Here is a 60948-nt window from a genome sequence, read left to right on the forward strand (position 1 = left end):
GTATCTTTAAAGCCTCTTTTAATTGTCCTACATATATTTGATGTTGGCTTAATTCTTGTCCCATTTCGGACGCGTCACTTACCTTCGATTCTGACGCGGCAGGTTCCCGCGGTGATCGGAAGAGTTTGACTCCTTTTGTCTTCGTTAGCGGTCGACCGTCCTTTGGCGTCCTCTTCCTCACGGAGTCCCTCGTTTCCAGGTCCCTGTTCGGGCGCCACGTATCCCGGCCCGCGGGATAGTCAGTGTAGGCCCTGGAGGAGGGGGTGGGAATTTGGGGAACAAGAGACACGAGAAATGGAGACAAGACAGTGCTCTGATCAAGTCTCGTTTAATGGCGGTAATGCAATGCCTTATATACATTTGGAGGGGAAGGGGTTGGGCTAAGGCGGAAATGACCTCATTGCAGAAGGCGTGGCCAGATAGACGTCATGTTGCGCATGTGCTGTCAGGTAGTCTTTTCGCAGGCGTGGGAAAAATGAATGAAGAAGAAGCAGGAAGAGCGCCATCTTTTAATGGCGGTATTAACACAGAGAAGAAGGTAAATCTAGGGAGAAGGTGTGGAGTGGAAATGAATATAGCTCAGGCGTTTAATCCTTAATTATTATTCGCTATGGCCGGGGCGTGCAGCTCCGGACATCTCAGCATTCCACAAGTTACTTCCTCCTTTCTTTGTTCTCCTCTGCCTTTGCCTCTTTTAAAAAGTTCTAAGTTGCTAGCCAATTGGGACAAATACAGAATGTGAGGTCCCGTTCCAGCCAATTGAAACCGGACACAGCAGTAGGGTGGACACATCAGGTTATAAATGACCCTGTCTCCTTTGTTCGGTGTATTCACATGGCAAAACTGCTGGCGAGTGTACCCTTTCTGCGGAAAGTAAAAATGGCCTTGCTGAGGAAATTAAATGTGCTATTTCTTTATGGCACCGGAGAACAAGCATTTCTAACAGTCATTCAAGGTCCTCTTAGTTCCACCAGATGTCAAGGCAGCACTTAATATTGAGCCTTAATTTTAGGCCTTATACCAAAATTATTCCCTATTTCCTTTCCACGTTTTGTTTTTCTTTTTAGAACTTACCATCTACATTTTACTTATTCCCTTATCATCTACCTGCTCCCACTAAAAGGCCCTCAGGGAAAGAATTTCTATTTGTGTTATTTGCTGCTATATCTTTAGTGCCCAGAGCCATACCCAGCACATAGGAGACACATAATAAATATATGTTGAATTAATCAACAGTAATATTCATTTCCTACTTTGTCACTTCCTTCCAAAGAATGTAATTTTCTTTGCTTACTTTTAAGTGTCTATCCATTCTTATGAATCATCATGAATTAGATTTCAGCAACTGATAAAATATTGCTTCTACAAGTAAATTGGGTAGAATTTGTGTTTCGAACGTGTGGCTGCTGTTAAGAATGGTGGGATGGGAGAGATGAAAGAGGCCTTCAAGCCCTTGGACTCCAGCCTGCTTTAGACAAGAAACCCAAACACCAGGGGACAAGATCCTGCTGAGGTCTCACATTCAGCAGGGCTTGAAGGCCTGAGATTAGAAACCCTCAGATCTGTGACACCTGATCCAGTGTTTTTTTCCCTTTTATACGAATTAGACTCTAAGGAAATATAATAAAACAAATTTTAAACTGCTTACTAAAATTTTTGGAAGTAATTATGTCTGAAGTTAAGGTGAAAATTAAAGATGGTGGTTTAATATCGTTTTTATTCGAGGACCTTAAGTTAAAAAAAAAAAATTTCCCAAGAGACAGGTGAGATGTGCTGTTTGACATTTGTCAACAGCAAGTGTAATTATCAAGGTCAGAGTGAGTTTCGCAGTAATACAGCCCAGCGTTACCTGTCTCTGCATGTCACGTTTCTAGCCAACTGACCTCACCATCTCTCAAGCCTGCAGAACTGACAGTTTACTCCAGGAGGAAGTCTTAAAAATTTGAAGTGGAGATTGGAATTTTATTTTAAAAGCCTATTTAAAAACAAACTTTAAAACAGCAACTATCAAATATAGGAGGATGAATTACCAACTGCCCAAATGCGAATGATGATTCTGCCAATTCTCTGACTGCTCATTCTGCAGAGATGCTTGCAAGGGGCTGGCCAAGGGCTGACTCCAGAGCCTGGATTCTAGACCTTCATTTACCAGTAAGAGATTTCATGACCTGGGGCCAGCCAGGCAGCCTTTTGGTATTTCAGTTTCTTCATCCATACAATGGGGCAATCATACCTACCCTACCTGTATTTTACAAGGTGTTATTAAATATAATTGAACACTAGTATGAAGGTGCACTGGCTGTCGCGGGAGCCTAGTTGCTACCAGGTCATCATACAAGAGACCTTTTACGATCACCATTCCACACTCTTCAGAGGCCTGTTTTGCAACTTCCCCTTCCCCCTCAAAGCTCCAGCACCTTCTCCTTTCTTTACCTTGTGGCTGCCCTTGCTTCCAATTTCACTGAGACTATTGAGGCAGTCAGAAAAGAGCTTCCACAGAGGCACCCACTCCGGCCACCCCAGTATGTGAACCCACACACTCTGTTATCTGGATGCGCTTATTTAGAACAAGTTTCTAGTTTCACTGGGGGTTTTTCCCCATTGTTTTTCAATTTTCTATTTTGATTACTGCTCTAATCTGTAACTTGGATTTATTTGTTCTTCTTTGTCCAGCTTCTTAAGGTGGAAGATTAAGTAATTTTTAGATCATTCTGCTTTTCTACTTGAGCACTAAAGCAATATATGTTTCTTCTATGCATTACTTTAGCTGCTTCTTACAGATTTTAATATGTGATGCTTTTATGATCATTCAGTTCAAAGTATTTTGAAAATTTTCCTGGTGATTCCTTCTTTGGCCCTTGGGTTATTTAGGAGTGAGTTGCTTGATTTCTAAATATTGAGGGATTTCCCATATATCTCCTAATTGTTAATTTCTAATTTAAATTCAGATATTTGGTCAGAGAATATATGTTGTATAATTTTGGTTATTTTAAATTTATTGAGACTTGATTTATGACCCAATATATGCTCTACTTAGTGAATATTCAATGTACATTCAAAAAGAATATATTTTCTGCTGTTGTGAGGTGGGGCGATCTATAAATGTCAATTAAGACAAGGTGGTTGGGGCTGGGCCCAGTGGCTCACACCTGTAATCCCAGCACTTTGGGAGGCCGAGGTGGGCAGATCACGAGGTCAGGAGTTTGAGACCAGCCTAGCCAATATGGTGAAATTCCGTCTGTACTAAAAATAAAAAAAAAATTAGCTGGGCGTGGTGGCATGCACCTGTAGTCCCAGCTGCTCGAGAGGCTGAGGCAGGAGAATTGCTTCAACCTGGAAGGGAGAGACTAGAGTGAGCCTAGGTTGGGCCACTGAACTCCAGCCTGGGTGGCAGAGCGAGACTCCATCTAAAAACAAAACAAAACAAAACAAAAAAAACAAAACAAAAAACACACACACACAAGACAAGGTGGTTGGTTGATAGAGTTGTTCGAGTCTCCTATGGCCATATGATTTTCTGTCTACTTGATCTAAGGTTATCAAGAGGAGTGTTAAGTCTCTGGCTGTAATTGAGGACTTGCTTTTTCATCCTTTCAGTTCCACCCATTTTTGCCTCATCTAGTTTGAAGCTCTGCTATTACATGTCTATACAATTAGGGCTATTTATTATCTTTTTGAAGAATTGACTTGTTTATCATTGTGAGATATTTCTCTTTATCCCTGGAAACATTCCTTATCCTGAAGTCTACTTTGTATCAATTCATGTGGTCACTTCAGATTTTATATGATTAGCATTTGCTTGGTATGTCCTTTTTCATCCTTTTACTTTTAACCTCTCTATATCTTTATATGTATGAATTTATTTTTATAGTTTAATTTTTAGTTGACAAATAATAGTTGTACATATTTATGGGGTACAATGTGATATTTTGATATGTGTATACATTATGAAATGATCAGACCAGGCTAATCAGCATATCTATCACCTCAAATATCTTTATTTTTAAAGTCCATTTCTTATAAACAGCATATATCTGGATATTGCTTTTTGGTCTTTGTCATTTGACTGGGGAGAGCTAAGGCCCTTTACATCTAATGTCTTTGTCAGTATGGTTGAGTTTAGGTCTACCATCTTAATATCTCGTCTATCCATTATTTGTGTTTCTTTTTTCCTTCTTCTTAATTAACATATTTTTAATATATTATCCATTGGTTATTACTTATATCTCTTTGGGGTTTTTCAGTGGTTGTTCTAGGGTTTATCATAATATTATGTCACTTCCTGTAAAAGGTAAGAAACTTACAATAATATACTTTCATTTTCTCTTTCTTGTCCTTTGGATTATTACTGTTATGCATTTTATTTCTATATATCTTATAAAACTAACAACACATTGTTATTATTTTGTTTTAAGCAAATATATGTTAATAAAATTTTGAAAACCAGGAAAAAGTTTTTTGTGATCACCTATATGTTTACCATTTCTGGAGCTCTTTTCTCTTTTCTACGGATCCAAGTTATCATCTGGCATCATTTTTTTTTAGCCTTAAAAAGAATCTTTTAATATTTCTTGCATTACAACTCTTCTGTCAACAAATTCTCTCAGCTTTTGCATGTCTGAAAGTATTTTGCTTCCTCTTTTTATTTTTATTTTTATTTGAGACGGAGTCTCACTCTGTCGCCCAGGCTGGAGTGCAGTGGTGCGATCTTGGCTGGCTGCAAGCTCCGCCTCCCGGGTTCACGCCATTCTCCTGCCTCAGCCTCCCGAGTAGCTGGGACTACAGGTACCACCACCACGCCCAGCTAATTTTTTGTATTTTTAGTAGAGATGCAGTTTCACCGTGTTAGCCAGGACGGTCTCAATCTCCTGACCTCGTGATCCGCCCACCTGGCCTCCTAAAGTGCTGGGATTACAGGCGTGAGCCACCACGCCCAGCCTTTGCTTCCTTTTTAATGATATTTTCTTGGAATATAGAATAGAGAGGTGACAGATTTTTTTCTTTCAGCATCTTAGGGATTCCATTCCATTGTCTTCTGACTTGCATTGTTTTTGATGAGAAATCTGACATCTTTTAATTTGGCTATTTTAATACCTTTTCTCCTTATGTTTTCAACAATTGATTATGATGTGCCTTAGCCTGATTTCTAAAAATTTATCCTGCTTAGTGGAGCTCCTTAAATATGTGGGTTTAGAGTTTATATTGAATATGGAAACATTTCTGCCATGATTTCTTCAAATATTTTTTACCTCCCTTCCTCTCTGAGACTGTAATTATAAATACATTAGACTTCTTTATATTGCCATAAGGTCACCAATGCTAAGTTAGTTTTCTTCCCCAAGCATGTGTTTCTCTCTCTGTGCTCCTGTTTGTATAGTTTCTATTGCTATGTCTTCATGTTAACTGATCTGTTTTAAATACACATTTTAATCTGCTATTAAGCCCATCTGGTAAATTTTTTATTTACAATATCATATTTTTTAATTCTAGAAGTTATGTTTAGTTCTTTTTTGTATCTTCTGTCTCTCTCCTTATCATATTCATGTTTTTCTTTGATGCTTGAGCTGTTATAAGAGTTCTTTTACTGTCTTGGTTGGTAGACTCCATCACTTCTGTCATTTCTGAGTATGATTACATTGACTAATTCTTCTCCTGGTATTGGCTACGTTTTCCTGCTTCCTCACATGTCTAGTAGTTTTTGATTAAATGTTAGTTTTGTTGAAAGCCTAGATTTTGTTGTTTTTCTTTGAAGAGTGTTTATTTTGATAGGTAAAGTCGCTTTCTTGATCCTTTCGCATCATGCATTTAAGATTTGTTTGGGCAAGTCTAGAGTAGCTTTTACTTTGGTGAATAACTGAGGATTAATAGTTAACCTCTACTACTAAGGTGTGACCCTTCTGAGGTCTCTGTTAAACGCTATGAGAGTGCAAAGAAGTCTTTCCAACCTAACTGATCATAACTCAAACCTCTCCTACCCACATGTGAGTCCTGAGAATTGTTCAGATCATAGCTTGTGATAGCTCCTCGTCCAGCATTGTGGAGGCCGACTCTGGGCATCCACAATTTACTATTCAGCTAAATTCATGAGGACCCCAACCCAAGAGATTTACGAAGACTCTGTCTTCACAGTACCCCTTGCTGGCACTCCACCCTGCAAATTCCAGGTGCCTCGGCCTCTTCTAACTCTGCTCTGTCGCTACTCAGTAAGTCTGCCTTGCTCTGCCTAAGTTCTTCCTCCTTGTCTTCTGCCTCCAGGCAGAACCTCTGGATGACTGCAGGGTTCACTCATTTATTTCTCTTCTCTCAGGTATTACATTCTTTCCTAATTTTCTAATTGTTTATAGCAAGAGGGCAAGTCCAGATATGGCCCTCCTCTAAGCAACTATCTAAAGCTATCTAAAGCTAAAACCTCCTTTTGTGTGCCAAATTCTGTCTTTCTCATCTACTAAAGGACACATTTTTGACACTTCTTCCCTGACCCTCATATCCTTCCCTCTAGTCACACTGGTTTCCTTACAGTTCCTTGAACACGTCTTGCCTTGCTAAGTTCCGTGAGGCAGAGATCTTTGTATATCTTGTTCTCTGTTGTATCCCAAACTCACATAATGGAGCCTGGCATAATAGTAGACTGCTCAATAAGTACTTGTTGAATGAAAATGACCAGGCATCACCCAAAAATAGTGAAAAGGGATAAATTTTTTCATCTCTTTGACTCTGGAGCAGAGGTGAGCAAACTATACCCTGCAGGACAAAATACAGAGAGCTACCTCTTCCTCCCCCACTTTTTTTTTCTATTTTTAAATTTGAAACAGGGGTCTCACTCTATCACCCAAGCTGGAATGCAATGGTGTCATCTTGGCTCACTGCAGCCTTGACCTCCTAGGCTCAAGCAATCCTACCGCCTCAGCCTCCTGAGTAAGTAGCTGGGACATGGTGGTGTGCGCCACCATGCCCGGTTAATTTATTTTATTTCACTTTTTTTGTAGAGACAGGGTTCCACCATGTTGCCCAGGCTGGTCTCAAACTCCTGGGCTCAGGCGATCCACCTGCCGTGGCCTCCGACAGTGCTAGGATGACTGGTGTGAGCCACTGCGCTCGGCCTACTAACTGGTGCTTTACAGAATTTGTGGACTCTTGATGTAGAGGGGCATGCTGAAGAGATAATTCAGTGACCCCTTGCTGCTCACACAAAAATCCAGCCACTGAACCCAAAGACTGAAACACACCTAGATCTGGGTGGGGAAGCCAGACCCTCAGTAGCATACAAAGACACAGCAACCTCACTCTGGGGGAGAAGTTAATCTCTTGAACTCCTGTGCTCAAGCGATCCTCCTGCCTCAGCCTCCCAAAGGGCTAGGATTACAGGCATACAGCACCATGCCCGACAAAAAGCTAATCTCGAAATGCTGTGATTCCACACCTCAGTGGCACTCTGTGGAGGTGGCGAGAAGTAACCGTGTCTGCCCACACACATCACCAGTGGGCAGATGGGAGGCGTTAGTCTATTTTTTCACTTCTACATCCATTAGTCTTCCAAGAGCTGAAAATTTCTCCCTAACTGCTTATTCTTAGTGATCTTGCCACAGAAGGGTCATTTGTATCGTATTCTGTTGACAGAAAGACACATCTCAGTTCCTTAAAATAGCATCAGCTTTCATCTATCTTGAAGACTGGGCTTCTTGGAACACTGGCTTCACTTTACAGTGCATGAGCTGGGGGCTCAGCAGGCACTTTTCCAAGATGCTAGAATCTATGATTACTAGGGCAAGGGGTTGGCTGCAGGACCCTGTCCTGAATAAGCCCATAGTGGTCAAGCAGGCCCTGGTTGGAGGGCTTCCCTAGGAAGTTGGTGTGGCTCTCAGGATGACTCAGGTTGGGGATGGCCTCCCTGGGGACTCCTTGGACCTGGAAGGGCTCCATGTAAAGGAACTGCCTGTGAGCCGTGCAACATCTAGACTTATGTTGCCCAGGCTGGTCTTGAACTCCCAGGCTCAAGCAATCCTCCCACTTAGGCCTCCCAAAGTACTGGAATTACAGTGCAATTTTGTTGCGTGTATATATTGTATAGTGGTGAAGTCTTGGTTTTTAGCGTATCCATCATGGGAATAATGTACACTGCACCCATTAAGTAATTTCTCATCAAGCTCCCCCTTGTGCCCCTACCCAAGTCTTCAGTGTCTATCATTTCACACTCTCTGTCCACATGTACACATTATTTAGCTCCCACTTATAGGTGAGAATATACAGTTTTTGACTTTCTGAGTTGTTTCACTTTAGATAATGGCCTCCAGTTCCATCCATGTTGCTACAAAAGGATGGAATTTTATTTTTATTTATTTATTTATTTGAGATGGAGTCTCATTCTGTCACTCAGGGTAGAGTGCAATGGCACAATCTTGGCTCACTGCAACCTCTGCCTCCCAGGTTCAAGCTATGCTCCTGCCTCAGTCTCCCGAGTAGCTGGGATTACAGGCATGCGCCATCATGCCCGGCTGATTTTTGTGTTTTTGTAGAAACAGGGTCTCTTTGTGTTGGCCAGGACAGTCTCGAACTCCTGGCCTCAGGTGATCCACCCACCTCGGCCTCCCAAAGTGCTGGGATTACAGGAGGCGTGAGCCACCACACCTGGCCAATTTTATTCTTTTTTATGACTGAAGAGGATTCCATTGCATATATACAGACTACATTTTCTTTATCCAATCTTGCGATGATGGACACCAAGGTAGGTTCCATATCTTTGCGACTGTGAATAGCGCTGTAAATCATAAATGTACGAATGCAAGTGTCTTTTTTTACATAATAATTTATCTGTCTTTGAGTTGATACCCAGTAGTGAGATTGCAGATGGAATGGTAGATCTATTTTTAGTCCTTTGATATATCTCCGTACTGTTTTTCATAAAAGTTGCACTAATTTATATTCCCAGCAAACGTATAAGCATTCTCTTTCTCCTCATCCTCACCAACGTCTGTTATTTTTTGATTTTCTAACACCCCTTCTGACTGGTGTAAGATGGTATTTCATTATGGTTTTAATTTGCACTTCTCTGATGATTAGTGAACTTGGGCAGGTTTTCATGTGCTTGTTGGCCATTTTTGCATGTCTTCTTTTGAAAAATGTTTATTTATGCCCTTTGCTCACTTTTTAATGGGATTATTTGTTTGTGAGTTCCTTGTAAATTCCAGATAGTAGTTCTTTGTTGGATATACAGTTTGCAGGTATTTTGTCCCATTCTGCAGGCTGTCTGTTCAGCCTGTTGTTTATCATTATTATTACTATTATTTGCAGTGCAGAAGGTTTTTAGTTAAGTCCCATTTGTCTATTTTGTTGTTGTTGTTGCTGCTTGTGCTTTCGAGGTCTTAGTTATGAAATCTTTGCCTAAATCAATGTCCAAACGAGTTTTCCCTAGGTTTTCTCCTAGTATTTTAATAGTTTCAGGTCTTACATTTAAGTCTTTAATACATCTTTTTTTTTTTTTTTTTTTTTTTTAGATGGAGTCTTGCTCTGTCGCCCAGGCTGGAGTGCAGTGGCGCGATCTCGGCTCACTGCAACCTTTGCCTCCCGGGTTCAAGCAATTCTCCTGCCTCAGCCTCCCAAGTAGCTGGGACTATAGGTGCCCATCACCACGCCTGGCTACTTTTTTGTATTTTTAGTAGAGATGGGGTTTCACCATGTTGGCCAGGCTGGTCTCAAACTCCTGACCTTGTGATCTGCCTACCTCGGCCTCCCAAAGTGCTGGGATTACAGACATGAGCCACTGTGCCCGGCCTAATCCATCTTGAGTTGATTTTTGTATATGATTAGGGACAGAGGTCCAGTTTCATTCTTCTGCTTATGGCAATTCAATTTTCCCAGCACCATTGATGGAAAAGGGTATCCTTTCCTCAGTGTATGCCTTTGTTGGCTTTGTCAAAGATCAATTGGCTATAGATATGTGGCTTTACTTCTGGTTCCCTATTCTGTTCCATCCATTTATAGAACTGAGTATCTATCTATATTTAAAACAGTACCATGCTGGTTTGTTTTGTTTGAGATGGGGTCTCTCTCTGTCACCCAGGCTGGAGTGCAGTGGTGCAATTTTGGCTCACTGAAGCCTCTGCCTCCCAGGTTCAAGTGATTCTCTTGCCTCAACCACTTGAGTAGCTGGGATTACAGGCGCTTGCCACCACACCCAGCTAATTTTTGTATTTTCAGTAGAGATGGGGTTTCACCATGTTGGCCAGGCTAGTCTTGAACTCCTGACCTCAGACGATCCACCTGCCTCAGCCTCCCAAAATGCTGGGATTATAGGTGTGAGCCACTGCACCTGGCCAGTACCACGGTGTTTTGATTACTGTAGACTTTGCAGTATAATTTGAGGTCAGGTAATGTGAGGCCTCCAGCTTTGTTCTTTTTTCTTAGGATTGCTTTGGCCATTCAGGCTCTCTTTTGGTTCCATATGAATTTTAGGATTGTTTCTCCTAATTCTGTGAAAAATGACATTGGCATTTTAATGGGGATTGCATTGAAGCTGTAGACTGCTTTGGGCCGTATGGTCATTTTAACAATATTAATTCTTCTGATCCATGAGCATGGGATGGTTTTCCGTTTGTGTGTCATCTACAATGTCTTTCACCAGTGTTTTGCAGTTTTCCTTGTAGAGATCTTTTACCTCCTTTAGCAGAACATTTCAAAGGTGCCTTGGAGGAGACCTTTGCTGGGTGGAGTGTCTCTTTTTCTGAGCTTGGACAAAACAAGATAAATCGGAAGACAATTCGGAGGATGCCTGTTTCCCGAGTGCATTACCTGAAAGTTAAGGAGTACATCTGGAGGCCCCGATCCAGCTACTTTTCAGGCTCCCTCAATAAGGAATTCACAGTCACTTGCAGGAAAGTTATTTTGTTATAAGCTGGGACTTAATATGTGTTCAATAATAGAGTCAATCACCTTCACAGAGTGAGACACCAAGCACTGTGGGGCAAGAAAGTAGAAGAGACCCATGAGGGACTATTCACACAGACAACTGTGTTTAAATAAGCTGTTGAATTGCTAGTTGCTTTTTACCTTAGACAAAAATACCGATACATGAAGTCAACTAGAATTAGGGCAGGAAAACGAGGGTCCCCATGTGATCACTCCAGTGTACCCCTTCATCTTCTTTGACAAGGATGGGATGGGACTGTTGTAGCCTCTGCTGCCTTGGGAGAAGGGGTCTCCCTCCCCCTGGAAAGGCCACTGGCCCCCAGAGGAAACCACCATAGTGTTCAATATCAGCAATTATAAGAAACTCCGGCTTCACCTAAAGGAATCTCTACCCGCAGTGCCACCCTGCCCTGTGCCGCCCAGCTACAGCCCATCCAGCCCAGCCGCAGAGCCTTTCCTGGGGAAATGTAGCCCCTTGTCTAATGCCAAAGAATTCTCTAATGCCCTGTTTCTTATGCCTTCCCCTGGAGTCCGCTGACTGCAGCTGGGGCTTTCACCGCCTATTGGCTGCGCTGTGGCTGTCTGGCTTCTGCTGCCTTTGAGAAGGCTGGGAGGAGCCCAGGTTCTGTAAGAGAAGAGGGGAGAGGGCGAGCCTGTGGAGGCTTTTTCTCCACACCATCTCCCTGCTCACAACCAGCTGCTGGTAGCCTCTGGAATTTACCTAATAAACTTATCCTCACCTCATTACCACAAATACTACCTTCCAAAAACCAAATTGTTTAGTCTCCCATAAGAAAGGTGACTTTTGCCTACCCACCCATTTTAATTTCAAAAGACACTCCTCTCTGTCCAATTATGGGAGAATGCTTGTCTGAGCCATCTAGAGAGATAGCCCCCACCCTAAGTCACTTATCCGCGTGAGGAGATGAGGAGTGAGGGCAAATTGTCTCTGTTTAATCTCACCCCACAGAACTTTCTGTTTGTGTCTGGTATCCAGCGCAGACCCCAGGCCCCTTAGTTTTGACTTTTTTTTTTTTATTTATTTTTTGTGACAGAATCTGGCTCTGTCGCCCAGGCTGGAGTGCAGTGGCACCATCTTGGTTCACCGCAACCTCCGCCTCCCGGGTTCAAGTGATTCTCCTGCCTCAGCCTCCCGAGTAGCTGGGACTACCGGTGTGTGCCACTACACCTGGCTAATTTTTGTATTTTTAGTAGAGACAGCGTTTCACCATATTGGTCAGGCTGGTCTTGAACTCCTGACCTCGTGATCCACCCACTTCAGCCTCCCAAAGTGCTGGGATTACAGGTGTGAGCCAAGGCACCCGGCCATAGTTTTGAGTTCTTGATGCAGGCCCTGATCTGTCCTGCCTGCAGGATATGTGGCTGCCTGACTTCAGACTCTCTCTGGGTTCTGGTTCCTCGTAGCTCCATCCTAACTGAGGTTTCTCCTTGTGATGCTGTGAGCTCTACCAGCCTCCTCAGGGACCAGCCTGGAAGTGGTACCATGTGGAGCAGTTCTCACATGGGGATAAGGGCAGGGAAAGGCCGACAGCCCCCTGGACCCAGATTCAGAAGAACCCCTGCTGATTCTCTGTTTTGTGTTTTTTAGAGACAGGGTCTTGCTATGCTGCTCAGGCTGGAGTGCAGTGGTGAGATCACAGCTCGCTGCAGCCTGGATCTCCCAGGCTCAAGCAATCCTTCCACCTCAGCTTCCTGAGTAGCTGGGACCACAGGTGCATGCCACCACGCCTGGCAGTTTCCGTTTTTAACAGACGAATTCCTCTGCAAATTCCTCAAAACATCAAGCATTTCCAGTGCTCTTGGAATGAAATTCAAGGAATATAAATTATATTCACACAATGCTTCTAGAATACACATTTTGTGTGAAGTAAGAAGAAAAATTGCTTTTTTATTTAAAGTAAATTATAATGAACTAGATCAGCTTTTTTTTTTTTTTTTTTTCCACTCAGCCTACAAACTAGTTGGCAGCAGTGATTATTCATGGTTCAAAACAGCAGACAACTATCTTGATAACTTCCATTTTCAGGTTTCTGAGGCTGGGTTGGGGGCAAGTGGGGGGAGTGGCAACTCCTCCAAATCTTTATTAGATTCTCTGCTAAGTAATAATACAGATATGAAGAAGGGAAATTCAGGTAACATCTCTTCAAATTGAGTTTTCTTTTTTCTTATTTCAAATGTATCCTGATAAATGCAAATTAAAACAAGGAGATTCCTCTTTACACCTAGTAGAACATCTAAAAACAAAAACAAAACCCCTGACGTTACAAGTGCTGGTATAGATGGGAAGCAGCTAAGTAAAACCCTCACACATTGCTGGGGAATGCAAATAGTGCAACCAGTTTGGAAAACAGCTTAGCAGTTTCTTTTAAAGATAAACATTCACTTTTCATGTGACTCAGCCATTCCTCTCCTAGGTATTACCCAAAAGAAATGAAAATGTATGTTCCCATAAAAATCTGTATGCAAATATTTATAGCAGCTTTATTCATAATTGCCAAACATTGGAAGCAATCCAACTGTCCATTAACAGGTGAATGTGAAATCGAACTGGAAAATACATACACTGAGATACACCCAGTAATAAAGAGGGATGAACTAGGAATACATACAGCAACTTCTCAAGGGTATTACGCTAAGTGAAATCAACAAATCTCAAAGGTCGCATACTGTGGGATTCCACTTAGGTAACATTTTTGAATTGGAGAACAGATGAGTGATTCCCAGGGACTGTAAGTGGTGGGGAAGGAAGGAGTAGAGAGACTGCAGAGGTGCTGATGGGGTAGATCTTGGTGGTGGTGGAAGAGGTCCTGATACTGGTTGAGGTGGGGTTACGGGAACCCGCACATGTGATAAAATGGCAAACATGATATTGTTGGGGCTCAGAAAACGGCACCCCAAAGGGAGACCTCAGAAGCAGCTCCCTCTGACCTTCTCCTGTCTTCCTGTCTCTGGCCCCTCATTCTCCCATGAAGCTAGTCATGGAAACTAGAATCCCTCCTAGCCAAGTGGCCTTTCTGTGTAAAAACCGGACATAAGGAAATTATCAGACCCACCTTGTTTGACTTTAGGTCATGAGAAACCCATTCCAGAGAGGGCCCTGCCCCCTACCCAGAAAGAAAGAATGTTGCTCAGAGAGGCCAAGAAGAATCTGGACACACAGGCCTAGCTGGGTTTCCCCACTCAGTCTCTCAGCATTAGATCTTACCCTTTTTGTCCGATAGTATCTCTACACGGCTGCCCATACTTAGTTGAACCCAAGCATAAAAATGGACGATTTCCCCTGTATCTTTGGGCTCTTACATCACATAAAACTCGGATCAAATAAATGTGCATACCTGTTCTCCTTTTTTTTTTGAGACGAGTCCCACTCTGTTGCCCAGGCTGGAGTGCAGTGGCCCGATCTTGGCTCACTGCAACCTCCGCCTCCCGAGCTCAAGCAATTCTCCTGCCTTAGCCTCTCCAGTAGCTGGGATGACAGATACGCGCCACCTCGCCTGGCTAATTTTTGTATTTTTAGTGGAGACAGGATTACGCCATAGTTGGCCAGGCTGGTCTCAAACTCCTGGGCTCAAGCGATCCACCTGCCTCGGCTTCCCAAAGTGCTGGGATTACAGGTGCGAGCCACCATCATCCCTTTTCTGCTATTAATCTCCCTTCTGTCAGTTGATTTTCAGCAAACATTCAGAAGGCGAAGGGGCAGTTTTCCCTCTGCTTCTACAATATCAGTGTCAATGTCCTGCTCCTGATGGCGTGCTGTAATTATATAAGATTTAACCATTGGCAGAAACTGGCTGGAGGGTTCAAGAGACCACTTCCTATCTTTGCAGTTCCTCTGACTCTATAATTACTTCAAAATTAAAAGTTTATATATACGATAATAATGTTATATATAATGTATATATTACATATACATATAAGCACACACGAACCTGCATGTATATACACACATGCATGCATATACACACATGCATGCATAAACATATTGCTGTAGGAGTTATTAAGTAATTATTTTAGGCAGATAGAGAGGAGAAGGGGTCCTTGGGAAGTTTTCATTTCTTTTAAGGCAGCTCCAAAACCGTTTCCTGTCTAGTAGAAAAGCTCCAGCTCTAGCCGAGCTGGTAACCTTTATTAAGCAAATGCCAGCCATTAGAAACCCGGTCCACCGGACATGGCGATTCCCATCATCGTCTTCTTGCCCTTGCCCCACACGTTCCTGGCAACATGGCCGCCCCCACAGATCCCCACGTGTGTAGAACATCATGGGGCCCTTCATTTGCATATTAAAAGACTAGAGTGGGAGGGTCAATTTTTTCGAGGGCTACGTGAATGACATACCTGGTCAAACCAATCCCCTGAGCCCTATGCAAATCAAACACCGTCTCCTCCAGTCTCTTCATATACCTGGCTGCTATCTGTGGCACGTGGGGTCTCCTCTTTCAGCTTTGGAGCCCCCTCCATCTCTGTAGGGAGGAGCTTCTTCCTTCTGCCTTCTCCCGTCTTTCTTGCCTACTAAACTCTCCTGCTCCTTAAAATCACACCACGTGTGTTGGTGTCTTTTTTTCCAATTTGACTCCAGAGGAAGAACCTGGTATTCCTCCACTCATCAGAGATGTATCAATATGACACAATAATATGGATGAATCTCAAATATAATTATGCTAAGTGAAAGAAGCTAGGCACAAGAGGCTGCTTCCCAAATTACCTCATTTGTATGACATTCTGGAAAAGGCCAGACTAGGGACAGGGAACAGATCAGTAGTCCCCAGGGATTCCAGGTGGGGCAGCGCAAGGGAGTATAGGATGTTAGAGCTGTCCTGTATCCTCTCTGTGGTGGTAATTACTTGAATCTACGCATGTGTTAAAACTTGAGAAACTGTGCACCAAAAAGAGCGAATTTTACTATACATGCATTTAAAAGTAAACTTTAAAAAGTGGCTTGTCAGCAATGCACAGAGCAGCTCACTTCTATGGCAACAAACTATTGTGATTGCTTTTGCATGAGTCACACATTTGGTCTTCACAATTTGAACCCCAATGGTGACACTATCCAAAGGGGGAAAAAATTCCCTGAGATTGTGTGATCAGTAAAAGGTTATATTTACATTTAAATAACTTCAGTGTTTTTGACTTTAGCAAGACAAATGAGAATCTTTGATGGTGTTTGGTTTGTTGACCAGCCAGTTCAAATTACAGCTGGGCAGTTACCAAAGATGGACAGATTACAGCATGGAATTAAAGTCTGAACAGAGTATGGGAACTCTAGCTTGAAACCAAAACAGGGTTTTGGGGGAAAAGAGCTTGGGAATTAATTGCGTTCCTTGAATTCATTCCTTGAAAGTGTTTTGCACTGGCTCCCACAGTGGCTCAGGTGTACATGCTTTGTTTAGTAGTTGATTCTTTGAACCACAGGACTTTTGGAATGTAATATGTTTGTTCTCCACCCCACCCCATGCCTGTGAATCTCTTTTAGTAGGTTTATTTATTCACTCTTTAACTTCTATTGAATGCTTTTGCACCTGAGTATACCAACAGTAGGATTAGGCTAGAAAGTATGTAATCATAAGCTGAAATCAACAGGGACAAGTGACTAACAGGTGGACAGCGTTGAGCTTGCCAGGTCACCACTCTCATGGTCAATATTTTCTTTATGTTATTTTTGGCTTGGTTCCACATCAGAGAGTTTAAACTCCGAAGTTGTAAAGATACTGCTTTTAAGAAAAATCAGCTCATGTCTGGATCTCGATTAAATCGTTTATTCATCTTTTTATAGTACTCTTTCTTCTCAAGATAAGCTACTTTATAAGGCAAAATTTCCTCCTCAGCATCATTTCATATAAGCATTTAATGGTGAAATTCCAGGTTACATCTGGCATCTGATGATGAATGCAGACAGATGTTCATATCCAGCCATGCCCTCTCCCACTCCGCGGGGGTGCTGCTCTCCACTTCCTCTCTGTGTCTCTCAGCACCAGGGCGGAGTTTCTCTTCTGGGGTAGACGCTGAGCTTTCTGACTCTGAGCCCAAAGCGCTTCAAATGATGCTGATTGAAATCAGATGCTGTAAAATATTCATCACTTAGTTTCCTTTATTAGTTCAGAGAGGCATGCTATGTGAGCTTTTTGCTGTTAATTTATATTTTTACTTTAACTTTTATTAAAGTGATACAAGCATGAATTTTATAGAGCCAAACAATTGTACAATGTTCATTAATACAAATAGTAGTTGCCCCCTGCCTCTTCTCCAGAAACGCCACTTTCAATGATCTTAGCTAATGCTATTGGCATTAACCTCTACATCTCTAAATAAAATGCTTATATTGCTTTCCTTGATTTTTCATCTTTAGGCATTTATCTATTGACTTACCCCTTTACAAATGAAGAATTTGGCTGTCCTTCCTTCCCTTATTCTCAGGAAAAACACATATACCCTTCTCATCTGCTTATCTTTCTAATCTGGTTATATCATAATTTTTGTTAGCTCTTTGTTGAGCATTTATGTTATTACAACCATGAAAATACTACTCTAAACTAAGCCATGCATCAAACTATAATGACTTTTCCTATCCTAGCCACTCTTTGCTTCTCTGGATTAAAATTTTATTATTACTATTATTGATTCTTATCACTAATTCAAACACAAACTCACTTAATTATACAAGCATCCTCTTAAGACAGTCAGAGCATCACATATCTTATCAATCCAATCTTCACAAAATCTCTCCCAGATTCTCCAACATACTTCAGTCTAGACCAGTGGTCCCCAACCTTTTTGGCACCAGGGACCAGTTTCATGGAAGACAATTTTTCCACAGACAATGGGGGATGGTTTTGGAATGAAACCATTCCACCCCAGATCATCAGGCATTAGATTCTCATAGGAGCATGAATGCAACCTAGATCCCTCACGTGTGCAGTTCACAATAGGGTTCATGCCCCGTGAGAATCTAACGCCACCCCTGATCCGACAGGAGGCTGAGCTCAGGCGGTAATGCTCACTCACTTGCTGTCTACCTCCTGCTGTGTGGCCCGGTTCCTAACAGGCCACAGACCACTACAAGTCCATGGCCCCGGGGGTTGGGGACTGCTGGTCTAGACTGTTCTCAACAACTGGGGCAGAACTGATATCCTGGGACTTCTCCATCTTCCTGGGATCCCTTCACTTCTCTCGTGTTGGATCTCCTGTTTCCTGTACGTCTTCTTTCCTGATTTACTCCTTTGTCTTGGTGAGGCATATCTTTTAGCAGCTTCCTACTATAAAGGAATAAAGGTGCATGGGAAATACAATATCTGGAACATTGCCTTTCTAAGATGTCTTTATTCAATCCTCATACTCAATTGACTTTTTTTTTTCTTTTGAGATGGAGTCTCACTCTGTCACCCAGGCAGGAATACAGTCTCTCTCTGCTCACTACAACCTCTGCCCCCCAGGTTCAAGTGATTCTTGTGCCTCAGGCTCCCAAGTAGCTGGGACTACAGGTGCCCGCCACCACGCCTGGCTAATTTTTTTGTATTTTTAGTAGAGACGGGGTTTCACCATGTTGGTCAGGCTGGTCTCGAACTCCTGATCTCAGGTGATCCGCCCACCTCGGCCCCCCAAAGTGCTAGGATTACAGGTGTGAGCTACCGCACCCAGCCCTCAATTGCTATTTTGACTACGTACAGAATTCTAAGATAGTAGTTATCTTTCTTCAAATGTTTGAAGACCTTGCTGTAGTGTTTCCTAGCCTCTGCCATTACTGTTGAGAAGCCTGATGACATTCTGATTTGATCCTTTGTATCCTTTAATCTTCTCAGATCTTTTCTTTATCCCAGCAGTTCTAAAGTTTCACAGTGACATGCCTTGATTTGTGTCTGTTTTTATCTACCATGCGTCAGTCTGAAAGCTTCCATCATTCTTGTCTGGGAAATTGCTCAAATTACTTACCAAAATATTAAAAATGATTTCTTCCTTTCCATTTCTTTTCTGTTGTCTTTTTCTGAATCTCCTGTTATTTAGATATTGGACCTCCTGGACTAGTCTTCTAATTTTTAAATTTGTTCTTTTTTGGTTTTTTGCTCTGCTTTTTGGTAGAGTTCTTCAATTTTATCTTTCAATTTGTTAAGCTTCAAACATTTTCTAGAATGGTTCTAAATGTTTAAAGCTCCTCTTTCTTCAAAAGTTCCATTTTTATGTCATTCTATTGCTGTTCCAAGGGTGAAATATCTCTTCGTATGTCTCTTAGGCTAGTACTGGTAGGTTTTTAACAGAGCTGCTCTGTTTTGTCCACATTGTTTTTTACATTGGTTTGTCTTGGTCTGGATCTTTCACTTAGAATTTTCCTCACGTGGCTCAAATCCATAATCATGTGCTCCTAAGAGCATGAGGAAGCTGAATATGTGAACTTCACCCTGGGGAGAGCTGGCCAAATTGTTTCACTGGGAAACTCATAACCAGTATCTTTAAGATCTTCTTGGGCTGGTCAGATCCCCACAGGACTTTTTTCAGTCTTCTGCCTGGAGGATAATTGCCTGGCAGGGTTGACAGCATTCTGAGAGCTAAGGAAGATGGAGAGGACTGCAGGTCTCAGAATCCAATGAGAATCTACTTACCTAGTCTCCCTATTTCTGGGATAGCAGCCACCTCCACCTATGCCTACTGTCCCCTACTCAGAAGACCCGTTTTTCTCTACAGAGAATAAATGTCTAATAGTCTGTGAGTTGGGGGAGGGGCAACTGTCTGACTGCACAAATTGGATGAGGTGATGTGGAGGTGAAACTGCTTCTTGTTTTTGAGACAGGTCTCTCTCTGTCTCCCAGGCTGGAGTAGGGGCTCAATCACAGCTCACTGCAGCCACGACCTCCAGGGCTCAAGCCATCCTCCTGCTTCAGCTTCCCGAGGCGCTATGACTATAGGCATGTGCCCCTGTGGCCAGCTAATTTAAAAACAAATGTTTTTGTAGAGATGGTGGTCTTGCTATGTTGCCCAGGCTGGTCTCAAACTCCTGACCTCAAGTGATCCTCCTGCCTCAGCCTCCCAAAGCATTGGGATTACAGACATGAGCCATGGTGCCTGGTCCAAATTGCTTCCTAAAAACATTCAACAATTCATTTAGGTCTGGACCCTCAGTGCTACCGATTCACAGCTGTTTAGAGACTCTGGTACAAATTAGCTTTCTTCACTGCTGATTTCAGATTCAGCTTCTTTGTGTCTGCTAAGTCAGTTAGCAGTCACGTATATGCTTTCTGGATTCCAAAATTTATTGTCGTTTTCTCCTCTCCCATTCCCCCATGCCATTAGAAATCTCCTTTACCGTAGTTCCCTGAGATATCAGGAGAGAGGTATGTTCAACCTGGTATCCTTATCTGGAAGATACCATGTACTTTTGATAATGCATGTGACCTGGCATCTATATGAAGCCCTCCTGGCCTTCACAGAAGGTGCTACCAGTCGAGGTCAGAGCTGTTTCTCGAATGCACCTAAGACTATCAGGATACCAGCAGGTAGGGTCTGAGAGCTTGCCATGTGGGACATGGGACCCTGCTTCTCTAAGTACCTGCTTGCCTTCCCTTGCTTGGGGGGCAGTGAGGGTGTGGACGTGTCTCTGTGTGCTTGCCTGTGCATGTGTGTTTACGTAAGCAATGCTTGCTTAAAGGAAGTAAGAGAAAGTTGTGCATGAGGTGATGAAACAGCTGAGAAAACCTTCAACACTATTTGTGACCCCTGATATTACAAAGAAGAAATGAAGACCGGAGCAGGGTCATGACGTGCTGGAGGCATATTCCCAGGAGGGACCCAAAGACAATTTATTTTGCTCTAAAAGTATCCATAACCCAAAACCACACAGCAAAATTAATGACAGAATTGGATGAGAGCCTCACGTCTGTGTCCTTCCCATCACACCTGCTCCCACTGCCTCCACTGTACAGAGAAGACAACCGAGATGCAGAGAGGTTGCAGGCTTTGCCTACAGCTGTGCAACTAATGTGAGCTGCTTAAGAAAAAACACTCACACAGAAATAACAAAATAATACAGAATCCTGATGTAGGAAAGAAATGTGTTTACTTTGGAATGTAAGCTGAATTCTATTAAAAACTTAAAAAAAACTTTCTGACCTTGAACCAGTGAAACTTTTTTTGCACCTGAGGAGCAAATCCAAGATAGTAATAAAAATAAAGCATGAAGCGTCTTGGTATATAGTTTATGACTCTTATCATATGTGCTACAGAGTTCCCAGATGGGGAGGTTCTTCCTTATAATCCTCCCCAATGGTAAGTCATCCATCTCCTGCACTCACTGGTGGCTCCTTCTAAACACATCTGCTTCTCCAGATATGGGCTGGGCACACAGTGCAAAGCACTGAAGATATCTCCTCTTAAACTTAGACCAGAGCCCTTACCTGGCACCTTCTTAGTTCCCTTTGCTCTGGGGCCTGTTACATTCAGCAGCCAAGGATTTCTCAGACATAAAGAGCATCAGGTCTTACAGGATAGCTGGAATGAGCTGTGGCCTCCTCCAGCACCCACCCAAACTGGACAGCTCAGCAGAGAGTGTTAGTCCATTTGCATTGCTATAAAGGAGAACCAAGGTTAAGAGGTTTATTTGGCTTACGGTTCTGCAGGCTGTACAAGAAGCAGGCCCCAGCGTCTGCTTCTGGTGAGGGCCTCAGGAAGCTTCCAAACATGACGGAAGGAGCAGGGGAGCTGACATGTCATAGGGCAAGAGAGGGAGCAAGGGTGGGGAAGGGATGCCATACTCTTTTGAACAACCAGATCTTGCCTGAATTAAGAAGAGCGAGAACTCATTAACATGGAGAGGGCACCTGGCCATTCATGAGGGATCCGCCCCCATCACCCAACACCTCCCACTAGGCCCTACCTTCAACATTGGGGGGCCACATTTCAACATGAGATTTTGGGGGACAAATATCCAAACCACATCATGGAGGCATTCTTACCCATGCAGGAACCGTTTGCAGTGAAACAGCCCAGGAAGGAGGCGACTGCCCATCAGCACCATGATGCCAGGAGTTTTATTTTGCAAGAAGCAGAGTCAAAGTTATAACAGAAAGAACATGAATTCTTTGCCTAAGACTAGAATGTTGATATTTGGAAGAAAGTTCTTGCATCTGTGGATAAAACGTGCTTTCCCTTAGATGGATTCAGAAGGAAACCAGACTCAGCCACTGCTGGCAGGGGGAAGATAAACTGTAGTTCGAATTACTGCTGCTTCCCCCATGTACGGCACCAGGGCACCTATATGCTTTCAAGGCCAGCAGAGGCCTGTACAGAGGGAAATTCTCATTAACATCTGGCTGAAGCAGGAGGTGGCAGAATTCACAAGAGCAAGAGAGCGAAGCCTTTTGTATGGGCCTCTCTGTGGGGTCAGCCCTGTTAGTTGGCAGAAAATGACTCAGGAACACAGCCTGCCCCCAGTAGCTGCGGTCCAGGAGATGCTCGAAGGGCACACACAGGAAGGTTCCAGAAGCTCTTGCTCTTCCAGGGAAAAGGAATGTGAATGAACACTCTTTCTAGAGCAGCCCAGCACAGAGAAAAGAACACAAGCACTGGAGAGAGCTTTCACGTTAGAACACGAGGCCAGGCTGGACATGTTGCATACATATTGAAAGGGGGGAGCCTCCCACAGAAGTGATGCACACAGTAGGAGTCAAGTTTCCTTGACACAGAGCCCGAGAACTTTCAGTATTCCCCAGGTTGCAAACACCGACATGAACACGGTTTTCCCTGTGAAACGTAAAGGAGGAGTCCAGACCGACCATGTTGAGATGTGGGAGCCGGGCGGCGGTTTAACCTGGCTGGGATGACGGGACTCACTCCCCTACATTGATCCCATAATGCCCCCAATTCAAGTTTGTCAGCTGAGTCACTGCATTCATAAAATGAATGTTGTTCTTTAGCATTGAGAACCACAAACCTGAAATATTCAACTGTCAGGAGTCTGCTATAACAAAGATTTGTACTTACAACAATAACCAACCTCCCCCTTAACCAAAGATGGGGGTGACCTGCCAGCACTCTGCGTGCCAGCCGACACGATGCCCAGCACAGAATGGCACCGACAGACAGCGCCATGCAGAGCCAAGACAAGTGCCGGGGCAAACCTGAGACAGCTTATCTTTTCATTCTCCTAACGGAGCAGACATTTTTAATTTTGATGAAGTCCAATTTATCAACTTGTCTTTTATGGATTGTATTTTTGGTATAAAATCTAGGAAACCTTACTTAAACCAAGCTCACAAAAGTTGTATCCTATATTTTCATCTAGAAGGTTTTTTTTGTTGTTTTGTTGTGTTTTTAACAGAATCTCGTTCTGTCGCCCAGGCTGGAGTGCAGTGGTGTGATTTTGGCTCATTGCAACCTCTGCTTCCCAGGTTCAAGTGATTCTCCTGCCTCAGCCTCCTGAGTAGCTGGGATTACAGGTGCCTGCCACCACGCCCAGCTAATTTTTGTATTTTTAGTAGAGTGAGAGGAAACTGAATATGTGGGTTGTTAACAGTGAACTTCACGCTGGGGAGAGCTGGCCAAACTGTTTCACCGGGAAACTCATAACCAGTATCTTTAAGATCTTCTTGGGCTGGTCAGATCCCCACAGACTTTTTTAGCCTCCTGCCTGGAGGATAATTGCCTGGCGGGGTTGACAGCATTCTGAGAGCTAAGGAAGATGGAGAGGACTGCAGGTCTCAGAATCCAATGAGAATCTACTTACCTAGTCTCCCTATTTCTGGGATAGCAGCCACCTCTACCTATGCCTACTGTCCCCTAGTCAGGAGACCTGTTTTTCTCTACAGAGAATAAATGTCTAATAGTCTGTGAGTTGGAGTAGGGGCAACTCTAATTTCTCTCAGCAATGATTCTTAGTTTTCAGCGTACAGGTCTTTCACAACTTTTGTCAGATTTATTCCTAAATATTTCATATTTTAATGCTATTGCAAATGGTACTTTTATTTAAATTTCCAATTGTTTAATGCTAATATATAGAAATACAACTAATTTTGGTATATTGGTCATATGTTCCGCAAAACTCATTTGTTAGTTCTACTAGCTTCTGTGTAGATTCCATCAGATTTTCTACATGGATGATCATGTCTGTGAATAAAGACACCTTTCCTTTTCGATCTGGACGCCTTTGGTTTTATTTTTTCTTGCCTATTGAACTAAAAACCTGTAGTACAATGATGAGTAGAAGTGGTAAGAGCAGATATACTTGACTTGTTCATGAGGTTAGAAGAAAAGCATTCAGTCTTTTATGATTATTAAGTAGGACATTAGCTATAGGATTTTCATAGATGTCCTTTATCAGGTTGAGAAAGTTTCCACCTACTTTTAGTGTGCTGAGAGTTTTTATCAGGAAAGGATGATGGATTTTTGTCAAATCCTTTCCTCACATCTATTGAGATGATCATATGGTTTTTCTTTTTCTACTAACTTAATGAATGATATTCATTATTTTTCAAACATTAAACTAAATTTGAACTCCTAGAATAAACCCTACTTGGTCATAATATATTATCTTATATGTACACACATATGCATACATAATGTATTATCATATACACACCCACATCTGTAGTTGAATTTGACTGATCTGTAGTTTTCTTTATAAATATTGGGCTATCCATTTCTTTTTGTATGAGATTAATAATTTGTGTCTTTCAAGGAATTTGTCCATTTCAACTAAGTTGTTGAATTTAGTAGCATAAAGTTATATATAATATTGTCTCTTAAATCTTTTTGTTGTTTGCTTGTTTGTTGTTGTTGTCGTTGTTGTTTTTTAATGGGGTTTCATCACGTTGGCCAGGCTGGTCTCTAACTCCTGACCTCAAGTGATCTGCCTGCCTCAGCCTCTTAAAGTGCTGGGATTATAGGCGTGAGCCACCATGCCTGGCTTCTCTTAAATCCTTTTAAAGCAGGATTTCTCAACAGGGAATGACTAACATTTTGGACTGGATAATTCTTTACCGAGGCAGCATGTCCTACACATTGTAAGGTGTTTAATGACATTTCTGATCTCCACCCACTGGATGGATGTCATAGTGATGGCCTCTCCTCAGCTTCCCAGTTTCCAGACATTGCCAAATACCCTTTGTGGGGGGAATAGCCCCCAGTTGAGAGCCATTGTTTTAATCTCTGCAGAATCCATAGTGATGGCATATCTCTCAATCCTGATATTGGTCATTTGTATCTTCTCTCTTTTTCTTCTTGATCAATCTGTCTAGAGATTTATAAGTTGTATTGATCTCAAAGAACCAATTTTGGTTTCATTGATTTTTCTCTTTTTTTACTTCATTGATTTCTGCTCTGATCTTTAATGGTACTAGCTTTAATGGACTTTCTTCCACTTATGTGGAGTTCAATTTGCTCTCCTTTTTCTAATTTCCTAATTAGAGCTGAGGTCATTCATTGAAAACAGTTCTTCCTTACTAATATGAGTGTTTATTGCTCTAAGTTTCCCTCCAGGTACTACTTTAATGGCACATTCCACAAATTTTGATATGTTATGTTTTCATTTTCTTTCATTTCAAACTACTTTCTGATTTATCTTTTGATTTCTTCTTTGATCCAAGAGTTATTTAGTTGTGTACTATTTAGCTTCCAAATATTTGAGGATTTTTAAAGAGATTTTTTTGGTAATTGATTTATTATTTAATACTATGTGACCAGAGAACATACTTTGTCTGATTTTAATCCTTTTAAGTTTATTGAGGTGTGAACTATGTTTTATAGCCCAGAATATGGTTTGTTTTGGTAAATATTCCGTGTGCTCTCAAGAAAGTATATTCTGCTATTGTTGGGTGGAAGGTTTTATAAATGTCACTTAAGTCAAGTTGATTGATAACTGATATGGTTTGGCTCTGTGTCCCCACCCAAATCTCATCTCAAATTGTTACCCCACATGTCAAGGGAGAGACCTGGTGGGAGGTGACTGGATCATGGGAGCGGTTTCCCTCTTACTGTTCCTCTCTCTCTCTCTCTCCTGTTGCCTTGTGAAGATGTGCCTTGACTCCCCTTTGCCTTTTGTTATGATTGTAAGTTTTCTGAGGCCTCCCCAGCCATGTGGAACTGTGAGTCAATTAAACATCTTTTGTTTGTAAATTACCTAGTATCAGGTAGTATCTTTATAGCAGTGTGAAAACGGACTAATACAACAGTGTTGCCCAAATTTTGTGTAGCTTTACCAATTGTCTCCTTGTCTCCTTACTCCTATCAATTGAAGTAAGAAGGATATTGAAAACTCCATCTATAATTATAAATTTTAGTAGAGATAAGTCATTTTTTTCCGAGATAATAGACAATCAAATATTCTCCTATGGATACAGAATACAGAAGGAAGAGATTATTTTGATAAAGAAAAGTAACATTTTTGAAATGGAAAGAAGCTTTTAATTTTCTTCTATTACACACATACAGGTATTCCAAAACAGTTAATTTAAGGATAAAAGAAAGGGAGACATAACAGTAGTGAGAAACAAATGGACATAATGAGCGTCTGGATGTGATGCTCTGTAGTATTTAAGTCAAAATGAAAAATCCAAATGTAGTCATAATGAAACTCAGACAAACTTAAATTGAAGACCATTCTATGAAATAACTATCCTGTATCCTTCAGTTATGCTAATGTCATGTACCTTATATTTTCAGGATATATTTAGATCAAGGAATTGTTTCAAATTAAAGGAAACTATAAAGAGAAAACAGCTGAATGTAATATGACCCTGCATTGGATCTTGTTCCAGAAGAAAAAAATCATAAGAAATTACACTATTTGGATAGTTGATGAAGGAGACAATGGGCTCTAGATTAGATAAATGTATTGTGTCAATGTCAATGTTAAATGTCCTGAATGTGATAATGGTACTGTGGTTACATTTGGAAATGTCCTTTTTCCTTAGAAAATACACAGAATAATTAAGGGATGACGTATGTAGTGCCTACTACTCTCATATGGCTCAGAAAAAAATAGCTGTAAAGAGAGAGAAAATGGTAAGACAGATGTAGCACAATGTTAAATGTAGTGAATAAAGGGCATACAGGAGTTTTTTGTGCAACTTTTTGACGAGTTTAAAGTTATTTCAAAATGAAAAGTAAAAAAGAGAGAAAGTAAGAAAAGAAGGAAAAGGAAGGGGGAAGGAAGGAAGGGAGAAAGGAAAGGAAGCAAACAGCAGGCTGTTTGAGTCGCTGCTTGAGCGAAGCCCTTGCTTCTGTTCAATGCCATTCCATTGGCATCAATTTTTAACTTCAGGCACAGGCTGCACTAGGATTTCCCCAAATACTGCTCAGAGCGTACACAGCAGAGAGATGTGCCCCAGATGTATTTGAACATGGTTGGCTGTCAACAGCTCTGCAATGAATGGCATCTGCCTGGAAACACCCCTCAGGCCACGTGTAGGTAATTTGTTAAGTTAAAGCTTGTTTTGCTCCTGCGAGTGTTGCTGGCCTTGAGGATTTCCTTCCTCTCCTCCTACCCATCTATTCTTGCTCTAGCAGAAATGATGATGGGATGATGGGTAGAAAGAGGAGAGCAGATTCTGGTGGCACTCTGTAGAGTGTCCCGCCTTGCACCTGGCCACGGTTTTGGCACTGAGTAGGTGGACTCCATCTCCACATCGTCCCTATCCTTCCAACTGCCCCATCCCACCCTCTGCCAAGCTTCTGTTCTTCCTCCGTGGCTTTCCACAGTCCCCACAGGGTCAGACTCAGAGTTACTTACTCTGTCAAATGATGCAGAATTGTGCATAAATTTAGGCTTTCCCCAAACATTAGCTTTCCCACTGTGTCTCTTATCCCTAACTCATTCTGAACCCATGCTCTTGGCTAAAGGTCTTCTGAAAAGGGCTCCACGCACATGTTTATATTCGAATGACAGCATTTTAATGTGTTACCCTCCCAGGGTTATTTGTGGTTAATAGAAAGCACTAAATGGGTGCCCTTTCCATCTTCTGTGATGTAAGAGCAGACGCAGAAGGATCGTTCCTATTTTCTGGAGGCAGTTTTCACATATTTGGTGAGATTTTGGATTAGATCATGATTCCCAAATAATATTATGCTACATAGCAGCAACTGTCTGTTTTCTCTATTCAAAGTCCAGGAGTGAGGAAATGCATCATAGAATGAAGAAGAAAGAGAATTGAGGGGAAATCTCTCCACGGAGGCAAAGGAAGACACGAGAGGAGTGTGAGGCTGTAGAGCAGATTAAGACCACCTCAAGGTGCTGTGACTCTTGCTCCTTCATCCTTGACTCAAGGAAGCAAAATCCTGCTGGCAAAGCAGGCATTCCTGGCAGGCTTGTGGGGTGGGGGGTTGTTTTGCCTGAGGACCCTTCCAGGGGCCCCCAGAGAAGACCAGATGGGCAGCCGCCTGGTCCACCCATGGGCAAGGCTGTTCCTGGGAAGAGCGTTGGATTGGGCAGGTTATAGGTCCTGGGTGGCACAATGGTCGGGACCTTGTCCCTATGCTGAGGTAGGGGGGCAGATTGTTAACCTCTCTGAACATTAGCTCTGTCACTGTTGAGAGTATGAGACTCTATCATCACCACTGTAAAGTGCTTAGTAAAAGCAGCACAGAGTAAGTGCACAGAAGATATTGGCTACTAATATATTTTATAAGTTCGGTATCTCTTGGAACCAAAATTTCAGCTCAAGTGGTTTGCTTGATCTTTGTTCACCTGTCATTTGTGTAGCTCAAAAGTGAACATGTCATTGGGTTCATGTACCACCTTTCCACGTGAAATATGGAACAGCTCAAGTTTTCTGGAGGCAGCCAGGCTCTCTGGGTCCACCTCATCACATGGGTGCCTTTGGCTCAGTCACCAACCCCTGGTCCAAGCAGCTATGGTTGGAGGGGCAGCTTTGTCTCCTGCCACACATGTGACATTGGCCATGACAGCTTATGGAGCAGATCTGGACCCCTTCCCTCGGAAACTTGGTGGAGGAAGAAGCTACGGATATGGTAGCATCACAAGACGGTTGGGGGAACTGAAAATATTCACAAGGTTAAAAGACACTATCCTTGTCCATGAGAGGCTTACAGACTAGCTGGGAAAACACAATGAACAAACCACTCAGAAAATACTTTTCCTTCTGTCCTTCCTTCAAAAAACATTTATTCAGTGCCTGCCGAGTGCCAATTTCTGTCCTGTATTCTAGGATACAAATAAAATCAAGACATTAACCCTCCCCTTGAAGAACTTACATTCTTGCAGAGGAGACAGACTAGAAAGCAAAACAATGGCAGTATAAAATGCTAGTTGCAGGCCGGGCGCAGTGGCTCATGCCTGTAATCCCAGCACTTTGGGAAGCCAAGATGAGTGAATTGCTTGAACCCAGGAGTTTGAGACCAGACTGGACAACTTGGCAAAATGCCGTCTCTAGAAAAAATACAACAATTAGCCAGGCATGGTGGCACGTGACTGTAGTCCCAGCTACTCAGGAGGCTGAGTGGGAGGACTGCTTGAACCTGGAAGGTCAAGGCTACAGTGAGCCATGATTGCACCACTGTGCTCCAGCCTGGGTGACAGAGTGAGATCCTGTCTCAGAAAATAAACAAATAAAATGCTGGTTACCATTGTGGAGCAGGCTCACAGGACAGAGTAAGCACCCAGCCTGGGGCGAAGATTCCAGGCTCTGAGGCAGAGGAGAAGCTAGATCTCAAAGGAGAAGGAATATTTGGTCAGAAAAGTGACAGAGCAGGAGGAGAGATTCTTCCAAAAAGCCAGAACAGGAACTGCAGGCAGAATAAAATCAAAGCCTCAACACAGACAGGTGGTGTGCCCTTTCAAGCCCTTTTGGAAAAAGTCACGAACAAGATGCAGAGGGCCGGAGTGGCGACGGAGAGCCTCCCGGAGGAGACGAAGCTGAAGCCAGCCTGAACTGCTGGGGAGGGGCGGGACTGGCACGGTGCACGAGGAGCTGTTCACCACTGTGTGAGGAAGCCAGAGCTGTGGGCGCACCTGCTAGGATGGCTACCACCAAACGTGTACGCTAACAACTGTTGGTGGGGATGTGGGAAAATGGGAGTCTCAGGCGTTGTTGGTAGGAATGTGAAATGTGCTTCCTCCAGGAGTCAAACATCGAGTCGCCATATGGCCCAGCCACTCCCCTCCGAGACATACACTCAAGGAAACTCAGAGCACATGTCCACAAAAGAACCTGTACCCAAATGTTGGCAGCAGCATTATTCACAAGAGCCAAAACGTAGACGCAGCCCAAATGTCCATGGTGAGGCAAGATGTGGTCTATCCAGACAGTGAATTCTATTCTATTCTATTTCTATTTCATGTCTATTCGGACATGAAAACGCATGAGGTACTGACTCACATGGAACACGGATGGGCCTTGAAACACGATGCCGAGTGAAAAAGCCCGTCACTAATGCCATGTGTTGAACGAACCATTCCCTTTGTGTGAAATGTCCAGAAGGGGCAAATGCATAGAAACAGAAAGCAGATTAGTGAAGGGGATGGGGAGGAGAGGGAATGGAGGGTGGCTGTCTCAGTGGATATTGGTTTCCTTTTAGGATGGAGAGAATGTGCTGGAATTGGGTCCTGTGATGGTTGTGCAATGTTGTGAGGATTAAAAACCACTGAACTGTATCTTTCATTGGCCCATGTTATGGCATGTGAATTATATCTAAAAAATAAACAGCCACCAAAGGGCCTTGAATGACACCACTGAACGGGGTGCAGTGTGACCGTGCGAGTTGACGCCTGGTGTGTATGGGGTGGGGAACACATACCCATGCGTGTTGGCGCCTGGTGCGTATGGGGTGGGGGGACATGTGCCCACGCGTGTTGGCACCTGGTGTGTATGGGTTAGGGGGATGCGTGGCCATGCATGTTGGCGCCTGGTGCGTATGGGGTGGGGGACGTGCGGCCATGTGTGTTGGCGCCTGGTGCGTATGGGGTGGGGGGACATGTGCCCATGCGTGTTGGCACCTGGTGCGTATGGGGTAGGGGACATGTGACCATGCGTGTTGGCGCCTGGTGCGTATGGGGTGGGGGGACGCGTGGCCATGCATATTGGCGTCTGGTGCGTATGGGGTGGGGGATGCATGCAGTAGACCCTGGGAGAGGATTGTTGTGCAGATGCAGGTTCTGGGGACACGTTGACCCACAGGGACCTCTGCACTGAGACACTCTGATGTTCTGTAAAGCGGATGAAGCAAAATCAAAGAAAAGCATATTGATACAAAACAGCTTCATGTTTCTGCACTTGAACAGTGATACAACCGGAATCTTCTGTGCCAGTTTCGAGGCAAAAAAAGCCCAGTGCCCCTCTCCATCCTTTCATCAGTGCGTCTAGTAAGCACAGCCCTTATCTGAGACTGCTTAGGGATGCACAGCACAAGTTCTGCTGTGTGCGCTGAGACACACACACACCTGTCCTGTGTCACCAGGGAGGAGGGGAGGAGTGACGTGGGCACCGCATCATAAACCACAGGCCCAGGGTTGGAGGTGTTTCCTGGTGTTGGCAGGAGAAGTCTGAGCCCACCCCTGTTCAATGTGTGGCACGTCCCCTGGAGAAGCTACCAGATGTGGTGCCTTCACAGAGTTCCCTCCATGTGGGCTCCATACAGGTTCCCCACACCCACACAGGGCAGGCACTCCAAAACTATTGAATTGAATAAATTTACCAAGTTAGCAAACACTTGTTAGTTTTGAGCTGCCCCAGAATCTTTCCCTTTGGGGAACTGCCCAGTGGAGCCTCTAAACATGGCTCACTTCCCGCAGGCAGGGCTGGCCCCTTGACCTGGGTTGTCTGGGCGCTGGGGGAGAGAGCATCCTGCCTTCTGAGATCACAGGCATCAGGGAGCATGTGAGGCTGGATTTCTGCATCCTAAGCACGTCCATCTGTGGGAGGCTGGATCAGGCGAGGGCAGAGCTGGAGCGGACCGAGGACGTCCCTTGGCCCTGGAAGGGGCGCCTCCTTTGTTTTACTTAAGCTCCTTAGAGTTGGTTTCTGTTGCTTGCAACTGGGTAAGGTCTTGACTAACATGGGGAGAAATAATGATTATCTTCATTTTACAGATGCAAAAACTGAAGATTCAAGCCTTGGGCAAGTCACCTAAATGACTTCTACATAGAAGGGAGACAATAGTAAGACCTAGGGCTCCCTACAGAATCAGGCTGGCAGGAGAATTCAGTAAAATAATCCTTGAGAGCCTCGTCATGGGGCCTGATACAAGCTAAGTGCTGAGTGAGAGTTACCTATTGATATTAACACCCAGCACCTAAGAAACCCTCACCAGGTCACACAGCAAGTAAGTGGCGAAGCCAGGATTTGAACCCAGGCTGTCCGGCTTCAAGCCTGGCTGCTTCTGTTGAGTGAGAGGATACAGTGTGAGAAGAGGAAGAATGGAAAACAACCTTGGGAGGGCCGGTTAGGATCAGAGCTGGAGGGCTTTGAATGCCATCGAAAGAGATTTAGATTTTATCCTGCGTATAATCAAAAGCCTTCAAAGTAAATTCAGAAGATTATTCTGGCAGGGGCGTGAATATCTAGAGTTGAAACCAGGGACACCCAGCCTCTTAGAAAGCCTTTCAACAGTCTGGTGACATGGAGATGAAGAACTGAAACAAGGAAGGGGTACCAGAAATCAAGACAGGGACTGTGATTCCAGACAAGTTGCCCCTGAGGTGGGAGGGCTTGATGATCATGTTTTGGATGTAATCCCCTAAACTGGAGACAATGACTCAACTTCAGTATCACACAGTAGAAATCGCTGTGCTACAAACAGATCTTCAATGCACAGTTTGAAAATAGTTCAGTAACTTCCAGAAAGACAGTGGCTCCGGGCACCACCCTCAAGGCACCCCACGATACTTGCCTTTTCAAACCTGCAGGGCAGAATGCTGATGCCATTCACTGGAAGGAGGAGCGGGTTTGGGGGTTCGGATAATAAATTCCCGTTGGGACTCGTGCGTGACAATGGGAGGAGGAAGCTGAAATACAGGCTGGAGAAGTCAGAGTTGGGCAGTTGGGCGTTGTCAGCATGGAGGGATGGTTGAGGTTGGGACTCGAGAGAGAAGGCCCAGGAAAGCTCCCGGGAGGAATGCCTGCAGCGTGAACCCACCCACCAGCAGACCTCACCCAGGGAAGACCTAAGACATCCCACACGTGTGAAAAGACAGAACAGACTCACAGCCATCAGGACTTCTTGGTCCGGTATTTGTATTCATTCGCTAGAGCGGCCTTAGCAAGAAAACACAGGCGGGGTGGCTCACACGACAGAAAGTGACTTCTCAGAGTCCTGGAGGCTCCAAGGCTCAGGCCAGGGTGTCAGTGGGGCTGGCTTCCCCGGAGGTCCCTCCTTGGCTTGCCGGGAATCGCCATCTCCCCTGTGTCCTCACAGGGCCTTTCCTCTGTGTGCGCACATTCTGGTGTCTCTGTGCGTCTATGTTTCCTCTTAGAAGAACACCAGTCACACTGGATTAGGGCCCGCCCTGATGACCTCATCTTTACCATCACCTCTTAAAAGGCCTGTCTCCAAATGCAATCCCAATCTGGGGTATTGGGGTTTAGAGCTTCAACACAGGAATTTCAGGGGACACGATTCGGCCCTTAACAATATCCAAGGTTGATGAGCTCCTCCTCCTCTACCGCAGGAGTGGCTACATCCTGGGAGTGCAGGCAGGCGCTTAGGGACACCGTCGCACCTCTCAAAGCCGGGACTGGTCCCCAGGGTGCTCTGCATCCTGCCCGGGAAGCCAGGAAGACACCTGTGTGCCCAGAAATAGTGCCACCCTCACCCATGGGTTCCTTTCTCCCAGCTCTTGTTGCCAGATACACAGAGGCGGTTTGTGTCAGCAGACCGGTGAGCACATGGAAGAGTCCTTCTTCGTGTGACCCTCCGACCAGCAGGCGAGGAAGAATTCCTGCCTGGGAAAGGGCCTTGAGTGGGAAAGGCCAACCCCGGGCATGGATTTGGAACATGCCCTCTGACTTCCTCTTTGAATGTACTCAGAAGTCTTCCCGCAGATGCTGAAATGCACAGGTGGGCAGGGCACATGTGAGTGTGGAGGGAGGAGGGCACGGAGAAGGGCAGTCGGGCAGGTTCACCGGTCCCAGACCTCTGAGTGTGGAGGGAGGAGGGCACGGAGAAGGGCAAGTTCACTGGTCCCAGACCCCCTGAGGAATTCTGGGGAGCTCAGCCTTGGCCCTGGGCACGCGTTGAGCCCTCCTGCCCTCTGAGCTTGAAGAACACACACTTCCTGGCGGGAAGAAGAGGCCTTATCCTTTGTATCCTGATTCTTTTTCCAACTTTAGGGAGGGGTTCCCCTGGAATAACTGGTAGATAACTGGGGAAGAATATCCCAGAGTCTAAATCTTTTTAATTACATATGTTTTTTCTTGTATGGAGGTACCCAACTGAAGACATGCATTCCTTTGCGTATACAGAATTTGAACATCATCTACAGCTTACCTACCCAAGCTATTTTTTAGTTGTCTTTATCTTAAAAAAAAAAAAAATTTCCATCACTGAAAGCAGTGCTGTGTCTGGAGCAAGCAAGGGCTTTGTATTTGCAAGAGCCGGGCAGCAGCCCTACCCGGTGGGAGGCTGGGTGGTCACGCCTCAGTGCCAGCCACTGCTCTCAGTTCTGGTCTTTACGCTGCAGGTCATGATAGTATCTACTACACCGGGTTGTTTTGAACATCAAATGACCTGACACAAACTATGGACTCGATCCTTCTGAAAATGTTACCATCACACAGATGAGGCAGCCTGGTGGAACAGAGCTCCAGATGGAGAGTTTGAAATCTGGGCTTTGATAACGACTTGGCCATAACCTGTCTGGCGACCTTGAGCAAGTCTCTTTCTGAAGTTCACTTTTCTCATCTATAAAACGGGCACCACGTCTCAGCTTTAACATATATCAAAATCACCATGGCTACACCCTGGGTCCCACCTCCAGAAATTCTAATTTGGTGGTTGTGAGATGAGGCCCAAGAATCTGCGTTTTAAACAAGCATCTTAGGTGACTGGTATGCAAGTGGGCTGGTGAGCCTGCCAAGTGGGGTACAGGTCTGGATCTTCATTCACTCATTCAAGAAGTGTTGGAGGCCGGGCGCGGTGGCTCACGCCTGTAGTCCCAGCACTTTGGGAGGCCAAGGCAGGCGGATCACGAGGTCAGGAGATCGAGACCATCCTGGCTAACACGGTGAAACCCCGTCTCTACTAAAAATACAAAATTTAGCCCAGCATGGTGGCGGGCGCCTGTAGTCCCAGCTACTTGGGAGGCTGAGGCAGGAGAACGGCGTGAACCCGGGAGGCGGAGCTTGCAGTGAGCCCAGATCATGCCACTTCATTCTAGCCCGGGCCACAGAGTGAGACTCTGTCTCAAAAAAAAAAAAAGAAGTGTCTGAGCGCTGTGTGTTAGTCTGGTTGTTACTATAAAACAGCAGTCCCTGGCCAGGCGCAGGGGCCCACACATGTCACCCCAGCACTTTGGGAGGCCGAGGCAGGTGGATCACCTGAGGTCAGGAGTTCAAGACCAGCTCGACCAACATGGCAAAACCCTGTCTCTATTAAATACAAAAACTTAGCTGGGCATGGTGGTGCATGCCTGTAATCCCAGCTGCTTAGGAGCTGAGGCAAGAGAATCGCTTGAACCTGGGAAGTGGAGGTTGCAGTGAGCTGAGATTGTGCCATTGCACTCCAGCCTGGGCAACAAGAGCAAAAACTCCGTCTCAAAAAAAAAAAAAAAGCAGTAGTCCCCAACCGCTTTGGCACCAAGGACCGGTTTCACAGAAGGTGAGTTTGCCACAGGCCATGGAAGCAGGAGGTGGTTTCAGGATGATTCATTTATTGTGCATTTTATTTCCATTATTATTACATTGTAATATATAATTAAATAATTATACAACTCATGATAGTATAGAATCAGTGGGAGCCCTGAGCTTGCAACTAGATGGTCCCATCTGGGGGTGTTGGGAGACAGTGACAGATCGTCAGGCACTAGATTCTCTTAAGGAGCACACCCTAGATCCCTCGCATGCGCCGTCCACAGAAGGGGTCACCCTTCTTGGAGAATCTAACGCTGCCCCTGATCTGACAGAAGGCAGAGCTCAGGCAGTATGTGAGTGATGGGCAGCGGCTGTGACTACAGAGGAGGCTTCACTCACTCGCTTGCCTGCTGCTCACCTCCTGCTCTGTGGCCTGGTTCCTAACCTCCTGGTTCCGGGAGTTGGAGACCCCTGCCACAAAGGAACACCTGCGGCTAGGCAAGTTGTAAAGAAAAAAGTTTGAATTGGCTCACGATCCTACAGGCCATACAGGAAGCCTGGCGCCGACATCTGTGCCACCTGAGGGCCTCAGGAAGCTTACAAGCAATTGAGGTAGAAGGGGAAGGGGGAGCAGGTGCATCCCATGGTGAAAGCAGAGTGAGAGAGAAGCTGCAGGTGCCACACTCTTTAAACAACCAGATCTCACAAGAATTCACTCGCTCTTGCCAGGACAGCACCAAGCCATTCAAGAGTGATCTGCCCCCCATCAGCCAAACACCTCCCACTAGGTCCCACCTCCAACACTGGGGATCACGTCAACGTGAGACTTGGAGGGATACACATCCCAATGGAACAAGCAGCTACTATGTGTGCGAGGATCTGGAGAAGCAAGGAGGGCCTTGCTCCCCTGGAGCTGACACTGCCGTGGGAGACAGCCGTAAACATGCAGACAGACAGACACGTAGCACAGTGGTAGTGATAGCTACGTGTGCGGAGTGAAATGGAGCAGAGGACGGAGAGGGACTGGAACAAGCAGCGGAGCTTTCAGAGAGAATCCATCCTGCCCATCACTCACGTCCTACAGCATCCAACACATCACTGAGCAAGTTTATTAGGCCCCTGTGCTGCCCAACTTGCTTCCAGAGGCCTTGAAGGACACCAAAGAAGACTCATGGGATGCAGCTGGAGGCCAACCCTCAGAACATTCACCCGTTAGTTGGCAAGCCGTGAGCACATAGTTCCAGAAAGTGTATAATTACATGCCCGGCGGCGTTGGTGTGAGGCTGATCCCAGGTGTGGCGGAAGGTTGCCAGAGGTGGCGACCATCTCGGCTGGAGGTGGGAAGGGAAGCTTCTGAGAAGAGGTGGCTCCTAGACATTGCTCTCAAGGTGCGTTAATGTGAGGTGGAAACAGGCCCAGGTGCAGAGCAGCAGGCTTTCCCAAGACTTCATGGCTGTTTATGAGGGTGGCAGAGACGTTTGGACCTAGAGAGGTTGGATACCCACAGTTAGCCATAGAAGCAGCAGAACGTTGGGGGAAACAGAGACAAGGGCTCTCACCCCGCCTGTGCTGCATGCTAATTTTAGAGCCTCAGGCACGTCATTTAATGTCTCTGTGCTTTAATGCCTTCACCCATAAAGGAGGGATAATAATTTATGTCAGCCTCTCCCCAGGGATGGTTTAAGAGGAGAAAGGAGAGAATAGCTGGGAGCATGACCGGGATAATAAAGAGTAACAGGAATACGCCAATTATTAGGTATTTGTGTTATGATTTTGCAGCTCACAATTGGCAAGCTCCCTGAATAACTGCACCATGAAGAATCTCGAAGCTGTGAACTCTCTGTGGGCACTGTACCTTCAAACCCATCAGATTCCATAGATATGAAAACCCTGTTTTCCAGGTTTTATTTGATTTTCATATTCTTTAACTGCTTAAACCCTGGTAGCTCCTTCCCAGCGGCTCCTGAACACTGCCTGGGGTTGTTTGGGCACAATGCTGAATAAGGCCCCGAGATACCTGCCCTGGTGTGAGCTACACAGAAACGGGAACAGCCGCACACTCTAAAGTCTTTCCCGTGTTTTGAGCATGAAAGCAAATTGTCACTGCGTGTTGTAAATAACCCAGGGCTCTGTGCCTCCAGCCAGGGTGCTGGGGCGGGGGTGAGCGGAGGCGGGTCCCAGGGCTCTGTGTCTCCAGCCAGGGTGCTGGGGCGGGGGTGAGCGGAGGCAGGTTGCGGGGAGGGGCTTCCTTGAGTGTCACTTTAGTTCATGGAAAATAATTTGAAAGATTACGATATTAAGTCAGATGTGTTTAATTCAGTGTCTCTGGCCTCTTTAGGCAGAAATCTGTGTCTAAAAAGTAAATTATCTTCTCTTTCCAGATGGAAATGATGATGTCGTGAGCTCACACCAGGCTGCTTGCTGGAGCTTCTGTGAACGCAACAGCGCGCTGCCCACAGGACTCCGGGACATCTCACTTGGCTTCACTTTTTTATCTGTGTTGCCTCCGGCCTCTGTACCTGCATGACAGTCTGCCGGGGGGTCCAATTGATGCCCACCACTACCTCCCACCCGCAGCCTGGTGGCCAGGACCCCCTCCTCTCCCATCCCCACAGCTCGGCTGAGATGATGAGCTCTTGCAAGCATGTGGTGCTGCGCCCTGGGGCAGCTGGAGGACCACGCAGAGTGAGGGATGCCTGCACTAAAAGGGCTTGGCTGCCATCACAATTGCTACTGCCCGCAGCAGGCTTTCTTCCATGGGCACAGGCGCCACCACCCACACCCCACCAGGGAGAATCTCCAGGTAGCTCCACCCCTAGGAATGAAGGCCAAGTAAGCTGCAGAGAGAAAAGCCTTACTTTCCCCAGTCTCAGTCCCTTCTTTTTCTACTCTGGGATTAAACTCTTTTCAGGATGACTAACAGTGGAAACATCAATTTGTTCAGAGGGAAACAGCCACTCCGACCCACGGGATCTGGTCTCTGCCGGCCGGTGTCAGTCAATAGAGCAACTGATGATGCATTTCACAAAGCCCAGTCCATTCTGCCTCAGATGCCATTGAGAATCCGTCCAGGCCAGGTGCAGTGGCTGGCACCTGTCATCCCAGCACATTGGGAGACCAAAGTGGGAGGATCACTGGAGCCCAGTAATTCGAGGCCCGCCTGGGCAATGTAGGAAGACCCAGTCTCTACAAAAAGAAACAGGAATCCATCCAGGAGGACAAACACGGTCAACTCCACTTCTAGGAGGTGCGTGGGGCTGTCAGATTCATAGAGACATAGATTGGTGGCTGTCAGGGCCTGGGGGAGGGGGAGGGGAAATTAGGGTTTAGCAGGTACAGAGGAAGCTCCATTCAGGAGGATGAAAACGTTTCAGAGATAGGGCGTGGTGATGGCTGTGCAGCAATGTGAATGTGCATCAGGCCACAGGACTGTACATTTAAAAATGAATAAAATGGGGACTTTTATCTTATGCACGTTTTATCACAATTTTAACAAATCAGTCCAGGTTGCACCATGCTGCATCTGGACTGTTCTTGTCACCATCTCCCTCCAGTGTGAGGTGAGATAGAGGCCAGATCTGGGGGCAGAGTCCAGCATTGGCTGCAGGCCTCCTGTGAGCAAGCTTAGACCAAAAGGCACACAAACATTTCCCAAGAGCACAACGTTTTCCTGCTCAGGCCAAAGCCACATGTGGGGAGAAGAACAAAATGTGTCTCCTAACTGCAGGGTGCAGTTCAGCGGGCACTCTCCAATGTACTCAGGGTGTGCGGGGGCCCCAGGAGAACAATGAGTATGCCTCGCATTCACGGTCCCCAAAGACCCCTCCTGGTTCATTTTCTCGAAACAAAAGAAGTCTTTCTAGGGCGTTAAGAGCTTCGCCCTCCAGTGCAGAAACTGCTGGCGACTTTGAAATGGCAGCCCTCCCGCCACAGAGAAAATCTCCAGGCTCTTCAGGTCGCGGTTACACATAGACATTGTCCACTCTCAAAATCTGCACGGATTTGCAAGATGAAACTTGCCTTCAAAGAAATGTTGTCTCCCTTCTGGCTAGACACCCTGCCCTTTTGGGTTCTTTGCTCTCTCGCCTTCAGCCTGCAGGAGCAGTTGACTGGAAAGTTTGGGGAGTCTGAGCCAGGGTCAACTCTCTCTGGAGTTGCCCGCCTTAGGAAAGGCGCAGGTGGCAGTTTTCCTGGCTGGAGGCCCCGCCCAGAAACCTGAGAAGCCCACGCTGTTGAACAGCTTAATATTCTCCACTTTAAAGACTTTGACTATAGCGAGCCTGAAGGGAGTTGAAATACAAGAAAAGGGCCGGGCGCGGTGGCTCAAGCCTGTAATCCCAGCACTTTGGGAGGCCGAGACGGGCGGATCACGAGGTCAGGAGATCGAGACCATCCTGGCTAACACGGTGAAACCCCGTCTCTACTAAAAAAAAAAAAAATACAAAAAACTAGCCGGGCGAGGCGGCGGGCGCCTGTAGTCCCAGCTACTCGGGAGGCTGAGGCAGGAGAATGGCATAAACCCGAGAGGCAGAGCTTGCCGTGAGTTGAGATCCAGCCACTGCACTCCAGCCTGGGCGACAGAGGGAGACTCCGTCTCCAAAAAAAAAAAAAAAAAAAAAAAAAAAGAAATACAAGAAAAGAAAAAGAACAGTTTCATGTGCCGCAGTGAAATCCCACCAAGAGAATTCTCTGAGATGGTTCACGAGCCCTGAACAGACCCTGCTGGGCACGCCAGACCCCCTGTTAGATCTCAGCAGCCCCAGCGGAGCTCTGGGATTCACACAGTCACCAAGAAAAGGGGACTCCAGCAAGTCCCTGTGGGTGACCCTGAGGTGGGCATCCATAGGCACCGAGCCTCTTTTAGGAGAGGATTCTCTAAAGCAAGAAAAAGATGTTCGAACAACGATCAAATCTGGACCCAAGTCTGAGGAGTGTGTTGACTACTCTGAAAGAGATTTTCCACCTCCTCAACTTTCAGAGAAGTTAATTTGAAAGAAAACCCTAAATCCGCTGTTCTTTTTGGCTGCTCAGAATCTCAATTTGTCCATTTCAGGAACCCCCTGCCCTGTGGAGGAAAAGCCTACCTTGTATAGCACAGGATGAAAGTGCTGGAGACCACCTGCCTGGACCCCCACAGTGAGCAGTGGCCCAGGCTCCGCCTGCTCCCCAGCCCTAGCCCAGGCTGTGGACTGTAAGTGGCTGATGTGAGGTAGCAGGGGTGAGGCCGGCTCTGCGCTGAGGATGGGTGTGGCAGCTGCAGAGGTTCTGGAAGCTCTGGGGACCTCACTGTAAATAGCTGCTGGTCCCAGCAGCAGCCACAGAGGTTCTGGGCTATGGCTGCTCCTAGTGGCCTCATTCTCCAGCGATTCCACCAGGACACCCAATACCCTTTCCAATACAGCCCCTTTCCACGTGAATAAACCAGAGTCTTTTTCTATTGCTTAAATCCAAAATTCCCAAATGTGGTATGCCACTAGCACTGTGTACCACAGAATCTCTCATTTTCTTTTATTTTTAATATTTATTATTTCAAGGGCTTTAAGGGTACCAGTTGTTTTTCGTTACATGGATGAATTGAGTAGTAGTGAAGTCTGGGCTTTTAGTGCACCCATCCCTGGAATAGTGTACATTGTATCTGTCCCTGGAATAGTGTACATTGTACCCGTCCCTGGAATAGTGTACACTGTACCCGTCCCTGGAATAATGTACACTGTACCCGTCCCTGGAATAGTGTACACTGTACCCGACAGGTGATTTTTCATCCCTCCCTCCCCTGTTGCAAGTACCCAGTGTCCATCGTACCCACTCTCTATGCCTTTGCGTACCCATAGCTTAACTCCCATTTATAAGTGAGAACATGTGGTATTTGATTTTCTGTTCCCAAGTGACTCTATTTTGTTTTAGGTTAAACCCTGACTTGGCAACAAAACCTTGAACATCCTGGGATACTTTTGAAGTCATATTTAATTCTTTGAAAATACAGGCAGTGAAGTCCACAACGCCTGGAGCCCCTTCTTTATGGAGGAGAGGGAGGCAGAGGAATGGACACTACAGGCATTAGTAGTGCACAAAATATTTCCCAATGGTCTGAAAGAATCAATGGGCCCAACTAAAGGATACCTGAAGATCAAGGCGTGCTGGCAGGAGAAAGAGCCCGTCTCAGAATCCAGCCCAGGGCATGTGGGCTGCAGAGAGAGGCACAGGGCCTCTGCTTCTCCTTCTGTGTCCCTCAGCCATCCTCCTTCAGTGTTCCCTGGACAGTATGGTGCCGATCACATGATCAGAGGGTCGGGGCCCCCTGCTGGGCCCTGCAGAGACTCATGGCAATAAGGCAGAGGGCAGACACATTGAACGTGGGTTCAGAAGCCCTGGCCTGAACCAGGGCTATTCCTCAGCTGTGAGCTGGAAACTTTGATGGCACAGCACATGCGGTCCCTCAGGGCCAGCCTCCTTTGTAAATAAGGACAAGAGGGATTTAAATCACTGATTTAAGTCAGGGGTTCTCAAATTCTAGTGCAAGAACTGGTGCTAGACTGAAAAAGATTTCATTTTCACAGGTTGATGGAGAAAAGAGAAAACCACAATAACCAAAAAAAGGAATAATTGTGTCCTGAAGCTAATTTATTTCTATTAAAATGCTGAGAAGTTCTGTTTTGTTATAATTCACTTTGCGTGTGAATTCTATCACGGTGGCAAAGTGGGTGATATGTGTTCTAATTACTCCATCTGAGTGAATAAAAAGTTAGCAACTCAATACAGTTCTTCCAAATCTTTTTTTTTTTTTTTTTGAGACGAAGTCTCGCTCTGTCACCCAGGCTGGAGTGCAGTGGCCGGATCTCAGCTCACTGCAACGTCCGCTTCCTGGGTTCAAGCGATTCTCCTGCCTCAGCCTCCTGAGTAGCTGGGATTACAGGAACCCACCATCATGCCCAGCTAATTTTTGTATTTTTGTAGAGACAGGATTTAACCATGTTGGCCAGGCTGGTCTTGAACTCCTGATCTCGGGTGATCCACCCGCCTTGGCCTCCCAAAGTACTGGGATTACAGGCGTGAGCCACCTCACCCGGCCCCAACTCTTCTTTGTAAAATTTTATCAGCCTGTGAGATCTAAAACTTTGGTAACTACTAGATTAACTAAAGTCTAAATTCCCTTCTACTTGTGTCAATGGATTTAGCTGAGGAGTACCTGGAGTGTAGCGAAATAGTTGAGAGTCAGATTTAATTTAACATTAAATACTAAGTTTAATACTCAGGCAATGAAACTAGGTGTTAGCAGGTTGAATTGAATGGATTGCTCTCTGCTACGCACCATGAATGGATGACAGTAAAAATGGCGGCCGGGCGCAGTGGCTCGCGCCTGTGAAACCAGCACTTTGGGAGGCCGAGGCGGGCGGATCACAAGGTCAGGAGATGGAGAGCAGCCTGACCAACATGGTGAAGCCCTGTCTCTACTAAAAATACAAAAAATTAGCCGGGCATGGTGGCAGCGCCTGTGGTCCCAGCTACTGGGGAGGCTGAGGCAGGAGAATGGCGGGAACCTGGGAGGCGGAGCTTGCAGGGAGCCAAGATGGCGCCACTCACTCCAGCCTGGGCCACAGAGCGAGACTCCGTAAAAAACAAAACAAAACAAAAAACAACAACAACAACAAAACCCACCAAAAAACGGCATGATCTCTTTCAGCCACTGTGAATAGTGAACTGTGATGGCAGCTAGCGACCTACATTCTTTCAGAAAACCTTAAGGAGAGGACGTCGCTGTAGGCTTTTACCTGGATAGCAGTCAGCGCTCCCACTGTCAGTCACTAACTCTTGGTCCACAGGGCACGTGCCGCCTGCTTCCTTTTCAGAAATAGTTACGGGTGACTTCTTGTTGCAGGACCCTAAATGGAGAATGAATCTGTGCTTGGAGAATAGTGGGTTATTTCAAAGTCTGTGTTTGTGAGTTGCTTAAGTAGGATTTGCTTCCATTCCCCGTGTGAGGTCCTATGCTATCTGTAGATAGAGAAATGACAAGAATCTGAATTGAAGTTGATATTTTAAAGTTAAGTATCTTTACAATATGGAGCTTCACGAATTCTAAAAATGCCCTGCTGTTGAGTTTTCTTTTTGCCACGTGTCCTGGGTCGCAACCAAAGGGTAAGAAATCTAAACTCTTTTTTTGCCTCTAGTCTAAGCTAGGGCTTTGTTTTTGTAGAGCTGTGCCACGTCTCAATCTGTAATGGAATATAATTACATGCATTGATGTATGTATTTGAGTAACAGCCATCTCCTCTGGGTACAAAGCACTAAGAGATCCGAGATCAGGCCCGTATTTGTTGCCTTTGTATGTCCAGCACACCGCAGGAGTGCAGCCAGTGTATGCTGGCCAGGATGGAGTGCCGGGATGGAGTGCCAGGATGAGTGCCAGGGCGCTCATCTCTGCTTCAGGGCACATCCTCAAAACGTACTTGTTTGTTCACAAGAACCAATTTTCTGCTGCTCTCTGCCTTTGAATCTAATGGCTTCAAATTTACACTGAAGTTGAATCACAGTGTTGATACTACTAGTTCTAAGATGAATGAGTTCTGGCAGTCTAATGTACAGTATGGTGACTAGAGGTAATGATACTGCATTGTGTACCTGAAATTTGCTAAGAGAGTAGATTTTAAATATTCTCACTCTAAAAGAAACAAAGAAAAGAAGGAAAGAGGAAAAGAAAGGAAGGGAAGGAAGGAAAAGAAAGAAGGAAGGAGGAAGGAATAAAGGAAGGAAGGAAGGAAAAAAGAAAGGAAGGAAGGAAAAACAGGAAGGAAGGAAGGAAAAACAGGAAGGAAGGAAGGGAAGGAAGGAAGGGAAGGAAGGAAGGGAAGGAAGGAAAAGAAGAAAGGAAGGAAAGAAGGAAGGAAGGAAGGAGGAATTCATTTGCTATATTGGCCTTGTTAACAGTTGTGGTGGGACATTAATATAATAGTATTTTTTAAAAGGTTACGAATTATTTCAGAAATGATGTAATAGAATTCCAAATACCAGTTGGCTTTGGGGAAGAATGACAGAAACACAGCGGCACAAAAGGGTACCTGTAATATTTCTTTTCTCAAACATCTGAATCGAATATGTCAGAATGAGCAATTTTAACTCAGTTGCTTATCATGAGTCCTGTTCTCCATATTACTCCATAATTTTCTGCATTTTTGAGATACTCGATAGTAAAAGGAAAGAATGACCCCTCTCCCCACCAAAAACAGGAGCTGATATTAACAGTGTGGAAACTGAATATTAGAGGAAATCAACTGACAATCTATTCAAGCTTTTTCTGCATCCCTCTACTAGGCTGTCAAACTCTTAGTTCTACAACTGGCCTAAATCAGTTACAGCAAAAGAAGACGAAATGTATGGGTTGGGTTTTCTTTCTCTTCGTCAATGACAAAATTTGCCAGAAGCAAAGGCTGCCTGGACTCACCCAAGCTGGCCTCTTTCAGAACCACGGGCTGGAGGAGGTGCCCCCCTCCTAAGCAAGGAGTGGCCACACTCCTGGGCAGGGCAGGCCCTGGGAACAGGGGAAAGGTTATTCCAGGTCGGTGAGGAGGCAGCTGAGAAACAAGTCCTGGCACTGGCTTGGCCTGGCAGGGGCAGGGTATGTGCAGGCTGAGGGAGATGATCCCTAGAGCAAAGCCACTTGGGACTCTGGGTCACGAGGATCCCACAACTGAGCTGACTCCGTAACTGGGAACCTGGCCTTCCCTTCCAGGGCTGCTGCAAATCCCATTGCAGAGTCCAGGGCTGTGAAGTGGCTTCAGACCACAGGCGTCAAGGCTGCCTTCTACTTAACTACCTGCATTGCTTCTCTACATCAGTGACTCAAGGCAGGGTGGAGCCTCCTGGATTCAAGACCCTTCAAGGCACTAGATGTCACCGCCGTGGAGGGACATCCTTTATGGGACTCCGGAAATTCCCCTTGTCCCTGTGAGCACCATTCAAGGCTGGTGCTCCCATCTTGTCTTTCACTGACAGTGGGGTTCTGCCTATAAGGTAAAAGTTCAGGGGTTCAATTGGGTTTATTTTGAGGGAGAGGCAAACTGAGCTCCGCATTCCTGCAGCCCCCCTTTTTATGACCCCTTCTCTAAATAGGGGGCATTTTCCAATGTTCTGCCCTTTACAGTGGTGTTGTCACATAGAAAGCTCATATACTTGGGACATCGTTGGCACCCCTGGGTCTCTGGAGACCCTGCAGGTGCTGCCCTCATCTTGCTGAGTATTTCCTCCCATGCCTCCTACAAGTTCAAAGCCTCATTCATCGTCTGTCCTCCATGGTCCTTCAGAGTCCCGCATCTCTGTTTTGGGTACTGCGATCCCTCCGTGGCCAGGCTGAGTGTTGTCTGCCCCTCACTGCCTGACAGCCAGTCATGACCAGGCCATGCAGCCTCCTGCAGCACCTCTCCAGTCGTCCTCACCTTTCACACTGTCCCTTGGGTCAGGCCTCCCTGGGTGATGACCCAAATGGTCACTAGCAGGTTCCAAAGGGCCTCTCAACCTCCAGCCTCGTTCTTGAATCTGCTGGGTACAGACTGGGCCTCATGAGTCTCCTGGGAACTGGCTAAGGTACAAAGGGCTGGGTCTTGCCATACACCTGCTGACACCAAATCTTGGAGGTGAGACTGGAAAATCTGACTTCGAATGTAAATCCCGATGCTCCACACAGTCTGAATTCATTGTGCTAATCCATCACCAAGGGACATGGTGAGAACATGGATTTGGAGCCACACTCCTCAGGTTCAGATCCCAGGGTGATCACTCACTGGTTGCATGACCTTTAACAGGTTATTTAACCTCCCAGTGCCTCCACTTCCTCATCTTTCAACTGGGAGTCAACAGGAGGATCAAATGCTGCCATATGTGTGAAGTCTGTGGCATGCAGCATGTAGTCCAGCATCAGTGCTATTGCAGGTCGAGATGTTCCCGCCCAGCACATCAGCCATGGAGGGACTTTTCATCCCATAATGCCACTTTCATCAAGTCATGTTCTTTACTCAAAACCGTCCAATGCCTACCTCCAAAGACTAGAGTGCAGGAAATGGAAAAAATAACTTTACAGTGGAGAACCAATCCTCTGGCCAGGTGATGAAGATAACGCAGAAGCTAGAAGGCAAACCGATGTACGGTGTGAGGAGCGGGGTACTGATGTGCAGTGTGAGGAGTGGGGTACTGGACCTCAATGCTTTCTTCAAAAACTCAGAACCCCTGTGAGAGCTGAATGGAAAAATATCATGAGAAAAATATCAAATCAACCCAAATTAAGGATTGTACTACAAAATCCCTGATCAGGACTCCTCAAATTGTCTGGGTCATCAAAATCAAGGGAAGTCTGACAAGCTGTCACATCAAGGGGAGTCGAGGGAGGCGTGACAACTAAATGCAGTGTGGGGTCCTGGAACAGAAAAGGGGTGTTAGGTACAAATTTCATGAGATCTGAATCCAGCATGGACTTTTATTAATGATAATGTATCAATACTGGTTCATTAATTGTAACAAATGTACCACCCTAATATGAGATATTCATAATAATAAGGGAAACTGATTGTGGAGTGTACTGGGATAGCTTTGCGACTTTGGATGGGTGCAAGTTGGGTATTCTGGATGGAATCCTGCAAAAGGACAGTAGGGAAAACTAATGAAATCTTAATAACGTGAGGACTTTAGTTAAGAATATATCAATATTGGCTCATTAGTTGTACAAATGTACCACAGTAATGTAAGATCTTAACCCTAGGGGAAACTGGCTGAGGGGTATATGGGACCTCTCTGTATTATCTTTGCAACTTTTTGGTAATTCTAAATTTATTCCAAAATTAGAAAGTTCATTAAAAAAAAAAAAAAAAGTCAGGACTCCCATGGTCTGTAGCCACCACAACCTCCCTCCGCTCTCCTTAGGAACCCACTCTTCTGCCTAGGTTGCTCCTCCAGGGCCTCAGCACCAGCCCCCAGCAAGTGTTTTGCTCTGGTCCCCACCTCGCTGAGCTCAGCCTCACTCCCACTCTTCAAAATGAAGATCCCACCAGACCATGTGATATGGTTTGGCTGTGTCCTCACCAAAATCTAATTGTGGATTCACACGTGTTGTGCGAGGCACCCAGTGGGAGGTAATTGAATCATAGGGACTGGTCTTTCCTGTGCTGTTCTCATGATAGTGAATAACTCTCACAGGATATGATGATTTTTAAAAGGAGAGTTTCCCTGCACAAGTTCTCTTCTCTTGTCTGCCACCATGTGAGACGTGCCTTTCACCTTCCACCATGATTGTGAGGCCTCCCAGGCCACATGGAACTGTATGTCCAATAAACCTCTTTCTTTTGTAAATTTCCCAGCTTCAGGTATGTCTTTATCAGCAGTTTAAAAACAGACTAATACACCTTGGGAGCCCCAGGCAAGCATTTCTTCTTCCAGAATTCCTGCCCTGAGCCCTCAGACTCCAACAGCTCCTTCCTCTGAGTTCTGATTCAGCCTCCCTCTTTCCCTCCTTCTGCATCTGCGTTTTCCCAATTATTGTTGTCAAATCCATCTCTCCCCCCACAACCTGCAAGCTCCTCAAAGACAGGATTGTCACATTCCTTTGTGTTCCCATGACACTAACCATGTTTCTCTACCCCTCCAGGTCACCTTCCTCCATGTAAGAGAGGCTGTGCAAATGGTTTCTGGTTTTTTTTTTTTTTTTAAGTTTTATTATGGTAAACAATACTTAACACAAATTTTACCATTTTAACCATTATTAAATGAGCAGTTTGGTGGTGTTAAGTATGTTCACATTGTTGTGCTACCATCACCACCACCCATCTCCAGAGCTTTCTCATCTTCCCAACTGAAACTCTGTCCCATTCACTCCCCATTCCTCCCTCCCTCCCTCCCTCCCTCCCTCCCTCCAGCCCCTGGCAACCACCTTTCTGTTTTTGGTATTTATGAATTCAGCTCTTCTAGGAACCTCATATGAGTGGAATCCCACAGTGTTTGTCCTTTGTAGCTGGCTGATTTCACTCAGCATGATGTCCTCAAGGCTCATCCACACTGTAGCATGTGTGAGAATACTCTTCCTTTTTAAAGCTGGATAGGATTTCATTGTCTGTATCTGCCATCAAATGTTTGGTTTTTTTATTTCCAAGAAGGATCATAATTAGCACAGGAAGGGTCCAAGGAGACATGAGTGGAAGGTGTCAGGCTGAGCTCCTGGTGTTGTCAACCCCTCCCTGCTCCGTGGCTGCGAGGTCCATGGCAATGCATGAAAGGTGAGCCTTCGGCCCTCTCTCCAGCTCAGTGCAGGGCTGAGCACCTGGGCATCTTTATGCTGTATTCTTAGACATCTATTGCAGACATAAATGACACCAACAAACAATCAGATCCAATCTCACCGGGCTGGGCCTGAAAAGAGACCAATATATAAAGATGACTGTGGAATTCATTTCCTATCTGCTCTCAGACTTATCCTCTGACTATGAGTCTGCTCTTTGCCCAAAGAGAGAATCAAGGAAATAACAGCATCCTATACATGACAATATAAATAACAACAACTGAATATCCTCTTCTTCCCATTTGCCCCAAACCATATCAATTTATAGCGGATTGATTGAAACTTAGCCATGAATTTGCACACACCCTTCTCTCTGAACACTTCACTCACTGGAAATAGTGTTGTATTGTCAGGAGTTCATAGAGGAGAACATTGAATGTATTAGTCAGAGTAAGCAAAGGCAACTGCCCTAAGGATAAATCCTGAAATCTCAATGGCTTCACTCAGCCTAGGATTCTGTCTTGCTCTTGTGGGTCAGGTGGCTTTCCTGCCTGGTCCTCCTCCAAAATCATTCAGGGTCTCCTTCCTTCTTGGTATTTCACCATCTTGGAGTTCCTTCCCTCTAGTCATGTGAGTGGAAAAGAGAGAGAAGACAGAGAAGGCGCCTGATCTACACAGCCACAAACTGGAAGTGGCGTGGCACTCCTGCTCACCTTCCACAGCAAGAGTGACCCACGTGGTACCACCGAGAGGCGTGAGGGAGAAGCTGGGAAAGGCATCCTTCCTGCACCTCCACAGGAGAAGAAAAGGGTCTGATTACCACACAGCACCCACTCTGCTGCAATAACGTCACCGCTCTCTTGAACTCAGTGGTCCTTTTTGAGGCCAGTAAGGTCCTCAGTTAATTTTTGGAAGAGTTGACAGGAAAGAGCTGTCCAGAAAATTTTGTCTTCAGGTTTCCTGGTAGTAATAGCCATCATTTACTAAACGTTTACTGTATATCACATATCAATCTGTATGTTTTAATACATTATTTCATTTAATCCACCTAAGTACTTTATAATATGATTATTCTTATTTTACAGATAAGAAAAATATTTTTGGTCTCATGTATTAGTTTGCTAGGGCTGCCACACACACACAGTACCACAGGTTGGGTGGCTTAAACAACAGATATTTTCTCACAGTTCTGGAGGCAAGAAGTCTGAGATCAAGGTATCAGCAGTCAGGTGTGATGGCCCATGTCTGTAATCCCAGTACTTTGGGAGGCTGAGGCAGAAGGATTACTTGAGGCCAAGAGTTTGAGACCAGCTTGGGCAACATAGTGAGACCCCCATCTTGAAAATAAAAATAAATAAATTAGCCAGGTGTGGAGGCTGAGGTGGGAGGATCACTTGAGCCCAGGAGTTCAAGGCTGCAGTCAGGTATGATGGCAGAACCTGTCTTTTAAAAAGGGAAAAAAAAAAAGGCATCTGTGATGTTGATTTCCTCTAAGGCCCTTTTCCTTGGCTTGTGGATGGCCACCTTCTTCTTCTTCTTTTTTTTTTTTTTGAAACGGAATTGCCCTCTGTCACCCAGGCTAGGGTGCAGTGGTATAATCTCTGATCACTGCAACCTCCACCTCCTGGGTTCAAGCGATTCTCCTGCCTCAGCCTCCCGAGTAGCTGGGATTACAGGCATGTGCCACTGCGCCTGGCTAATCTTTGTATTTTTAGTAGAGGCAGGGTTTCACCATGTTGTCTAGGCTGGTCTTGAACTTCTGACCTCAAATGATCCACCCAACTTGGCCTCTCAAAGTGCTAGGATTACAGGCATGAGCCACTGCACCCAGCCCACCTTCTTGCTGTGTCTTTACATAGTCTTTCCTCTGTGTGTGGTTGCACATTTGTGTCTAAATTTCCTCTTCCTAAAAGGACACCAGCCATATTAGATTAGGGCCACCCTAAAGGCCTCATTTTAACTTAGCTAAATAAACTCTTTAAAGAATTTATCTCCAAATATGGCTACATTCTGAAGTACTGGAGGTTGGGACTTCCACAGATAAATTTGTGTGTCAGAGGGAACACAATTCAGCCCAGAACATCCCCCACTTTTTCTTACGTGAATATATTCTATAAAACTATGTACAAAGATTTAACCACAAGTTTTTTATTGCAAATTCATTTCTAATAATTAAAATATTAGTTAAGAATGGGTTCAGCCGCAATTAACAGAAACCCCAACTCAGAGTGGCTTCAGCCTAACACATAGTCAGGTGTAGGTGGTTATTGATATTGGTCCAGTGGCTCTGTGAAAATCTCTCCCTGTTGGCTCGTGTCTGTCACCTCGTGATCACGTAATGGCTACCGTAGCTCCAGACACCACGTCTACCTTTAAAGAGGAAAAGGGAAAAAGAAAGAATGATGGCATCTTCTGTCTCTTTATCAAGAAAGAAAAACTTCCCCAGAAATCACAGAAAACTTTATCCGATGTCTCATGGGTTAGAATTGGGTCTCTTATCCAACTGTAGCTGAATAACTGGGAAGTAGTGAGTTTTCAGGTGTATAAAGCTCTGGGGTGTGGGGTGGGAGGAAAGGAAAATCTGTATAGGGAATCACTGAGGCTCCCTTTTAAAGATCGACCTTATTAAAACATTCTAGACAAATTGCGATGGTTCCAATTCATTGGGGAAGAAGTCAAGACAGGTGATGAGAGCTCAGCAAATGGATCCAGTAGTTCCACAGGGCATGGCTGACACTCACCCAGGGCGTGGCTCAGCCAGGGCTCCCTGCTAGACTTGGCACCCTCTTTTGGAAGCGGTGGCTAAGTTATGAGTGTAGGCTTAAAAACAAAAACAAAACACTAGTAGCTTTGGAAGCCTGATTGCTGGCATCACCGTGACTTGTGTGGGAAACTTCTGCGCTAGGATCCACACCAATTTTCTTTTCTTTTTTTCTTTTCTTTTTTTTTTTTTTTTTTTTGAGACAGAGTATCACTCTGTTGCCCAGGCTGGAGTGCAGTGCCGTGATCTCAGCTTACTGCAACATCCTCCTCCCAGGTTCAAATGGTTCTCCTGCCTCAGCCTCCCAAGTAGCTGGGACTACAGGTGCCTACCACTATGCCCAGCTAACTTTTTACATTTTTAGTAGAGACGGGGTTTCACTGTGTTAGCCAGGCTGGTCTCGAACTCCTGACCTCATAATCCACCTGCCTTGGCCTCCCAAAGTGCTGGGATTACAGGAGTGAGCCACCGTGCCTGGCTGATCCACACCAATTTTCTACAACAACACTGTAGCTAGTAAGAGGGCAGGACAGCAGGTCAGCCGGGCCCCAGAGGGCTGCTTAGGCTCCCCGGCATCCTCTGTGTCTTGCATTTGGAATAAGAACCCACGCTTCTCGAGCCCTGGGATTATCATGCAATTGAGGGAAAAGGAGACCCCAAGTGCAATGAGCCAAGTCTCAGACAGTTAACCAAAAAATAAAAAATGAATCTGTAATTGTGCCCCAAGTAGACTGTAAGTAAACATGCCAAGTAGCTTGTATTTTCTAAAACGTCTACAATAAACATATTTTAGTTTTGTAATAGGAAACAAAACACATTAAAGTGGTTTTTAAAAGAGTATAGTTATTATCGACCAAAACGGGAACAAGCCCTATTTTTAAATTATTTCAAGTTATGCTTTTCTTTTTTCTTTAATTTTTATTTTAGATTTGGGGGTACATGTGAAGGTTTGTTACACAGGTAAACACATGTCATGGGGGTTTATTGTACAGATCATTTCATCACCCAGGTATTAAGTCCAGGACCCAGTAGTGATTGTTTCTTCTCCTCTCCCTCTTCCCACCCTCCCCCTTCGAGTAGATCCCATTGTCTGTTGTTTCCTTCTGTGTGTTCACAAGTTCTTATCATTTAGCTCCCACTTATAAGTGAGAACATGTGGTATTTCATATTCTGTTCCTGTGTTAGTTTGCTAAGGATGATAGCCTCCAGCTCCTTCCACGCTCCCGCAAAAGACATGATCTCATTCTTTCTTATGGCTGCATAATATTCCGTGATGTATATGTACCATATTTTCTTTATCCAATCTGTCATTGATGGGCATTTAGGTTGATTCCATGTCTTTGCTATTGTGAATAGTGCTGCAATGAACATTTGCATGCATGTGTTTTTATGGTAGAGTGATTTCTATTGCTCTGGGTATATACCCAGTAACGGGACTGCTGTGTGGAATGGTAGTTCTGCTTTTAGCTTTTCGAGGACTCGCCATACTGCTTTCCACAATGATTGAACTAATTTACACTTCCACCAACAGTGTATAAGTGTTCTCTTTTCTCCGCAACATCACCAGCATCTGTTATTTTTTGACTTTTTAATAATAGCCATCCTGACTGGTGTGAGATGGTATCTAATTGTGGTTTTGATTTGCATTTCTCTAATGGTCAGTGATGTTGAGCTTTCTTTCATATGCTTGTGGCCTGCATGTATGTCTTCTTTTGAGAAGTGTCTGTTCATATCCTTTGCCCACTTTTTAATGGGGTTGTTTTTTGTGTGTGTGAATTTAAGTTCCTTATAGATGCTAATTTAGACCTTTGTCAGATGCATAGTTTGAAGTTATGTTTTTCAAAATAGCAAAAATATCTGTAAACAATTCAAATGCCCAGACATACCTGCAAAAGAATATAAAGTCATTGAAATAATATGTAGGCCAGGTGTGGTGGCTTACTCCTGTAATCCCAGTACTTTGGGAGGCCGAGGCAGGAAGATCCCTTGAGCTCAGGAGTTTGAGACCAGCCTGGCCAACATGAGGAAACCCTATCTCTACCAAAAATACAAAAAATTAGCCGAGCGTGGTGGCACATACCTGTGGTCCCAGCTACTTGGGAGGGAGGCTGAGGCAGGAGGATCACCTGAGCTTGGGAGGTGGAGGTTGCAGTGGGCTGAGATCGCACCACTGCACTCCAGGCTGGGTGACATTGAGACTCTGTCTCCAAAACAAATTAAAATAAAATAAAATAAAATAAAATAATAAAAATATGTGGACTCTGTCAATATGTGGAAAAGTGTGTATGAATAAAAAGAACAAAGACACATACTTGTTGATTACAACTGGAGAAAATTATGTCTATACAATGATAAGAATGAAAACAGTAGAGTTAGGTAAATCGTTCAAGTTTTCAGCTGAAAGAATTCTGTGTGTTTAGGGGAGGTGTGAGGTATAAATCTCTACGGAAACAAAAGTTTTAAAACAGCAAATCTAATGGATGTGGGCTCTGTTAGGAGCAGCATGGCCGTGCTTTCAAACCTCCTTCAGGGCTGTCCTGGGCAACAGAGGAACACTTTTGATCTGCTCTCTTGGCAAATTTAAAGTACACATGCATTATTATTAGCTACAGTCACCAGCTGAAGTGTTCTCAGCACACACACACACACACACACACACACGGTAACTATGGGAGGTAATGGATATGTTAATTAGTTTGTGTATATATTCACAATGTGTGTGTGTATATATATATATCAAAAGATCACATTGTGTACACTAAATATACATGATTTGTATTTGTTAATCATACCTCAGTAAAGCTGGAAACATTTTTTTCAATTAAAATTGCCTCAGGAAGTAAAAATGAGAAGAATTATAAATATTTAGTAAATGTCAAGTGCTATATTCATGGATAGCAAAATATATTTATAATGCAAAAAACAACAAGAAAGAACATAAGAAGTGAATTCATGCTCTCAGCCCTCCCCAAGCTCCGCCCTCCCCGAGGTCCCAGTGTTCTCGGCCTCTTTCTGTCTCTAACCTTCCACAGACCGAGGTCCCTGGGCTCTTCTCGTAGCCTTGCCCTCTGGTCCTGGGAGACAGCCAACATGAATGGAGTCACGAGTGCTTATATCTTCAGCCAGGACTCGCCAGAATGTTCTTATCTTTCTCAGAAAATGGGTTTTTTCTTGTGCAATGTAATGTTCTACTGCTCCTGTCTCCCATTTGAAAAGTAGCAGGTGCCCATTATAAAAAGCTCCCAGTTTAAAACATTTTTTAAATCTTCTTTTAATCTTTTTCAGTGTTACATAAGAGCCGTACATATTTTCAGGGCATATGTGATATTTTGATACATTGCTATATTGTATAAAGGTCAAGTCAGGGAATTGGGGTATCTGTCACCTTAAATATTTATCTTTCCTTTATGCTGGGAACATTTGAATTATTCTCTTCTAGCTATTTCAAGTTGTGCAATAGATTATTGTCAAGTATGGTCACTCTACGGATCTATCGAGTGCTATGTCTCATTTCTTCTATCTGACTACATATTTGCACCCATTGATCAATGAGCGTTTATACATTTCTGTATTATATTGGGACGTCTGTTGTGTTCTGGGGCCCGCTCCATTCCCAGCTGTCCTGAGGGGCTTCCTTACCCACAGTCTACTGAGTTGTGTGTCTGGTGGCTCTGCCCCTGCCCTTGCCTGCTGGATTGACCAGGGTGGTTCCACAGTCACTCATGCTTTGTGGTGGGATGTAAGAGGCAGCAACAGTACTGCCTTCCCTCACTTCTGTATATAAATGATTCGACTCCTGGAACCATTCATGTGCAGAGCAACATTCATTTGCAGGTCTGCACCCCGTCGTCCACACAGACCTGCCCATGAATGTTTTAGCTGCTTTATTCCTGATTGCCAGACACCAGAAACATCCCAAAGGCCCACCGATAGGACAACGGGTCAACAAACCCATGACAACACACTGGAATACTACTCACCAAAAAAGGAACAAACCACCTGTGAATGCAATACCATGGATGCATCGAAAAACATTTGCTAAGTGGCAGAAGCCAGGTGCAGATGGCCACATCTGTAATTCCATCTGTGTGACGTTCGCAAAAGACAAAACTACAAGCTGCAAAGTGGATCAGCGCTGCCAGGGGCTAGGGATTGCAGGAGGGGACTGACCACAAAGGGTAGCATGGGTGAACTTTTTGGAATGATGGGAAGTTTTTCTATTATGGGGGTGGTTATACGACTATATATGTTTGGCAAAATTCATCCAGCTGTCTACCGTATAAGGATCCATTTTATTGTATGTAAAGCATACCCCACCTAAATCTGACCCGAGAAAAATCATAATGTAATGTAGAATATCCCTTTTACGGATCTCTATTTGAATATCTATGAGTATATCCTTTGGATACATTTCCAGAAGTAGAATCATCGGATCCAAGTGCATGAACATTTTAAAATCACGTGTGTATTTTTACAAGGCCTTCTTTGGAGGAAGTGCTTTAAAGGAGTGTCCATGAGGCTTTCAGGAATCCTGGCACATGGAAGAGAGCAACCACGAGTGTTATGCAGAAGCGAGGGACGGCAGTACTGTTGCTGCCTCTTACATCCCACCACAAAACACAGCTGACTCTAGGACCTCTCTGCTTCCTGACCTCTGAAGTGTCAGGAATATCCTGCCCCAGTGACTCCCATCACTCCACCCCGAAGGCCAGAGCTCAGCACTGCCCAGCGCGATACAACTGAACTTCCTGCCATGGCGGGAACTGTTCTGCATCTGCGCTGTCCCATACACTAGCCACAAGTCGCTACTGAGTACTGGAAATGTAGTTAGTACAAATGAGAACCTGAATTTAATTTCTTTTAAGTTTTGTTAATTAAAAATTAAATTTAAGGCCAAGCGCAGTGACTTATGCCTGTAATGCCAGCACTTTGGGAGGCTGAGGCGGGGAGATCACTTGAGGTCAGGAGCTAGAGACCAGCCTGGCCAACATGGTGAAACCCCATCTCTAGTAAAATTACAAAAATTAGCCAGTCATGGTGGCATACACCTGTAATCCCAGCTACTCAGGAGGTTGAGACAGGAGAATCGCTTGAACCTGGGAAGCAGAAGTTGCAGTGAGCCGAGATCGTGCCACTGCACTCCAGCTTGGGTGACAGAGTGAGACACAGTCTCTAAATAAGTAAATAAATAAAGTTAAATAGCCACATGAAATAGGGCACAGTGGTTCATAGCCTGTAATCCCAGCACTTTAAAAGGCTGAGGCAGGAGGATTGCTTGAGGCCAAGAATGTGAGACCAACCTGGGGAACATAACAATAGCCCCATCTCTAAAAAATAATTTAAAAATTAACTGGGTGTGGTGGTACATGCTGTAGTCCCAGCTACTCAGGAGGCCGAGGCAGGAGGATCACTTCAGCCTGAAATGTTGAGACAGCAGTGAGTTATGACCATACTACTACACTCCAACCTGGGCAACAGAGCGAGACCCTGTCTCTAAAAAAATGAATAAATAAATATCCAGATGGGGCTAGCAGCTATCATATTGGACAGTGCAAGTCTAAAACTCTAAATCTAGCCTCCCACTGCAGGAGAAATGGAAGGACCAATAAGTAACTTGGCAGCCAGCATCCAGTGAGCCAGCTGCAGGGCTACTCTGACTCTCCCTAACCTTACTCTGAACACTGGGCCTTCTGCCTCATACCCCAGTACCAGGAAACAGAGTCCTGTTTTGCTCCCCATGCTGGAGTATCTGCCTCAGTCCTCCTCCCCTGCTCCCGAGCTCCTGCCCTGCTCCCTACACCCTCCCCGAGAATAGGAATCCTGACCTTGGACCCCTTTGCAGGTTTGATGTCAGTGCTCCAGGTAACATCTGCACACACCTGGCATCCGCCTCTGGCCTTCTCGGGCTGTCTGCCCGCTGCCCGTATGGGTCTCCACATTCTTTACTGCCAGGACTTGGCCTCTGTGGGACCCTGGATGGCTCAGTCAGCACTGGAAGCAGGATCTTTATGGCGGGGAAAAGAAGCTGGACCTCAACCCTTGTCACTGTCACTCATTACACTTGCAAAGAGGTGTGAGGATCTGGTGGGCAGCTCAGACTTTAAATAGCTCACACAGCCTTTAAAAGCTCTGAGTGATCTGGCCACCTTCACCTGTCTCGAGAGCTTCAGCCACTCCCCGGCCTCCAAAAATCCACAAATCTCTCACCAAGTTGGACTGAGCTCCACCCCTCCATTTCCAGCAACCTGGACATCCCTACTAAATTTTCCACGTGTGCCTCCAGGCCACAAGCCTCAACACGGAACTCTCAGCTTCCTCAGAAGCACCCGTGCAGTCTTCCAAACTGGCGAGCTGAGATCATCACTCCTCCCTGTCCTCCTCCATCCCCAGCCAGCTGGTCCCAAAACCCATAGACACTGGGTCAGAAATACCACTTGGGCGTCCTGCCAGACTGTCTCTGAGGCTTCCACCTCCTCCCTGAGCTTACTGCAGCCCTCCACCAACAGGCCTCCTTGCCTCCAGCCTCCACCTCTCCTGCCCTTCACTCTGCCCCAGGGTTGCCTTCCTGAGACCAGTCTGTTTAAGGCTATCAAAGGATCCATTCAAACCCTGCAGCCCTCAGTGTCTGACCTGCAGGCTAACTGTGCAGCTCTTCTCCCACCAGCCTCCCGGCTGCCAGCCCTCCAGCCGCTCTCCGAGGCGTGCATGCGGCACCCTTCGCACTCTGTGCCCGATGCTAGCATGCCTCCCTTTATCCAGCTGGCAGGCTCACTCATCCTTCGAGGCCCTCCAGGAAAGTTTCCCCAACACAGCCACATCTCTTTCCCCCAGCAGCCACAGCTCTGAAAGCCCTTGCACAGGGTTTTATTTCTCCACGAGTGTGAGTGCCTCCCACTAGACCCTGAGTTCCTAAAGGGCAGGAATCCAGACAACAGACTGATGATTAAGTGTGGCCTAGTAGTGGGGGTACCCAGAGCTGTGGCTCCCATGGGGCCCTAGAAACCAGACATTAAGTATTGAAAATGGCTTTGGATCGTTACAGTAGGAGCCTACTCACAAAGACGCCTAGCATCCTGTTTCTCCGCATCATCTGCAGAGAACCGCCTCCATGGATCTGACTCAGCAGTGGTCCCAAGCATAGGTCTGGGGCGGCCCCCGGGAGATGTGTGCCGGCTCACCCTCCCTCCCGAGCCCGTCCTGCAGTTTAATCATGCTCTGCATCTATTCTAGGCCACGCTCATTTCCTGTGGTGGAAATGGGTTTTTGACAGTGTTCCTTTCATATTTAATCTCTCCATGCTAATTACAGCCAGTCCTCTTAGCTCAAGGATGGCTCTTCCTCTGTGTCAGACGAGCGGCTCTGCCAGCACACAAGCCCCGCCCCTTCAGGAAGCCCCGCCCCTGCCCGGCCCACCGGGCAGGAAGCTTCCCACTGCGGAGGACTCTTCCCCGCACCTGCCCTCCAGGAAGGATGTGCAGGGACGCAGCCCTCCAGATGGGGTTTGCTAACCAAGGGGACATCTAGTGATGAAAGGGATGAAAAACAACCGTGACAGGCCCAGAATGTTCTTTTGAGTCTTTCCTTTTTATTTTTCAGGGATCGTAAAATGTATTGTTTACGATGAAGCACTACAGATCAGAGCCTCACCACGTGTTTTCGATCTGGTGTTTCTAGGGAAATTGGCTTTGATCGCTGTTTCAACTGCATTGGATCTATGAGGGCGTATTTAAAAACAAAACAAAAAAACTTCTTTTCAGAGTTCTCCATCATCATCCTCAAAACGTATTTTTAGACATCTTATAATTTGCAGGGCACAGTTAGCACTTGGCAAAATAGAAGCAACAAGAGGTTGGGGAAGGAATCTCAGCTCGTGTTCAGAAACTGCAGTTTCGTTCCCGCCCCATGGCATGTCTGTATGGCTTTGGGAAAGTCAGCGACCTCTCTGAGCCTCAGTTTCCTTAGCTGTCACATGAGGCTATGGAACTACAAGAGCTAACATTGTATAAACAGGTGATAAATAGTCTTGCAATTGATTATTATATAGACGCCTTGGGGGCTGGTAGAAATGAGAGGGGCTGGTGGTGGAAGAAAAACAGAATTTGTCCCTGGTAAACTTTCTGGTGCATGAGCACTAGTCATGTGGGGACTGGGGAATGGACATTCCGTTTCCATTTTGCAAGGCTACCTATGAATTATGCATGTCGTACACACAGGCAAAAGGGATGGATAATTACTAGTTTGACCTCTGAGAAGACAGACACTGAATGAAGGAATGTTGTTTGCTAGAGAGGGTACAACAGGGGTTTTCAGATTTATTTAATAAAGGAACTTTACTAATCATCTAGTCTACACCCACCCACCGGACAGACCAATAAACCAACACCCAGAGTGATTTAAGTGATTGAATCAGGAGCACACCATTGGTTGTAAAGTCAGAGGAGTCCACTGCTAGGAAAAGCCATTCTAAAGAACAAGAAACCCATGACTTTTACAACCCAACTCATGCGATGGTAGAGAGTCTGGTTTCCACTTTCATGTTGACAAAAGTCATGGAAAGCAATGTAAAAATGTGACAAATGTTACCAACCATTGTCTGTGCATGCTTCAGTCGTGAGCAGAGCCTTGGATATCCTTGAGAGAGCAGAACAGAGATGTGGTACCTAGGTCCCCAGGGAGAGGGAGAGTTGATTCTTGGGATGCTATTTGTTTCTTGGACACAGAGTCTAACCAAGGACAAAGGCCCGTGTCCTCTAGAATTTTGGACTAAGTCACAAAACATTTTATTTTAAAATTTCTAATATTTTTATCCAACAAATAGAATGCCTGTACCACTGAACTTTTCTCCCCAAGTTTTTGCATACTGAAAGAGGTCAACATTCCCAGCCTCATCGCTTCGCTCTCCTCCTCCCTCACCTGAAAGAGCTCAACGTTCCCAGCCTCATCTCTTCACTCTCCTCCTCCCTCACCTGAAAGAGGTCAACATCCCCAGCCTCATCTCTTCACTCTCCTCCTCCCTCACCTGAAAGAGGTCAACATCCCCAGCCTCATCTCTTCACTCTCCTCCTCCCTCACCTGAAAGAGGTCAACATCCCCAGCCTCATCTCTTCACTCTCCTCCTCCCTCACCTGAAAGAGGTCAACATCCCCAGCCTCATCTCTTCACTCTCCTCCTCCCTCACCTGAAAGAGGTCAACATCCCCAGCCTCATCTCTTCACTCTCCTCCTCCCTCACCTGAAAGAGGTCAACATTCCTAGCCTCATCTCTTCACTCTCCTCCTTGTCCCTCCCTGAAGA

General features: G+C 45.3%; 1 long non-coding RNA gene across 1 annotated transcript; it reads right to left on the reverse strand.

Annotated features, from left to right (window-relative positions):
- Positions 1 to 44734: 44734 nt before the first annotated feature.
- Positions 44735 to 59060, reverse strand: LOC114678456 (uncharacterized). Its single transcript, XR_003729900.2, has 4 exons — positions 58713 to 59060; positions 57535 to 57659; positions 49608 to 51264; positions 44735 to 49025 (listed from the first exon to the last, which is right to left on the reverse strand). It is a non-coding gene; the product is annotated as an uncharacterized LOC114678456 (long non-coding RNA).
- Positions 59061 to 60948: the final 1888 nt, after the last annotated feature.

The sequence above is a fragment of the Macaca mulatta genome, chromosome 5 (genome assembly GCF_049350105.2).
Source record: "Macaca mulatta isolate MMU2019108-1 chromosome 5, T2T-MMU8v2.0, whole genome shotgun sequence".
NCBI lineage: Eukaryota > Metazoa > Chordata > Mammalia > Primates > Cercopithecidae > Macaca > Macaca mulatta.